Source organism: Candoia aspera, chromosome 4 (genome assembly GCF_035149785.1).
Source record: "Candoia aspera isolate rCanAsp1 chromosome 4, rCanAsp1.hap2, whole genome shotgun sequence".
Lineage (NCBI taxonomy): Eukaryota > Metazoa > Chordata > Lepidosauria > Squamata > Boidae > Candoia > Candoia aspera.
This window is the reverse complement of record NC_086156.1, coordinates 114,760,891-114,832,979: the sequence shown is the minus strand read 5'-3', so window position 1 is coordinate 114,832,979 and position 72,089 is coordinate 114,760,891. Positions and strand designations below refer to the sequence as shown.

Sequence of the window (72,089 nt, the reverse complement as noted above, 5' to 3'; positions counted from 1 at the left end):
ACTAAAAGGTAAGGTTGAGAACTCCAGTTCAAATATTTACTTGGTCCAACCTGTGGTCATCACAAGTGATGAGGCCCAGCACATAATCAAGGAATCACCAACACAGTGCCTGGTATTAACCATAGCAGATTACAATTCTTAGATCCACCTATTACCCAAAGTTTAATAAAACAATGGATGAGCATTGGCATTCTCAATATTCATCAGGACAAGAGCACCAATGAAAAAGAGATTGGGAGTGTGAACATCAGCAACTTCTACTTCTAGGACTATGACTACTATAAATTAAGATTTCTGTGGTGAAATAACATTTAAGTCTAGCTCCTATATAGCTCCTGTCTGTCTGTCATTATCCAGCCTGCAAATGAGAACGTTAGATGCAGGATTCCCTTAAACAAGTTTGGGAATCAACTATAAATATTCTCCTTTAAGAGTTGATAAAAGTAGTAACTATACATATACACATTCAGGATATTACATTTCCTTGAAGCCAATATAATTAATAGTTAATTGATGGAAATTTAATGATGAAATAAGAAATAAAATATGGTGAAACTGACAGTCTACCAGTTTGATTGGAAATCTTCCCTTCTGAGCATGGAACACAGTCATAGCAGCAGAAGGGTCTCCCTTCAGCCCTTCTTTTCCAGTATCCAGGGGAACAGTGGTCATTACACAGAGAAACAGGAAGGACCTAGAGACATAGACATAGACATAAATGTAGATGTAGACATAAACATAGACAGAGACAGGAAAGAATCTGAATTAGGCTGTAATGAATGGCTATTCTAAAACACTATCTGATTTATTAAGATATCTGATTTATTAAAGAATAGTATGCAGGATCACAGAGAAAGCTGAGAATGATAAAAGCACACCAAATGCAAACTAAAAACCCTCGGTGCAAATGAAATCCCTCCCCCCATAGAATCTTCCCAAGTTCACAATCCCAGGTGCTCCTAGTAGTTTCCGATGGTCTGCGGGAAAAGGCCTTGAACAGAGAAGATAACCCAAACACATTCCATTGTATTGAATTCAGATACAGAGACTGGTACAAGGTTTCACAGCAGCTCCCTCCCAAACAGAAATGCGCATCAGCACCATGGCATGTGAAACATTACAATGTATACTGTACATTGAAACAGTGAACATGACAGTGGCCTCCGCAAAGTGATGATGAATTATTTTTAAAAATGGCAAAAGTGATAACCTACCAGTTTGATTGGAAATCTTTGCTTCTGGGCATGGAACACAATCATAGCAGCAGAATGGTTTCCCTTCAGTCCTTCTCTTCCAGTATCCAGGGGAACAGTGGTCATTGCACAGAGAAACAGGAAGGACCTAGATACACAGACCTAGACCTAGACCTAGACCTAGACCTAGACCTAGACCTAGACCTAGACCTAGACCTAGACCTAGACCTAGACCTAGACATGAAAGAATATGGATTAGACAATGGAAATTTTCTAGTCTTGATTAGGTGAATGACCATCAACATTATTACTATTAGTTTCTGTTGTACAAACACCTGAAATCATAGGGACAAAAATACTAAGCAAAAGAGATTACAAATGTGAACAAAAAAAGGACCCCTAAAATAAATTAAGGGTCATGTGGTAAAATAAAATATAGTGATCTCTCTCCCTCTCCCTCACTCTCCTGTACAGGGTTAATAGTTGCAGAATTCTCATAAATAATTTTGATTTATGGACAATAGATTTTGATCTAAGTAAATACACTTTGAATATCCTCCTTCTGAACCAGTGAAAGTAATAAGCATAGATATTCTAATTCAGGAATTGTTTCCCTTCTGCTCTTCTCTTTCACTGTCTAGGGAAGTAGTGATCATTGCAGAGATAGACAGAAAGAATCTCTCTCTCTCCCCACTATCTCTTTGCCTACCTAATCTGGATTAAATTTATCCAATGTTTAACTAAGCTGTTCATGATAAAACTATGGTTACATTCTTCTCAGAACATGGATGTTCCCTCCACCAGAACAAAACATCAAGGTTGAGTTGTGTTTGAAAGAAATGAAAAGGGGACCCATTTTGTTTCTGAAAGTAATCAAGCATCATGATGTCAGTTGAGAGATGGAATGTGGTCTTTTGTACACAAGTATGACTTCATACCTGGTTAAAACCAGGGTGCCAAAGGATGGTGTTCTCCTGAAGGATGAGTTCTTTTCCTTTCAGAGCATTGGGGTATAACTTTCCGACTTTAACTCTCTGAAAGGATCTCTTTGGAAAAGTGATCATGTTGATGATGTCAAACCTTGACCTTCTCTTTTTTCTTTAAAGAAGACTCTTTCTCCAGCCGAGTTGTGAAAAGAAATCCCTTGAAGAAACTTGTGGAGCTACTTAAAGAAGGGTAAGAAAGAGGGAGTCAAAAGGAAAATAATGCATCAGGGATTAAAGAATTGGAGTTTCCCTCTCTTTTTCTCCTAATTCCCAGGAAACCCAAGTACATTCCCGGGCTTGAAATGTGGAAGAAGAAAAGGTTGACACAAAAAGAACTAACAAGAATTGAGATATGCAACTCACTTTTATTAATTAATGATGACAAGTACTTTAAAGCACCAAGCTCAGCAATTCTCCTGGTAGTTTACCATAAGTCCAAAAAATCAAACATCACTTCATGAAAGTAACACACTTATCCTACCAAAGAACAACTGACATCAACCCAAAATCCCCGGTCTAACAACCCTGACTTGACGAAATTGCAAAGAGCGAACAAGAAAGGTGAAATGTCCACATTTCAGAAAAGTGTGTTGGGCACAAAGCAAGGAATGAATACCTTCCGACATGTCACAATTGAATTCCTCTGGGAATCAGGCTGGATGAATTGGACAGATGGAGAGATTACCTGCCTGGGTTGCAGATCCGAAAATGTAAAGATTGAAATTTCCCTATCTTTGGAAAAGTATCTCCATATTGTACCATACAAGAAACATATGGAAACTTACCAACATGTTCCTCAAGGATTACCGATAATGCCTCCCTTAGTAGATCCCATGCAGAATCATCATGATCCATGACCCCACACTCAGCAATACTGAATGAAGCTGCTGCTGTGCAAGAATCATTGGATGATGGCAACTTTTCCACCAGAGAGTTGTATTCCCATGAGCAGCCATAGGAATTTTTCAAGAAACATGGGCCACTTCAGAAGTGGAACTTCTTTTCCACCATTAATTGTTTCCCAAACAAACAGTAATGATAAGGGCAAACAAAACTAGTGGAGCTTTGCATCCAGGGGTGAGTCCATGCTGGATTTGTCTGAAAATGGGAATTACATGAGGAGAAGGCAGTGTGTGAAAAGGGAAACAAGGGAAAAAAGGATGGCTGGAGAGAGAGATCCCTTGCCTACATTGTCCCTAGTAGATTCTGTCTAAAACAAAATCTCCAGTCCTGGTGAGACATTTGAATCCCAAGAACTCAAAACTTCTGAGCCTGACCCACTGCCAGTCCTGAGATTCTGACACAAGATAATAAATACCACCTTTTGGAAGCTCAGCAAGTGAACGTTCAATTTTAGACAGTATGAATCCATTGGCTTGGGACGAGAGCTGGGAAAGGATCGATGGTTTAGTACAATCGACTGTTGGCCAGTGTATGTTTGGATGCCCTTCTTTTCTTCTTCCCAGTCCTCTTCAGGAAAGAAGATCTCCCTTTGTAAAGTTATTCCATTCTCAGGACCTCAAGTTGGGGTTACAGCCTGCTAATGAAAATTTCACACTGCTTAAAAAATTGCAAAATGATTTGTAGCAAGGCCAATTTTTTAGTATGAGTTTTATTAAGTTTGAAGCAAAGACAAAAGCTACAAAAAAGCAAAACTGTCATGAGCACTGATGGTGAGCAGGAGGTGGCCCCTATCCAGGGGGGGAAATGCATGGTAGTAGAGAGAATTTGAGCTGTCATTGAAAGAGACATGGAACAGACCCACCTTGACTTTTGTGGTTTTTCTGTAAGGGGTTTCTCATGCTTCTTCAGTTTGGTAGGATTTGCTGTCTACTGTGGCAGTAATGAAACACTAGAGACTTATTCCTCATCTTGGCATGGTTCCTGCTTGTCAGGAAAAAAAAAACCACTACAAAAAAAAGAGGAAAACTAAAAAAGTGTGAAACACAAGAAAAAATATTTTTTGAAGGTTACATCAGTACTTCCTTAATACAAAAAATACAAGTGACTTCCAACTTTCAACAAGAATATACAGCAATTTCCATAATGAATCCCTTACTCTATGTCAAACCAAGATCACTTGTATTGGATTGTATTGGAGCAATTGCTCCTTCCATATATATATATATATTCATTCATTCCTAAATCAACTTCCCTACCCCCAAAAAGCAACATTTATCTAATTATTCCCTTCCTACCACTATTATATATATTTATGTCCACGATAATAAAAATCAAATAATAAAAACATATAAAAACATATAAACATATAAAAAATCAAACTATAAAAACAATTAATGTTTTATAATTGATAATACTATATCAAACTGAACTGTATGAAACCTAAAAACCAAACAATTATTATTATACCTTATAGATATCTAACAATTTTACAAATCAAGCAAAGCTTAAAAAGTCCAGTAAATCTTAATCCAAATCATTAAAAAGAAATGAAATCAAAATAACCTCATTATTGAACCAATCACACTTTCTTATTTTTTTACCCCACCTCAAAATAGACAAAGGCATACATATCTCCCTATTACATCCAAGACATTTTTTTGGAAAAATCAAACAGCCCAAATGCCCCCCTTAAAAACTCAAACTTCTCAGCAAAATAACTCCCACAAAGCAGATACTTTCCTCTCCCATAACATTTCCTCAGAAAGCCATAACAGTCCCTCAGAAAAACAACGCTCCATGTAATCTGCAGCACAGACAGTCACTTTAACGCTTTCAGCATCAAAATGTAATCTTCATCTGGCCTTACTTCAGCCTCACTGTCAGTAGGAAGATCTCCATCCTTGTCAAAATCTTCATCTTCTTCCATAACATCTTCAGCCAGATGACACACTTTAGAAATAATAGCTTCCCCAATGTCCTGAGTGTTCTGCAGAATAGCTTGACAGCACTCTGAAAAGATCTCTTTGAAGGTCTGCTTAAGCTCACAACTCTGAAAAATCTTCTTTGAATTCCTCCATATTTCCAGCAGTAGATTATGGTGCCCCCTAGATGCTTGACTAGTTAATAGAATGAGTTAATAGAAAAGTTCCAAATGAAATTGGCACAAGAGAAAGTATGCTAAAAAGCAGGTCCCAGGGAAAGTGAACAGAAAGCTGAAGATTCAAAACAGCAAATCCAACGTGTAAGAAAATACTAAATCCTTCAAATTCACTGCAAAGATAATAGCAGGAAAGCAATTATTTATTCTCAGTCCTCCTTAATCTTTAAACGGGAAAACAAGTCAAAACTTTTAAAAGATTTTTTAAAAAAATTAATCCGGAAATAACGATAAGCACCAAGACAGTCTGCTTCTTCATACTGTAGAAAGTGTCTCTTAGGGTACAAAACCTTTTTAAAAAGAAGTAAATTGGGTGCTTTAGAAATGGGGTGGCTGGACATAGTGTCCTTTTAAGGCCTGCAGCACAGCTCAGAAATGGTGAAATCCCAGCCTCCCAGCGAAGTCTTACCTGTCGATCGTGTACTCTGTCCATTATCTCCTGGCTGCAACTCGCTGTCCAGAGGACGAATGGCTCAATTCCAAGCATTTTCCTTAATCTGGAAAAACACTCTGGGCTACAGGGAAAACTATCCTGAGCCCAAAGAAACTGCCACGATGCCAGTTCTGCCTGCAGAGCTCGTGGGCACAGCTGTTCAGTCTGCCATATTCCCACCGGAAGTCTGTAGCAAGGCCAATTTCAATTTTGTCAGACCCAGGTTTCAACCTTCTGCTGGGGTAGGGGCTTTCTTGATGGCGGCACTCCAGTTGGCCTTACTCACCACCGTCTGATCTCACAGTGCCCCTTCTACATCCAACTGGATAAAACTGCTTAAATTCTTGGATGGAACAAAATATTTAAGGGATGATCCAACAGTAATAGTACATCCTACACAGGTAATGGGTTCCAGGGAGCTAAAGAAGACGGGTGTCCTCCCTCCCTCCCTCCTGCCTAGTGATTTTTTTTTCCCAAGCATAGAATGTTCTGCTGGGTAATTATTCAGGCATTACTCTAACTTAGGCACAAGCCCAAAATAAAGATCAATCTTTATATAGACCTTGGCTGCCAATGTAATTTTTTGCTACCTCCCCATGGGAAACTTCTTGGTGTGTCCCATTTTCTTTGGGACCCACAAGATTGTGGGACCCCAAACTTGTCTCTGGGGGTGGTAGTTTTAATGGCATGGCTTCCTCAAATAATAGAATTGTCAGACAACATAAACAATGTGACTGGCAAAAGATCGTAAGATAAATTATGGTCAAATGTTTAAACATTTAACTGGATAAAGAAAGAGGTTTCTAATGGTTGATGTCACTTTCCCAACTGTGCTTAAATCAGTCCAAATTTTAGGATTTGTATATGTGCCTATGTACACTTTTTTTCCTAATAATGCATCATAGTACACTTAATATCTGCCTTGTATCTGGGTGACAAATGTCTTCAATGCAAAGGGGGGGGGGCATTGTATGTCTTTTACCTTAGTTAAAGGTAATTTCACTTTTTCCTTTTTGTGTTTTTAAATCAATAAATAAAAAAGAATGACTATTCAGTGAAACAAAAGATAAGTACGGCATGGAGAGATTACCTGCCAAGGCTGCAGATCTAGAAACTTGAACTTTGGAATTTCTCTCTGTTTGGAGCTTGATCTCACTATTTTCTGCAAAGAATGGGCCACTGCATAAACAGCATTGTAAATGCTGTAGCTTTGGCCAGTCATCTGCAACTCAAACAGAGGCCCAGGCAGATTCTCCAAATTCTGTTCCCCACTACAAGCTTCACTGTTCATTGAGGGCAATTCTGCATTTGCAAATGAACAGTCAAACAATTGTTCCCAAACTTCTTGAAGAAATCAGTCTTTGTGGGTGGAAGGTTTGATGACCTGAAGAAACTTTTTGAACCCTGGAACTTCTCTTGAATGTACTATAAAGGAAAGAGCCCCATGGAACATCTGGAGATTCCAACTCCTTTGCATTCCTGGAAGTATGAAATCAATTGGGTTCATCAGGACCCAAACCTTTCTAAATGATGCACTCTCTTTATCTTCAGGATCATGTAGAAACATGACAATTCTGAGCCACACAATTGTGAATGATTCTCCATAGATGAGAAAAGCATTTGCTTTCTGATCTATCAATTTATTAGAAATAACTGAGATTGAATCAGACAATTCTGACAAGTCTTCCAACTGGGGACGTTTTGGAATTTTATGTGCGAAAGCTAAACAGATGCCATTCTGGGAAAGCAACGGCTGCAGTTTCTGAAAGAAATGTTCTCCCTTATTATTATCACAAGCAAAGACTCCAATCCACGTCCATCCAAAATGGAGAAGAAGTCGTATAACTCCAATGTACTGAGGGTCCTCATTTGGGACCATGCAGTAAAGTAAAGATAACTTCGGTGTTTGAAACTCTTCTTGGGCAAAAGAGCTGTAGGTCAACTAAACCAAAAGGAGGAGAGTCATTATTTATGAGAATCAAGGGAAGACATATGCTGGATTGAACCTAAATTAAGTTGTCTCTACACTGAGAATTTCTCAAATTCTAGGAACATGATGGCTGTTCTGATGAACAATATAAGCAACTAAAACCCTAAGCTAAAATATTTTCTCATATAATATTTTATATAACTGAATTATAAACCAACATTAGCTTCCTAATATAGAGTTCCAGAATGCTCATCACCATGAATGCCTGGATACCTGCTAGCTATCTGAGCATGTTCAATCTTTCCAGCCTCTGGAAAGAAATCTTCAGAGCTAGACGTATAGGATCAGCTTCTGTCCTTCTCCATGGCAGAGAACATGAAACACCTATCCACAAAAGACTATCTCCATGAGATTCTGGAGAAATAGAAAGAGTCAAGCACGTCCTCCATTACTGCAAGTAGTACAGAGATCTTCAAAAGGACCATAAAACATCACTCTTCCATCAATTCCCAGGCAAAATAGTTGATTTTGAAGGTAAACTATTATTATCAGACATCAAGCAAACAGCAAGCAGACTTGCCATCTATTGTCTGGTGGTGGGTAAAAACAAGATGTCAGCTAACTCCCTCAAATAATTTTAATTTTGGCGTTGTGTAATTTATGTTTTAAATTCCAAGTTTCTGATCTATGATTGTACTAAAAGATTTTGATTTTCTCGCTTGGATTACCTTGAGCCAAGTTACTGAGTTGTGGGGAAAAAAAATCAGAAGGGAGAACAAAGTGTACTAAATTGAAGACCTAGAGAAAGTTAATCTTATTTACAAAAGACATCTAAGTTTCCCTCTCAGCCCCAGGCTGAAACTGTGTTATCTTGTAGACGCTTATACTTTTTGCCATATAGGATGAAGTATCAGACACAAGTCCTCCAATGATGGCCATGAGATTTTTCTGGTGATCATATGTGTAGTTAGGGACAAATTCCTTGGACTGGAAAAGCAGGTCCAGAGTGGTGTGATAGGTCATCCTTGGATTGTAGTAACTGTCATAGACGTGGAACCCAAGAGTGATGTTAGGCAAGATGTGGGAGTCCTCATTGATCTCCTTCACAGCAAAGGCCAAGGCAAGGACATGCTGGTAGAATTTTGGGACTAAACTGCAAATAGGTTAAGCACACCCATTCAGAAGACAGTTTTGCAAATTCCTCCAGTGTGGTCATTGTTTGTGACTGAAGAAAAGATATTTTTGTCTCTGACTGAAGTATGATTTTTTTTAAATCAGTCCAAATATACTTTCACACAAGATTTTCCTTTACATTTTTCTGAAAAGTTACTCATCACAGGGACTTTTATGGGAATTTTTAATGTTCTAAATGCAGTGTTCAGGTTAAACTGGACTGGGATGGTAGCCAGTGGTTTTTTTTCGTTCTTCATGCTGAGTTCTCTAGGAACTTTACTGAACAAGAAAGAATTACAGATTAGGGTGAAACTCTCTCTAACCCCATACATTTTGCTTTTCAGTTCTGAAAGAACATTGCACAAGTACTCATAATCCCAGGTTCCTTCTGAGTCAACATCTGTGATTTGTCTCCAGTATAAGCTGCAACAGATAGAAACAAGAAAGTACCTTTATCACAATCATTCCCTATCCATTTTATAAAAACTGAGTGCCCATAGATTTAACTAGATTCTCATGTTTCCTAGTGTTTTGTCAAGAGTGCAGTGCAGAATTTCAGCATTCCTCTTCTTGATCATCTTAATCTAATGAAATGTAGTTTCTAAGGTTGTCTGTTTGTTCATTTAGCCGCTTCCCACTCTTCGTGACTTCATGGACCAGCCCACGCCAGAGCTTCCTGTCGGTTGTCAACACCCCCAGCTCCCCCAGGGATGAGTCCGTCACCTCTAGAATATCATCCATCCATCTTGCCCTTGGTCGGCCCCTCTTCCTCTTGCCCTCCACTCTCCCTAGCATCAGCATCTTCTCCAGGCTGTCCTGTCTTCTCATTATGTGGCCAAAGGATTTCAGTTTTGCCTTTAATATCATTCCCTCAAGTGAGCAGTCTGGCTTTATTTCCTGGAGGATGGACTGGTTTGATCTTCTGGCAGTCCAAGACACTCTCAGAATTTTCCTCCAACACCACAGTTCAAAAGCATCGATCTTCCTTCTCTCGGCCTTCCTTATGGTCCAGCTCTCACAGCCATATGTTACTACGGGAACACCATTGGTTTAACAATGTGGACCTTTGTTGTCAGTGTGATGTCTCTGCTCTTAACTGTTTTATCGGGATTTGTCATTGCTCTTCTCCCAAGGATTAAGGGTCTTCTGATTTCCTGACTGCAGTCAGCATCTGCAGTAATCTTTGCACCTAGAAATACAAAGTCTTTCACTGCTTCTACATTTTCTCCCTCTATTTGCCGGTTATCAATCAAGCTGGTTGCCATAATCTTGGTTTTTTTGAGGTTTAGCTGCAAACCAGCTTTTGCACTTTCTTCTTTCACCTTCATCATAAGGCTCCTCAGTTCCTCTTCACTTTCAGCCATCAAAGTGGTATCATCTGCATATCTGAGATTGTTAATGTTTCTTCCAGAGATTTTAACTCCAGCCTTGGATTCCTCAAGCCCAGCTTGTCGCATGATGTGTTCTGCATACAAGTTGAATAGGTAGGGTGAGAGTATACAGCCCGGCCGTACTCCTTTCCCAATCTTAAACCAGTCCATTGTTCCGTGGTCTGTTCTTACTGTTGCTACTTGGTCGTTATACAGATTCTTCAGGAGGCAGACAAGATGACTTGGTATCCCCATACCACTAAGAACTTGCCACAATTTGTTATGGTCCACACAGTCAAAGGCTTTAGAATAGTCAATAAAACAGAAATAGATGTTTTTCTGAAACTCCCTGGCTTTTTCCATTATCCAGCGGATATTGGCAATTTGGTCTCTAGTTCCTCTGCCTTTTCTAAACCCAGCTTGTACATCTGGCAATTCTCGCTCCATGAACTGCTGAAGTCTACCTTGCAGGATCTTGAGCATTACCTAACTGGCATGTGAAATGAGTGCCACTGTTCGATAGTTTGAACATTCTTTAGTGTTTCCCTTTTTTGGTATGGGGATATAAGTTGATTTTTTCCAATCTGATGGCCATTCTTGTCTTTTCCAAATTTGCTGGCTTATAGCATGCATTACCTTGACAGCATCATCTTGCGAGATTTTGAACAATTCAGCTGGGATGCCGTCGTCTCCTGCTGCCTTGTTATTAGCAATGCTTCTTAAGGCCCACTCAACCTCACTCTTCAGGATGTCTGGCTCTAGCTCAATGACCATCAAAGCTATCCATGATATTGTTATCCTTCCTAGTTTCTAAGGAGGAAGCGCTTAATACAATGTAAAGAAAATTTGCTCTTCTCTCACCATTAGAAAACTTTCAAATGCAAAGGACTGTTACCGGTTCATACATATCTCTACTTTTTCTATGCAAACAGCTATTAGTCCTATAAGCAAATCTTTGGAAAGTAAGGTCAGATGATTCAAAGGAAAACCCTTACTTTGGTGTATCAGAAAAGTTTAGAAAGGTATGTTGTCTGAATTGTATTTAATAAAAGGAATAAAAAATCTGAGACAGCATCCCACCAATTACAATGGCTGGTACCACTCATGTGGGACAGTGAGGCATCACTTGCAGGGCAGCTGAGAGTAACTATCTTCTTCACCAGGAACACCAGGAGGATCAACATCATGACTCTCTCCTTATGGAGAAAAGGTCTGGGTCTCTCTTTCAAATAGAACTTCTGGCAGATAAGACAGGAGGGAGAGAACTTGTGCAAATGAGCCTCACACAGTCAGCATTACCCGTCCTGTATCTCTGTGGCTTAAGAAATATTTATTTTGATTTTTTTTGTCTTCCTATTCCCTTCTTCAGAGAAGTTTTGATGTTTAGGCCTACTAGAATAATACAGTGATTTCAGTCCTTCATAAGGGACATAATTATCATTGACCCATTGGCAAGCTGGCAATATTCCTGATGCATACAATCAACATTTTTGTAAATTTGTGGTGACAGAATAAGTGACTAATGCTTAACTTGTTTTGAAAATATCTGGAAAAGTAGAACTGGGAAGGTTGAGATGAAAATAATTAACTTTATTCAAGAAATGATGACCAAGGTTCAAACTGATCAATGGATCAGGGAACTCTATATCCCTGAAAAATGTCTTGGGAAATGTTCCAACATACACTGTCACAGATGAATAGGTCTTGATTTGAGAATGCTTTAGAGAGATGCTAAAAGAGAAAGTTGAAATGGAAAAGAATTGACTACCAAAGGGAAAAAGAATAAAAACTTGTTAGAGGCAGAATAGGAGAGAGGGATATTTGAAAAAGGAAAGGAAAGTATGTTTTATATTTAACTGTATGTGGTTTTTCTAATAAGAAAAAGGGGGATCCCCCCCCCCCCCCAAGAACTCACAACTGTGCTGCTCTGGGATCTATAAATCTATAAATCTCTCCCTCTCTCTCTCTGTCATTTTAAGGTTCCATGGACATCATTTAACAAAGTTCCAGATATCTTTCAGTGATAGGGAAAACAAGCAGGTTTTCTTGACTGGTTCGTTGAAATGAATTTAAATGGATAGCAGAAGGAAAAACTATAGCTATCATCCCAAGCTCTTGGTAGTAGACAAACTATAAATCAGATTAATAACTAACTGTACAGTGATCATATCGGAATTTCATATAATTTCAATTTTAATGTAAACAAATGGAATTTCAGCTTCCATCCTGACCCAGACACATCTTTTTCTTTCCAGTGCATACTTGTTTGGAGGGTGATTCCTGAAACCCAAGTGTTCACTAAAGTTAAAAAAAAAAAAAGTGAAGAGTGTGACCTGGAAACTATATGGAACTAACCTCCATCTTTTGGGACCTCCTCTAATGGGTGAAGGCAAAATGAGGACCTTAAGCCTTGCCAATCCTTGTTTTCTAGTAACAGATGGTTTTTCCTCATTGACGTCTTTCAGAATGTTGATTTCCCTTCCCAATCTACCCTACATCCATGGAAATTCCTGGAGATTCCCAGTGCAACTACTAATTAACATTTTAATATTAGCCTAGGTGGGAATAGGGCTGCCATATTCTTCTCTAAATATCTGTAACTAAGACCACTTGCCAAAGATCTTTTGATTCTACAGGTACCTTTCCTGTTAGGAAAAGGTTTCCCTTGACATTAAGTCCAGTCATGTCTGACTCTAGGGGGTGGTGCTCATCTCCATTTCAAACCCGAAGCACCGGCGTTTGCCGTAGACACTTCCATGGTCATGTGGCTGGCCTGACTAAACGGAATGCTGTTACCTGCCCCCCGAAGTGGTACCTATTAATCTACTCACATTTGCAGGTTTTTGAACTGCTAGGTTGGCAGGAGCTGGGACTAGCATCAGGAGCTCACCCCGTCACACAGATTCAAACCGCCAACCTTCCGATCGGCAAGCTCAGCAGCTCAGCGGTTTAACCCACAGTGCCACCACGTCCCTTACCTTTCCTGATACTGAAGCTCTAAACCTTGGTATGCATTTCCTTTAATTCCTTAGTTATCTTATCCATTATGTCCAAAGTCTGCTTCATTTAACTTAATTCTTGGTGCCTAGTGAAAATTTGAACATGTCCTCTGGCCGTGTGGACAAATCAAACAGACATGGATGTACACGTGTCTTGAGAAAATCCATGAAGTCTTAATGCCAAACAATATATAGGGGAAGGCTATGTCAATGCTTCGAGGAGAGGTATGAATGCATTTTATGGCTCTGTTGGTAAAGTAGCACAAATATAATGGATCATACAATGAACATTTTGATCCTAAAATCTTACTCATACTATTTGAATATAGTAACAATAGGTAAAACGAGAAAATCCTTTGATGCAGTGTTTCTCAACTCCAAGAAGGGTGGACTTCATCTGTTAGAAATCCCCAACCACCATGAGTAATGCTATAGATTCTGGCTGTCCATATAACTGGAACTTGCACATGCTGAGAACCACTGCTTTAATTCTTTCTTCTTATTAGCTGCTGCCTGATATTCAGCTCAGGTCTCAACATAATGATGTAGCATTTAGGGAAAAAGATACATCCCAGTAATCCAGCACTGGAAGCTAAGATGGAGAAGATCTCCACAGCCACTAAGGCTTTTCCTCTTGTGCTCAGAAAAGTGGGAACAAAGAGCACCCAAACACTGCAGAATACCAGCATGCTAAAGGTAATGAATTTGGCTTCATTGAAGCTGTCCGGTAATCTGCGAGCAGAGAAGGCCACAGAGAAGCTGGCAAGGGCCAGGAGGCCCATGTAGCCCAGGACACAGGAGAACATGACCGCAGAGCCTTCACTACATTCCTTGATGATGGCTTTGGTCATGGAATGCATATTCAACTGTGGGAATGGGGGGAAAGATGCTAGCCAGATGGTACAAAGGGCTACTTGAATGAGAGAGCAGAAAAGAATGATGGAGGTTGCCATCCTTTTCCCCACCCACTTCTTCACGTTGGAGCCTGGCCTGGTAGCCATGAAAGCTACCACCACAGTGAGGGTTTTGGCCAAGATGCAAGAAACAGCCATGGAGAAGATGATGCCAAAGGTTGGTTGTCGGAGTAGGCAGGTCACTTTATTGGGTTGGCCAAGAAACAGTAGAGGACACAGGAAGCAGAAGAGGAGGGAGATAAGGAGAGTGTAGGTGAGGTCCCTGTTGTTGGCTTTGACCAGAGGGGTATCTCTGTGCTTATGAAATACTCCTAATATGAGAGAAGTGATCAAAGACAATAAAACAGAAGTGAAGGCTAAAGTAAATCCTAGAAGTTCCTTGTAAGAAAGATATATTTCAAGTTTGTGGATGCAGTCATCTTTTTCTTTGGATGGGTATTGATCTTCTGGACATTTAAAACAATTTTCCATATCTTAAAAAAAAGTAGAAAGTATTTCACTTCAGTAAAAATATCTGTGCCTCCCATGCAGAGTTTGTGAACCAGCCAATAATACAAAAATATTTTTTAAATATTCCAATTATATATCTACTAACTTAAGTTCTGCATTTAAATTTTCTGCTCTGATTGACCAGAGGTGCATTTACTTCAAAAATATACTCATACCAGTGCCATCTTTTCAAACTTACAAAACTGCTACATATTAAGCAATCTTTGTTTCATTTGTTTTCTACTGATAAAATGTCTTGAAAACTGTAAAGTGAATTATTGTTGTGATGCTCAAATTTAAAAATTTGAATTTAGGGATGCTCATTAACTAAAGATATTAAGATGTATGTTTGTATGTTTACTATATATCTCTCTGTCTCTCTGTCCATTCCTATCCACAGAGTGAACACTTGATTTAAAAGACCAATTTGAGTCATGGATAGATGGGATGACCAGCACTCCTGATTGCCCAAGAAATAAGGGAGTGTATCATCAATAGTGATACCATGGTGCAAATTGCATCATTTCATGTCAGGTGCATAATAACATAACACTGCAAATGACATCATTTGCCTTATTTTTATGATAGTCATGCAACAAGTGATGTAAGTGATATAAATACAGTACAACAGGGATTTGGTTGATGGTGCTGAGGACATCTAAACTGGATTTCACCATCTACTGAATACAAAAGATATTCATTCTTTGCTTACCTGTTTTAAGACTGGATGCAGAATCTTAATAACTAGCTAGAAAAAGATGTCAATTTAACACTTGGGATTGGTTGCCTCATGTAACAACTTAAGTTATTGTTCTAAGACTGGGAAACACGGGCCTGTTACAGCAGTGGATCCTGTACCTGTCTTGTTTGAAATCTCCCCATCTGGGCAGGGGACACAGTCATAGCAGCAAAATTTCTCTCCTTCCTTCTTTTCCTTTCGATTTCCAGGATGGCACCATTCATTGCATGCTGAAAGGGGACAGACCTGACCATAAAAAGGAAGGGAACTGGGGTGAGAAATATGTGCCCCATTTGTCTCTATACAGTCCCCCAATATCTGAGCAAGACACAATGAGGCCATATAAAGAAATCTTGTTTTCAGAAATAGGCTGCAGCAGTTTGAAACCTGAATTTTGCACCAAGTTTTGAAACAGGGCTTCTACATACTAGGCTCTGGACCAAGAAGTTAATCGTGGCATAATATTTTGCATTTTCATTTTAATCAAAATCCAAATGTTCTTAAGAGAAGATCCTAGTTTTGTCTAGTAAGCTAGAGAGAAAAGCTCAGGAAGGAAGAGAACAAAATTTGCCTCTTCCTCCTTTTTCCACAGCTTTTGGGAACTTTTACTAACTAGAGTAGCTGGCTGGCTCTTAAAATTATGATAACAGAAAGGAAAAAAAAAGATTGAATAATTTGTTCTTCTACAGGGTATGGATGAAAGAAGGGCTGATCAACATCTGGAATTGGAGAGAGAGAGGGTAGGAGCAGTGAGGCAAGTGTTCTGGAAGACTTCTTCCCCAAGGTGCTAAAAGGCTGGCAGTGCCATGTGTGTTCAGTAGCCCAGGTTTGATCTGAAGTGGAATAAATATAATGAACCCTCCAGAGAAAGGAGGATGCAGAGATCCACACCTGATTGAAGGCTCTGTGCCACATAATGACATTCTCACGAATTGTGAATTCCTCTCCATGGGGCGCATCTGGATCTATCCATCCAATTTTCACTCTCTCAAAGGACCTGTTTGGAAAACTGACCATGTTCACAATGTCAAATCCACCTCTCATTTCCTTTTGCTCATTGAAGGACACTTTGTCACCAGCCGAATTGTTGAAGGAAACCCTTTGCAGATATGGGTTGAGCTAGTGGACAGCCAAGACAATGAAAGCATGTACCATTTAGAAAGAGGAAAACAAAAGAAGTTAACAATGAGTTAGAGATTTCATTTCTCCTTGCATTATGGTGATACAATCCTACCTCACTAATTCAATGTATAAGTTCTATCAAGAAATATCATGATGTTGAGCCTCATACAACTCAAAATGAGCCTTAGCCCAGCTTCTCCTCTGTCCACCCCTGCACCTTTTGTCCATAACGGTTCAAAGCACTCAGAACTGACAGAAAGGTTTTTGAAGAGGAGTTAGATTTTTCAAAGAAATGGAACCAAATATAGAATGGTTCTTAAGACCCATTATGTCATTTATGCCTGTACTACATGTTCTTCTAAGAACAACTGTCTAGTTTGCTATACTGTTCCATAGCTAAGCTAGTAGGATCTTCATTTCTCTCTGTATCTTGTGTTTCAGATTTCAAATCTAGCCTGATGTAGAAAATAACCACATTGTTTCACCTTTAATATTTTTTCAGGCTCCAAATCCATGGGATTATAGAGATTCATCAAGTATCTATGGAGGAACAATTACAACTCTTGATAAATCTGCAGCTACTGACTAAGTACAGGAAAAATTCAATCAGCTCTTTGAGACAAAAACAATCCTCTTTTGATGCCATTACCAGCCAAGGTTGAAGTTCTACCAGTTCAGCAAATTTGCCCCTCAAGATGGATCTCTGGAAGGACTGAGATGAGAACATGGCCTGCAAAGCATGTGCTGTGGCATAAACACCATTATAGATACTGTAGCTATGTCCAATGGTGTGCATTTCAAACACGGGCCCAGGCAGATCTTCCAACTTTTCTTTCCCACTACACATTTTTTCATCCTTTTTTACTGATATGTCTGGATTTGGGAAAACACAGTCAAATGCTTGCTCCCAAAACTCCTTAAGGAAACCATCTTCTTGGGCACAGGAAGGTTCTACCATCTGAAGAAATGCTTTGAATCCCTGAAGTTCTCTTGAGTGAACCGTAAAGGCAATGGCTCCCTGGAATAAGTCAAGATCCCAACCTCTCTGAAGGCCTGGGAGTATGAAGTCAATCCCACTTGTCATAACCCACACCTTTCTGAATGAGTCTATTTCTTTATTTGTAGGGTCTTGCCCAAATATAATGGCTCTCAGATGTCCTATGGTCACTGATTCTCCATAAATGATAAACGTATTGGCTTGATGATCAGTTAAAGGCACACGGATATGTGATGCTGTATCAATAATTTCTTCCAAGTCATCCAAACGAAATCCATATGGGATCCGTTCTGTGTAAGCTGTGCAGATTCCATTCTGAGCAAACAATGATTCCAGAGCCTGCATGAATCTGTCTCCATTGTTATTATCAAGAGCCACAAGCCCTATCCAAGTCCATCCAAAATGCTGAAGCATCTGGATGATTCCAGAGTATTGGTGGGCTTCACCGGGGACCATGGAATAAAACGAAGGGGCTGGGCTATAATGAATCTTCTGAGGGACCAATGATCCATACGCGAGCTAAAACAGAATGTACAAATGTAATAAGGGAAAATAAACAGAAGTAGGCTTTTTATCTCCATATGTCTAATTATGCGTTCTGTTTAGTCATGCCGGCCACATGACCACAGAAGTGTCTACGGACAAATGACGGCTCTTCGGCTTTGAAACAGAGATGAGCACTGCCCCCTAGAGTTGGACACGACTGGACTTAATGTCAAGGGAAAACTTTACCTTTACTATGTCTAATTATGGTATAGATTTATTTATTTATTATTCACATTTCTATCACCACCCATCTCCCCCCAAAAGGGGGACTGTGGGTGGTTTACAATAAAAATCACCTTAGATATATAGATATATTTATAAAGCAATTTGTACAGAGAGTTAGTCAATGATTACCTTGGCAATGTTTTAAAGAGCAGCAAAGGAAAATAACTACTCTTTTCTGTCCCTTAATATCTCACCAGGTTTCCCGAGCTTCTACCCCACTGGATTCTTTTATACCCTCTGAAGCTGGGAAGTACATTTTCAGAGGATGTATGAAGATCCCTCCTTTGAGTCCCGATGCAACAATGGAGGACTTACCTGAGTGGCTCCCGGTATCTGTGTCTGAAGTTAGGTCCCTTACTGGTCAACTTAGAAGGGGGAAGGCCCCTGAAGCTGACCTTGTTCCCCCAGAACCATGGAGAATAACCCAGACTGGTGGGCTACTATCCTGGCTTCACTCTTCACCTACATTTATTGTATTTGTTTTTCAAATTTCTATCACCGCCCATCTCTCCCGAAAAGGGGACTCTGGGCAGTTTATAATAGGTTATAACACTGGATGTGTTCCCAAGGACTGGGGCCTGCAATTATTGTTCCAATCTTTAAGAAGGGAAAGCAAGATGACCCTGCTAACTACAGGCCAATTAGCCTGCCTAACATAATCAGCAAACTTTATGCTAAGTACCTCCATGATAAATTTAACTACTGGCTGGATCAGGAAAATCTGATAGTGGAAGAGCAGGCTGGTTTTAGAGAAGGTGGAGGCACCATTGATCAAGGTTTGGTCTTACAGCATTTGATTGAAAAATATTCAACCAACAATGTGGTATAATTATATGCTGCCTATGGATCCTAAGGCAGCCTTTGATTCCATATCCAAGACCAAATTATGGGAGAAACTGGAAGCCTCCTCAACCGACTGTCGGCTTCTCTATTTAATCTGAGCCCTACGTACTAATACAACTCTGAAGGTCAGGCGCAATATGCAAGGGTTTATCTTGGTTAAAACTCAAAGGGGGGTAAAACAGGGATGCATCTTGGCCCCCCTGCTGCTTTTCAACTTTTCTATCAATGGTATGGTGAGATGTCTAAGCAATCCAAATCTCCGTCCCCCTAAACTAGGGGATCACAGCATTGCCCTGATGCTTTATGCAGATAACGCTCTATGTCAGGCCCAGCCCAAGAATGACAAAGAATCAAGCCAGTCAAACTTCAGTACTTTATTTTCTTTATTTTCACACCATGTAGATAGAATCTTGCAAGACTAAAGCTACTCTACCTAACCTAAGGGGAAATAACCTGGGAAGGCTCGAAGGCGGGGCTAGTCTGAACCTCTTAGTCTTCCCACGTTCCATCCCTGGACTGTGTTTTCTCTTATCTTGCCCTCCTCCTTGGAATGTGCTCCCTCCTTCCTGAGAACCAGCAGCATTACTGAAATCCACCACATTGTAGCTTTTTCCAGAATACCAGTAGGCCTTAGAAATGCTGAGAACTCTGGTCCAATACTGCAACAGTGATCGTTTGGAAATAAATGATCAAAAAAGCAAGATTATAGCATTCGCCAAAAGGCCAAAATTCCATGCATGGAGCATTAATGGACATAGAATAGAACAAGGGACTTGGTTTAAGGATTTAGTCATGCATGCCACTGGCTCAAGGAGAGCCCACTGTGAAAATGCTGGTGGAACTGGACAAAGGTCTGCTAATGCCATCCTCACATTTTTCCAGCCCAAGGGAGGATACTATGATCCAGTTGCACTTAAGCTTTTTCAGATGAAGCCACCAGCCCAGCTCCTTTAAGGGACTCTGGTTGGCCCCCCAGCTTCTTCCCCTTCCCCTTGGAAAGAGTACAATCTAAATTCATCAGAGCAGCTCTCCAGATACCTCGTTGTCTTTCTTACCCACATTTACTACTGAAATGATCAAAGTTGAGTCAAGAGTGTGCCTAGCTTCCATAAACCTTTGGTTAAAGCTTAACTTTTATCCTCAAGGCCTGGCACCACTAATTTTCCAGGACAATTTCCAATCCACAAGGATCAAGGCTGTAGAATCTAAATGTTCACATTTAGACCACTCTCTCTCCTCAGTTTTTAAGATGAACTGTGATCAGGTGAAACAAACTCTGAAGCAAAGGATAAAGGATATGGAGTGGAAGGAAATCTAGGGAAGGCCTCGGCCTTCCTGTCACCAGCACACAACAGATATATTGTCATCGCTGCCAGCTCCCTTACGCAGCTAGAAACACCCAGCCATCGGAGAGCTTTCCCTCCTGCCCAATGTCATGCACTCCCCTCTGCAGTACTGGATGGTAAATATAAAAAAGTGCTTTGGCTGGAAGGCTTTGCCCCTGGGATTCCAGAGAGGTGGAAACTCTAGAAAATATCATTCTTTGTTGCCCCTTTTACGGAGACATTCAAAACAGATTCATCCTACCTCTGATTTGTAGACCTCCTGGTAACTCAGACTCAGCCTAGGCCCAGATGCTGCTCATAGACTAACTACCTTCTGTTACAACACATGTGGCTAGATTTTGTGCAGCAGCACAGAAAATCTACCGGATGCTGATGGGCCAATTTCCACTAACCAAGTACATTTTATATAACCACAATTCACTTAAATTTTATATATTATCACTTCCTTGTAATTTTAGATTTTATTGTGCTTATAATATTTCAATGTCAATTTTATAATTGAAAAATAGATTGCACCCTGGACCTCAATCAGAGATGTAAGTTAGGCTGTTTTACAAATCTATTTTAACTTGTCTTAAATTTTCGTTCATTTATTATCTATTAAGATAGATTTATACTGTATATATTCAGCAAGGACTCACTTTGTACTGGTCTATGGCCGGAATAAATAAATGAATTGATAGGTTGAATGTTTTAAAGCTATTGGAGTATAAAGCAGTTTCATTTTTTTTTAATCTTTAGACAACTCATATCCTTCTGTCTTTTTGAATTACCAGTGGTGATAATTTCCACATATTGCACAGAAATTCCTACCTGTGGAGTCTTGTAGAGAGCCAAGATGTCTGCCATGTGGAAAGAGGTATCAGAATCAAGTCCTCCAATGATGGCTATCAAGTTCCTCTGCCTGGCACATTTGTAGTTGGGGAGAAAACTAGTTGATTTGAAGAGCAGGTCCAGCGTGGTCCGATAAGTCATCCGTGCATCATAGTAGCTGTCATAGATATGGAACCCAAGGGTAACATTGGGCAAGACATGCGGACTCTCATTGACCTCCTTCACAGCAAAGGCCAGGGCAAGGGCATGCTGGTGGAATTTTGTAATCATGCTGCAAATAAAGGTGCAACCTTTTTCATCAAGTCAGAGAAAAAAAAAATGCATTCAGAATTCAGAAAGTTACTGTCAAAGTCAATAACACTATTCTCATTCTTGATTGCAAAGATATTCTCTTCTTTGTCTCTATTTTTCTAAAATGCACGATATATGACTTCTCAAATAATTCCTGAACTATTGATGATGAACTAAACTATGTGGATAAGGAATAAAGCTTCATGCACCGGACAGATTATTTATTTAGTTATTTTAAAAGAGAACTGTGCATCTCCTGAATCTGTGCTCAGAATCACAGGAATTTCTACATCGATTGTGGAATAGAATATCGGATGGATCATTCTTTATTAAAAATAATAAATACCCTGCTATTATCTTTTTATTTCAAGTTTTCTCTTCTTCTTTTATTCACTGCTATGTATAAACAAACAACAGAGAAAGAGAGAGAATGAGGAAGAGAAAACACAGAAGACATTTTCAGCTTGATTGTTCTTGTTCCAGGTTCATTTTTTTTTAAACACATATAATTTTTATTAGAGAGATTTTTAACAAGTTAAAAACAATACAAATTTTAGAAAGGAAATAAAACAAGAAAAAAAGGAATAGGTGGGAAAGAAAATAGGAAAAGGAAAGAAAATAGAAAAAATAAAAGATTGTAAAGATTGTAAGGCAGCTACTTCTGATCTTCTTAATAGCAGTTATAAATGCATTGATACTTTATTTTATTTATTTTATTATTTATTATTAAATTTATCTGCTGCCCAACTCGTACACAACAACTCTGGGCAGCTTTACCCTTTCTCTCTAAAATAACATCAAAATTCCCTTCTTTCCATTTTCTACCCTTTCTAATCATCAAACCCATAAGACACCAATTCATTTTCTTCTCTCCTCAGCAGAAAGTCCATAACGCGTTTCCAGTCACTAATAAATATTGTTATTGTCCTTTCTCTAATCAAACCAGTCAATTCTGCAATCTCTGCTAATTCTGTTCTTGTTCCAGTTTCCTATGACAATGGAAAAGAGAATTGAGAGAGGCACTTAACATTTTAAAAGATATTGGCATATATTCCTTGAAATTTATAATTTCTAATGATAAATTGTTCCTACTTTCCCACAGTAATTAGTCCATGTGGGGCATCAAAATGGATTAAAATGAATGACTGAAATATGTGAATTGAATATTGTTTGAGGTTATGGAACCATACTCTGCAATGTGAAGGTGGAAAAATTTAAAAAGAACCATGCAAGAAGAGAAGCTCAAACCAGTTAAACACCTATGCATTAAATATATTATACTTATAATATGAGCTTAGCTTATATGGTTATGATAAAAAAAATGAAGAAGGATGGAGCACAGGGAATGCAAAAAAGGGAGTGCAGGTACTGCAGTGAGGAGAAAGCAATTGTAATTCTGGGAGAAGAGAAATAAATGTTGGTTAGAAAGTTCTCTGTGGATAGAAAAATGTAACACACAAGGTTTGTAGAAGATTCTATACAGTAAATAAATGTGAGGGAACATTATTTCCACTCAGATGAAAATTTAAATAAAACAAAAAGGAAGTCTATAATATAGTCTTGCTTGCTTTTGAAGTATTGATGCGGTAGCCTGTTTGCACATCATGAAAGAGCAGAGGAGACTGTGTTAAATTCTTCCTTATTTGGGGGAATTTTTTTGCCCTTGTCCAGATATTTTTTCTCAGTCTTGCAAAATGCTTCTTGAGGACGGTCTCGTGCACTGATTAATTGATAGCATGCCTACTGTCCTAAAAATGAATAAAATAATCCAAGCCTATCTGTGATTGCTTTAAGCAGTCCATATCTTGCTCTCTCACCCACAAGCATGCTCCGTTGTCCCCTTCCTGGCAGCCTGGCTAATGTCAGCAGATGCAGAGGGATAAAATGATTCCTTACTCTGGAAATGCAAATTGGTCCTCAGAAGGCTCTTCATCAAATAAACATTCGCTGAATCCATAAATGATCTGAGAAATCACCCCACCAATGAGGAGGTCACCTGGCTGGTACCATTCATGAGGAACAGGGAGAAGATCAGTCCTGTGACATTTCAGACCAACTATTAGTTCCACCCTGATAAGGACAAGACCCAAAAGCACTGACTGTTTCACCATCTGATAGCAAAACTTGGCTTTCTGCATTAGTGCAGTCTCATTAATTTCATCTGCCAACCTCAAGTGGTACCTGATTTTGGCCAATAATGGAAAGAAAAATGCAACTGTGTGAATACCAGCTGAGAGTGCAGGCATTCCCATTTCTGATGGATGTTAAACGATGAAAAGGCAGGGTGGTGGTAGAATGTTATGGATCAAATTCTGTGAATCCTGCCTGCTGCTTGCTCCTGCTTCCACTTCTGCACAGCACAGGCATAACAGACATGTTCAGACGTATTTCTTATTTCCTACTGGCACACTTGTGAAGAGTTGGCTGGATGAAATTATAGTGACATGGTCAATACCAGGGAGATAACTCCCTCTTTGACGTTGGAACCCTGAATAGCAATTTTGATAACAAACATATAACAGCTGACCACACATGTCATCTGCTCCATGGGGCAGAAGAGTAATATATTCCTCAGGGGAGCAAAGTACAATAACTTTGAGTAAACAGCACAAGAAGAAATTCCAGACACTCACTTATAAACCACCACCACCTGAAATTATAAATTAGTTGGTGCACATAAGCATGAGAAAGACTTAGTATTTTATAAAGTAATACTCAAAAAGCTGAACTTAATTACAATGGCAGAGAAAAGGGATCTCTTTCTGAACTGCTGTCCTAGGGTTGGACAGCACAAACATATCCTCACTTCAAAAACATGGTTACAAAACACCAAAATTTGATTGACTGATTGATTGACTGATTGATTATGTGCTATCAAGTTTATATTAATCCTTATTGACCACATAGATAGTGTTTGGGAAGTGACATGGTTTTGGGAGGCAGCAAACTCTGATAAATCATGGCAGCATACAGTTTACTTGAGAATGATTGCTGCTAAATTATGGATTCTTATACAACTGGTCTAGGAATTGAATGACTGAACCATGATTCTTATGTTGAAATAATAATTTAGACTGACTCAGTTCCACAGAGTTATTAACATCTGTTTGGAAGAGTTTTACCAAAGTTTCTAGACAACAGCAAAGACGTTGTGATGGGAAGGTGAAGGAAGACTGTTGAAAACTTCATCTTTTCACTGGTTGATCTTTCATAGTTTGAAGCAATGTAACTCTAAATTCACTAAATCTTAGTTACTATTGCAATATATTTAGTACACTTGGACCCAGAGAGCTGGGAAAAGGAAATACACATCAACTCCAGTTGTAGATCAAAATTCCTAACAAAGACAAGATACGGCATCAATTAGAGGGATCCTTTTTCTGTAAACTCAGAACTGACAGCTCCCTTTAAGTTGATAAATCCTGGTGATTAATGTCTCATCTAGTAAAGCTACTCAAAGCAGTTAAAGCTGTAAAGCATCCTTCACTGATCTCTCTTTCAAAATCTCAGAGTGGTGTTTCTAGATCTTTTGCTCCAATTTCCTCCATAAAAAACACCCTCGCGAGATAGGTTGTGCTAAAAAGAGTGATTAAGTCACCCAGTGAACTTCCATGGCTAACTCTAGACTTGAACCTGGGTCCAGGCCTTGAATCATAAGACAGGTTGATAAGTAAGTTATAGCCCATTTACTTAGATTATTGGTGCAAGATGTTAGACCTATAATCCTGGGGTGCTGCTTCTAGTGCTCTCAGTTATCTGACATCTTTAACAGAACCCAAAAGAGGTTCATACAATGTTGGGATGGATGTCCAGTTTTTCTTTTCTTTCTTCCCAACATTTCCTTCTGAAAGATTGCATTAAAATGGGTTCCTAACATAAGTGAATTTGTGCCCTGTCCCATCAGTTAAAACTATTTTTTTCATTAAGGAACACTTAGACATTTGAGCTCTGCTACTCTGCCTGATATTCATCCATCCATCCATCCATCCATCCATCCATCCATCCATTTTAAATGGGACCTCCTTCTGGGTTACCTTTCATCATCCTTCTGGTCCTGATGTACAGTCCAAGAATAGAAGTGAAGAGAACACCTGGGTCAAAACTGCAGGTCCCTCCTTCAAAATAATGGGGATAATAGTGTGACATTTCAGCTGTGCAATACTTCAGAAACTGTTTTGGACAGGACAGGTGCAGACGAGATATAGATAACACACCCACATATATATAGATAGTGTCATGAGTACTGATGGCGAGCAGGAGGGGGCCCCTATCCAGGGGGGAAAACGCATGCGTAGTACTGAGGAGTTAAGCAGCCATTCCAAGAGACACAGATCAGACCCGCCTTGACTTTTGGGGTTTATCTGTCTGGGTTTTTCCCACGCTTCTTCAGTTTGTTAGGATTTTCTGTCTAATGTAGCAGTAATAAAACACTAGAGACCTATTCCTTGTCTCAGCCTGGTTCCTGACTGTAAGGACAGATAGATAGATATAGATATAGATATATAGAAACAAAGATGCAGCACAAAAACACATGTTTTCAGCTCTATAAAGCACTCATGTAGAAGAAGCACATTCAGACGGGAAAGATTCTGCTGTCATCGCTGATACAGCCAAAGTAGTTCTCACTTACATGGCGTAGGTTTCTTAGTCTGGTCTACCTGGTTGGGCTGCCAGGATATCTGGAAGAACATATCTCACCTATCGAAGCCTGGTATGAAGTTGGGTCCTTTCAAGTCCATCAGCTTTGGTAGAGCCTATGTGACAAGGTGGGCAGATGGAGCACCTGGTGAGGGTTTCTACAGTTGAGCTGTAGGGAGATTAACGAAAGGAAGCTCGAAGCAGACATTCTCTGTGTGCTTCCACACCCAAGCAGAAGGCTGATCCTTCAGGCAAGTGAGGCACCCTCCCTGCCAGCATTCTGGAGACTTCTTAATCCTGGCTCTTCTGGGGGGCCTTCAGGAGCCAGGCTTTAGTCAGCACAAGACCCCGAATGAATGTAGCTTGGTGAGGTCATGGTGTGGCTTGTTTTACAATAAACTGTATTATTCCTATGATCATGATTACTACTGTGGTACCATTTCAAACTGCTGTTTGTTTCCTCTGTATATTATAGGATTCTGAACCCCCTACAGAATGTACTACTTGGCTCACTAGAAAGTCCCCTAAATAAATGAAATAAATAAAATGATATCAGTAAGCAGCAGCTACGAGCAGGTTATGACCACAATGATGCAACTCTTTCCTGAAATCTGAAAAAAAAATTGTGCCCCTTTGCATCTAGAGCAGAGGAGCAAACTGTGGGACCCAAAAGCCACCCACAAGTCACTATTACCTTACATTAAGCCTTGATAATCCACATGATTTTACTGACAGCATATGGACCTATTTACACATTTCTGCTTCTCGTATGTTGGTTTGACTTCCCAAACTAGGCTACATCCCTGTAAATTCCTGGTTGGTTGGTTGGTTGGTTGGTTGGTTGGTTGGTCGGTCGGTCGGTCGGTCGGTCGGTCGGTCTGTCTGTCTGTCTGTCTGTCTGTCTGTCTGTCTGTCTGTCTATCTATCTATCTATCTATCTATCTATCTATCATCTATCAGCCAAGGATAGTCAAAAGGTACCTCTGAGCTGGGATGAAAATCTGAGCTGGGATGAAGAAGTTTAATTTTCTCTAAATATCTGTACCTTCATACAACTCATCAAACATCATTTTATTTAAGAGGTTCTTTAGCATTTCACAAGATATTTTAGCTTTGACCCTTACTGTTAATTTATTTTTTTAAAGCAGTCCTCTCTATGAGGTCCAGAATTTTAGTTCAATTAATAGAAATCCCTGTGGTATAGATCGGCATTTTTCAAACTGGTAAGTCTTTGAACCCCTTTTCCAATGACTTTGACCCATGTAAGTAAATAAATTGTCACTGTGGAGGCGATGTGACCCATTTCAGCAAAATATAAAAGCAGTTCAATTTCCATTGATGAAATAATTTGTTACAGACTTGAACTTCAGGATCCTATGCAGTCATTCACAGAGTGCACAGCAGACACAGAGTCTCAGTTAATCTTTTAGCTTTATTGATTATAACTGCTTTAGCTGCAAACACTCAAATATTCATACCTGCCAAGCCCCTCTACAATACTGGCCAGGTAATGCAAGGGATGTTGGAGGAGATGGTTGCATACATGGATGGGGGTTTCCAGCAAGTCCTTTAAACAGCCCTTCATTTCCTCTCATGCCAGTGACCCTCCATCAGACATCACCTCTGGGGTCATTTTCCTTAAGCTGGTTGGTTACGTGGGACTCATTGCTCCTGCATGTCATTTCATTTTATCTAGTTTCAGATGATTTCAGCTTGCTTGTTTTTGTCCACATACACCACTTTCTCTGGAATTTTTCTTTATGACTTTCACCCTTCTGCTTCTCTAAATATGGAGTCACTTTGGGTCTAATAACAAATACTAACTCAGCCACTTTAGGCAAATCGTCATTGCATTGGGCCTGACCTGCAAGAGAAAACTACATCTGGCTTTCTCCCTACGTCCTACCTAAAGAGAAATCACAGGTTGGTAGCTTTGGGATGCCTGATAGTCTGTGTCAGTCATCCAGCAGGAAAGACCATTCAGTCGTGAAGGTTTTCATCAGCAGTACTGAGGAGGGGAGTGGAACTTTTTCCACAGCACTTGCCAAAGATTTGGTCAGCAGCGCAGAGGATGTTTCAGGACAGGCAGCTGCAGCCCCAGGAAAGCTGAACAGCCCGGAAAAGCCAGATTTGGTGCCAAGGGTGCTTGAAGATGGCTGCTTTTGTGGCATGTAATTAGGAAGCCAACAGTGTTTGTTGCAATGTCCAGCCTTGTTGTACTTGGGCTAGCTTTTCTGTAGAAGGGGCTCTGGTGAAATGTTTGGCTTCTTCCATAACTTGAACCAAGAGTTCGGGGATCAATGAAGCAGAGCATGGCAAGGCAGCATGATAGCTTCACTCCTGGGCATCATGTGGAAAGTTTATGTCAGATTCTGTTGACCTTAAATATCTTCTTGAAAATTAGCACAACTCTCAGAATGGGCTGATTGCAATGGCAAAAGCCAATACAAAGAAACTGGGAAGGAATGCTAGGAAAAAAACATAGGAAGGAGCAATTTAAAAAGCAGGCTCAGGCAACCGTATCTACTGGAAGGCTCAAAGATCTTCCCAGGTCCTCTGACCATGTATGGACAGGACTTCTATTGGTGTTATTGGCAAAGCACATCCACAAACAAGTGTAAATTGCCTTAGAAACCCTTCAAGCCAGAGTGTGAAGCTTTCTGTAAGACTTGGCTGCCTCAGAGAAGAGGTTTCGATGCATTCTACATCACTTTTTGTAAATAAGATAAAGGCAGGTAAAATTGATGATATAATTGATGAAAATGAAGTTTTTGAATCTTACTCATACTAATGAACATTGCACAAGAAAGTAAAGAAATCTAATTCTTCAATTCCATCTTCTTATTAGCTGCTCCTTCACATTCAGCTCTGGTCTCAACATAATGATGTAGCATTTAGGGAAAAAGATACATCCCAGTAATCCAGCACTGGAAGCTAAGATGGAGAAGATCTCCACAGCCACTAAGGCTTTTCCTCTTGAGCTCAGGTAAGTGGGAACAAAGAGGACCCAAACACTGCAGAATACCAGCATGCTAAAGGTAATGAATTTGGCTTCATTGAAGCTGTCTGGTAATCTGCGAGCACAGAAGGCCACAAAGAAGCTGGCAAGGGCCAGCAGGCCCATGTAGCCCAGGGCACAGGAGAACATGGCCAGAGAACCTTCATTACATTCCTTGATGATGGCCTTGGACACTGAATGCATGTCCAAGTGTGGGAATGGAGGGAAGGTTGCAAGCCAGGTCATAGAAAGGCCTACTTGAATGAGAGAGCAGAAAAAAACAATGGAGGTTGCCATCCTTTTCCCCACCCACTTCTTCACGTTGGAGCCTGGCCTGGTAGCCATGAAAGCTACCACCACAGTGAGGGTTTTGGCCAAGATGCAAGAAACAGCCATGGAGAAGATGATGCCAAAGGTTGGTTGTCGAAGTAGGCAGGTCACTTTGTTGGGCTGGCCAAGGAACAGGAGAGGACACAGGAAGCAGAAGAGGAGGGAGATAAGGAGAATGCAGGTGAGGTCCCTGTTGTTGGCTTTGACCAGAGGGGTATCTCTGTACTTAAGAAATACTCCTAATATGAGAACAGTGATTAAAGACAATGAAACTGAAGTGGAGGCTAAAGTATATCCTAGAAGTTCCTTGTAAGAAAGATACATTACAGTTTTGTGGATGCAGTCATCTTTCTCTCTGGTAGGGTATTGATCTTCTGGACATTTAAAACAATTTTCCATATCTTAAAGGGAAAAGAAGAAAGAAAGAAAGAAAGAAAGAAAGAGAGAGAGAGAGAGAGAGAGAGAAGGAAGGAAGGAAGGAAGGAAGGAAGGAAGGAAGGAAGGAAGGAAGGAAGGAAGGAAGGAAGGAAGGAAGGAAATTTCAGTTTCAATTTGCATATAGCACTCTGCCTCCCAAGCAGAATTCTTGTAACATCAACCATCAGGTCTAGGTCTAGGTCTAGGTCTAGGTCTAGGGCTAGGGCTAGGTCTAGGTCTAGGTCTAGCTCTAGCTCTAGCTCTTGCTCTAGCTCTTGCTCTAGCTCTAGGACTATAAGAACCAGCTTGGCCTAATGGTTAAAGCACCAGACTAGAAATCAGGTTTTAATATGAGTTTTATTCCCACCTTAGGCACAAAGCCAGCTGGATAACCTTGGGCCAGTCACTCTCTCTCAGCTGTAGGATGGAGGAAATGGCAAACCATTTCTGAAATCTTGCCAAGAAAACTGCATAGAGTTGTCCAGGCAGTCACCCGGAGTCAACACTGACTCTGAGGCACCAAATGTGTATGAACTGCTTTGGATTTCAGATAAGCACAAGCCTTATTAAAAAGTTGCTGCTTCTGTAAGGATCCCATTCATTAAGGATTTCCAACTCTCCAAGCACCAGCACATTGTTAACCATCAACAATCAATCAGAATTCAAACTAATCTGACAATTCTTTTGGGTTGATTGTTGATGGTTAACTTTGCAAATCACTTTAATGCTGTTGCTAAAAAAACCAACAGGACTGTGTCCATGCAGTTACCACAAATTAACAGGTCAAGGCAGACTTGACTTAGTCAAACAACCATACAATGAATTTTGCCTTGAGCTTGAACCATTATTGCTCCATTTTGGTCTGATACCCATGAAGGTCTGAATATGGTGTGGCAAGATAAGAATGTTTTGAAGAACTAAATATACATTTGATATAAAGTGGATAGTGCTTGTTTTGAGGATGCTCTTCTTTGATGCTACGTAGTAATCAATCTTGGCTTTGTCTGCATTCTATTACTCATTTCTCTTGAAACAACTCTTTGATGAATTATACTATATTAAACCTATCCTGATTTTAGGTAGAAGCAGTGGGGGAGATGGGTGGTAATAAAAATATGATAAATAAATAAAATAATTATATTAATCATTTTGTGTTTTCTGTTGGAGTCTGCTAAACTGAGGTATCCTGTGCTACTTATCCAAAAGGATAATTCCTGCATTAATCTTATTTATTCTTCTGTTATCTGTTTTAAGAATGAATGCACAATCTTAAGAATTGGCTAGAAAAATAGTAATAAGACAGAGATGCCAATTTAGCACTTCTGATTGGCTGCCTCATGTAATACCCTAAGTCATTGCTGTAAGACTGAGAAACAAGGGCCTGTTACAGCAGCGGATCATGTACCTGTCTTGTTTTGAATCTCCCCTTCTGGGCAGGAAACACAGTCATAGCAGCAAAACTTTTCTCCTTCCTTCTTTTCTTTCTGATTTCCAGGATGGCACCATTCATTACATGCTGAAAGGGGACAGGCCTGACCATAAATAGGAAAGGAACTGGGGTGAGAAAAACGTACCCCATATCTCTCTATACAGCCCCACAATATTTGAACAAGACACAATAAAGCTGTATACAGAAAAAATAACATTTTAGGAAAAGGCTGCATCAGTTTGAAGCCTGAATTGTGCACCTACACTTTGAATCAGTGCTTCTACAGTCTTGGCTTTGAACCTAGAGGGTAAAGGTAAAGGTAAAGGTTTCCCTTGACGTAAAGTCCAGTCGAATCCGACTCTAGGGGGCGGTGCTCATCTCCGTTTCTAAGCCTTGGAGCCGGCGTTGTCATAGACACTTCCGGGTCATGTGGCCAGCATGACGACTCGGAACGCCGTTACCTTCCTGCCAAAGCGGTACCTATTGATCTACTCACATTTGCATGTTTTCGAACTGCTAGGTGAGCAGGAGCTGGGATTAACAGCGGGAGCTCACCCCGCCGCGCGGTTTCGAACCGCCGACCTTCCGATCGACAGCTCAGCGGTTTAACCCGCAGCGCCACCGCGTCCCTAGAGGGTAAAGGTAATCATCACATAATATTTTGATTTTTTCTTACAATAAAGATCCTTTTTTTTTTTCCTAGAGAAGATCCTTCAGAGGGCTGGTGGGATCAGGATAGTGAGAATGACTCAGGGACATTCTATTTATCTATCTATCTATCTATCTATCTATCTATCTATTATTCACATTTAATTACCCATCTCCCATCTCCCCCAAAAGAGGGACATCTCTATAAAGCTTTGGTAGTAAACATCCTATGGTACTATGATAAGGGCAAGCGGTTTCTGGAGGCACTACTTGCTCCTAATTTTGTCTAGTAAGCTAGGGAGAAAAGCTCAAGAAAGAAGGGAAACACTCTATTTATTTATTTATTTATTTATTTATCAGATTTCTATTACTGCCCATCTCCCTTCCAAGAGGGGGACGCTGGGAGGTTTACAGTAAAACATGCCCCTTTATCCTTTTTCCACAGCTTTTGGGAACTTTTACTAACTGGAATACCTGGCCGGTTCTTAAAATTATGATAACAGAAAGGAAAGAGATTGATTGATTTGTTCTTCTACAGGGTAATGGATGAAAGAAGGGCTGATCAACCTCTGGAATTGGAGAGAGAGAGAGAGGGTAGGAGCAGTGAGGCAAGTGATCTGGAAGATGCCTTGCCCAAGGTGCTAAACATTTGTCAGTGCAATATATGTTCAGTAGCTCAGATTTTATCTGAAGTGGAATAAATATACTGAAGCCTCCAGAGAAAGGAGGATGCAGAGATCCACACCTGATTGAAGGCTCTGTGCCACATAATCAGATTCTCACGAATTGTGAATTCTTCTCCATGGGGCACATCTGGATCTATCCATCCAATTTTCACTCTCTGAAAGGACCTGTTTGGAAAACTGACCATGTTCACAATGTCAAATCCACCTCTCATTTCCTTTTGCTCATTGAAGGACACTGTGTCACCAGCTGAATTGTTGAAGGAAACCCTTTGAAGATATGGGTGGAGCTAGTGGACAGCCAAGAGAAAGAAAGAATATGTCATTTTGAAAGAGGAAAACAAAAGAAGTTAACAATGAGTTAGATATTTTGTTTCTCCTTGCAGTTATGTGACATAATGCTAGCTCATTAATCCAATGATTAAGTTCTATCAAGAAATATCATGACCTTGAGCCTCATAGAACTCCAATGAGCCTGAGGCCAGTTTCCCCTCTGTCCAGCCCTGCATCTCTTGCCAATAATGGTTCAAAGCACTTGGATCTGACCAAAACGTTTTTGAAGAGGAGTTTTAGCTTTTTCAAGTAAGTGGAACCAAATTTAGAATAGTTGTTAAAAACCATTATATCATTTATTCCCTACTTCACGTTCCTCTGTCAAAGAACAAACATTATGTTTTCTACATTGCTCATAGTTAAGCCAGTAGGATTTTCATTTCTCTCCCTATCTTGTGTTTCAGATCTCAGAGATATAGAAAATAACCACATTTTTTTTCACCTTGCAAAATATTTTTTCAGACTCCAAATCTATGGGATTATATAGATTCATCAAGTACCTATGGAAAGACCAATTACAACTGTTCTAAAATCTGCAGCTACTGACCACGTTCAGGAAAAAATCAGTCAGCTCTTTGAAACAAAAACAATCCTGTATTGATGGAATTACCAGCCAAGGTTGAAGTTCTACCAGTTCAGCAGATTCGCCCCTCAAGATGGATCTCTGGAAGGACTGAGATGAGAACATGGCCTGCAAAGCATGTGCTGTGGCATAAACACCATTATAGATACTGTAGCTATGTCCAATGGTGTGAATTTCAAACACGGGCCCAGGGAGATCTTCCAACCTTTCTTCCCCAGTACATGTGTTTTCATCCTTCTTTACTGACATGTCTGGATTTGGAAAAACACAGTCAAATGCTTGCTCCCAAAACTCCTTAAAGAAACCATCTTCTTGGGCCCAGGAAGGTTCTACCATCTGAAGAAATGCTTTGAATCCCTGAAGTTCTCTTGAGTGAACTGTAAAGGCAATGGCTCCTTGGAATAAGTCAAGATCCCAACCTCTCTGAAGGCCTGGGAGTATGAAGTCAATCCCACTTGTCATAACCCACACCTTTCTGAATGAGTCTATTTCTTTATTTGTAGGGTCTTGCCCAAATATAATGCCTCTCAGACGTACTATGGTTACTGATTCTCCATAAATGATAAATGTATTGGCTTTATGATCGGTTAAAGGCACACGGATATATGATGCTATATCAATGATTTGTTCCAAGTTATCTAAATTATTTCCATATGGGATTCGTTCTGTGTAAGCTGTACAGATTCCATTCTGGGCAAACAATGATTCCAGGGTCTGCAAGAATGTCTCTCCTTTGTTATTATCAAGAGCCACAAGCCCTATCCAAGTCCATCCAAAATGTTGAAGCAATTGGATGATCCCAGAGTATTGGTGGGCTTCATTTGGGACCATGGAATAAAACGAAGGGACTGGACTGTAGTGACCCTTCTGAGGGACCAATGATCCATATGTGAGCTAAAGCAGAATGTATAAATATAAAAGGAAAAAAAAAACAGTAGTGGGGGTTTTATCTCCATATGTTTAATTATTGTACAGATATAATTTTGAGGCAATTTGTTCAGGTACAGAGAGCTAAAGTCAAAGATTTCTTTGGGAATGTTTTAAAGGTATTGCAGCATAATGCAATTTCAAGTGTTTTTATTTTTAATCAGCTGATATCCTTCCATCTTTTTCAATCACCAATGGTTTAATGTGAGAAATAAAAATCTCTAATTTCCACATATTACATGCAAAATCCTACCTGTGGAATCTTGTAGAGAGCCAAGATGTCTGCCATGTGGAAGGAGGTATCAGAACCAAGTCCTCCAATGATGGCTATCAAGTTCCTCTGCCTGGCACATTTGTAGTTGGGAAGAAAGCTAGTTGATTTGAAGAGCAGGTCCAGGGTGGTCCGATAAGTCATCCGTGCATCATGGTAGCTGTCATAGATATGGAACCCAAGGGTAACATTGGACAAGATCTGGGGATTCTCATTGATCTCCTTCACAGCAAAGGCCAGGGCAAGGGCATGCTGGTGGAATTTTGTTACCATGCTGCAAATAAACATTCTACCTTTTTCATCAAGTCAGAGAAAAAAAATGCATTCATAATTCACAAAGTTACTGTAAAATTCAGTAACAGCATTCCCACTGTTGATTGCAAGGATACTCTCTTATTTGTTTCTATTTTTCTATCACTTTTTCTATCACTTCTCAATTCATTCGAAAACTATTGATGATCAAGTATAATATCAACCTTTTTTATGATCTTTTTACATATATGTATTTATATATTTCAAAAGGGAGCTTTGCATCTCTTGAATCTCTTATCAAAATCCCAGTAATTTATTAGGTAGATTGTAACTTAGAACCTTTGATGGTGCGTGGGAGAGGAACAATTTTCAATTTGTTACCATTTTTACAGATCAAAAATAGGAGCTTTTTACCAAAGTGTTTATTAAAAATAATAAATGTCCTGCTATTTTCTCTGTTAAGAAGCTTTCTCCTCTTTTTTATTCACTGCTATATATCAACAAACATTGAGAGGAAGAAAGAGGGTGGCTAAGAGAAACCACAAAGTCATATTTTCCTTTTCAATGTTCTTATTCCAGTTTCATTTTTTAATATATATATACTTTTTATCAAAGATATTTTTAACAAGATAAAATAATACACATTTTAGAGAGGAAATAAAAAGAGAAAAATAGTGAATAGGTAAGAAAGGAAATAGGAAAAAGAAAGGAAATAGAAAAAAAAAAGAATGAAAAGATTGGGGAGATGTAAGGAAGCTGCTTCCCATCTTCTTAACAGTGGTTATAAAGTCATTTATATTCTACACTCTCTCTCTTAAGTTACATCATCATTTCCTTCTTTCCATTCTCTACCCTTTCTAATCACCAAAACCATAAGACACAAGTCCATTTTCTTCTTTTTTCAGCAGAAAGCCCGCAAGGGGGTTCCAAGAGATTTTATTTCTTGGATATTTTATTTCTCTAATCAAACCAGTCAATTTTACCATCTCTGCTAATTCTGTTCTTGTTCCAGTTTGTTATAACAATGGAAATGAGAACTGAGAGAGGCACTTAACAGTTTTAAAGATACTGGCATATATCCTTTGAAAGTTATAATTTCTAATTATAGGGTGTTCCTACTTTTCTGCAGGAATTAGTCCATGTAGGGAATCAAATGGATTAAAATGAATGATTGAAACTGTGAATTGAGATGTGTATTGTTTGAGGTCACCAAAATATAGTCTGCAATGTGAAGGTGGAGAAATGTAAAAAGAACCCTGCAAGAAGAGAAGCACAAACCAGTTAGACACATACACATTAAAATGTATATATTTAAAAGCTTAGCTTATATGCTTATGATAAAAAGCGAACAAGGATGGAACACAGGAAATGCAAAGAAGAGAAAGCAATTGTAATTTTGGGGAAAAGAGAAACAGATGTCAGTTAGAAAGTCCTCTTTGGATAGGTCATTGTAAAACCCAAGGTTTTTGGAAGACTTTAAATAATTTGGAGAAATGTCATCTCCCCTCACATCAATGCTCAAATACAAAAAAAAAAAAGAATGTCTATCTCTAATTTAGTCTTTTTTTTCTTTTGAAGTACTGATGCCATAGTTTGTTTGCACATTATACAAGAGCAGAGGAAACTGTATTAAATTCTTTCTTATTAGGGGAACTTGTTTGCTCCTGTCCAAAATCTTTGTCAGTACTTCAAAATGAATAGAGCGCTTCTTAAATATGGTTACATGTGCTGGTTAATTGATAGTATGCCTAACATTCTAAATATGAAGAAAATAATCCAGACATATCTGAAATTACTTTAAGCATTCCTTATCATGCTCTCTCACCCACAAATGTGCTGAGTTGCATCCTTCTTGGCAAGCCGGTTTGGTGTAGTGGTTAGGGCACCAGGCTACAATCCAGAAGACTGTATTCTTAGACATGAAAGTCAGCTGGGTGACTTTGGGCAAGTCACTCTCTCTCAGCCCAACTCACCTCACAGGGTTGTTGTTGTGGGGGAAATAGGAGGAGAGAGTATTTGGGTATGTTCCCTGCCTTGAGTTATTTATAAAAATGATAAAGGTGGGATAAAAATTCTAAAATAAATAAATAAATAAATAAAGTGGCTAATGTCAGCAGATGAAGAGGGACAAAATGATTCCTTACTCTGGAAATTCAAATTGGTCCTGAGAAGGCTCTTCATCAAATGAACATGTGTTGAATGCGTAAATGATCTGAGAAATCACCCCACCAAGGAGGAGGTCACCTGGTTGGTACCACTCATGAGGAACAGGGAACGGATATTTCATATGACATTTCAGAGCAACTAATTCTCCCACCCAAGGAGAACAAAATGCAAGTGTGTGAATACCAGCTGAGAGTGCCAGCATTCCCATTTCAGATGGATGTTAAAAGATGAAAAGGGATGTGGGTGGACTTGTATAGACAAAATCCTGTGAACCTTGCCTGCTGCTTGCTCCTGCTCCCACTGTTACACAGCACAGGCATAACAGACATGTTTAGACATCTTTCTTGTTTTCTACTGGGAGTTGGCTGGATGAAATTATAGTGATTTGGTCAATTCCAAGGAGATAACTGCCTCTTTAATGTTTGAATGCCCAATAGAAATTTTAAAAAGAAACATGTAATAGCTGACCACAAGAGTTTGATTGATTAATTGATTGATTGATTATGTGCTATCAAGTTGGTATCAATCCTTATTGATCACATAGATAGTGTTTGGGAAGTGACATGGTTTTGGGAGGCAGCAAACTTTGATAAATCGTGGCAGCATACAGTTTACTTGAGAATGATTGCTGCTAATTTATGGATTCTTATACAAATGGTCTAAGAATTGAATGACTGAACCATGATTCTTATGTACAAATAATATTTTAGACTGACTCATTTTCACAGAGATATTAAAATCTGTTTGGAGGAGTTTTACCAAAGTTTCTAGACAACAGCAAAGACGTTGTGATGGGAAGGTGAAGGAAGACCGTGTTGAAGACTTCATCTTTTCACTGGTTGATCCATCATGATTTGAAATAATGATCCCAGCGGAAGCTGGCTTCTTGGGTAGCCGGCTCAGGTCGACTCAGCCTTCCATCCCTCCGAGGTTGGTAAAATGAGCACCTGGCTTTCTGGGGAAGGTGACAACTGGGGAAGCCAATAGCAAACCACCCCGCTATAGTCTGCCAAGAAAATGTCGCAAAAGCGGTGTCCCTCCAAAGGGTCAGACTTGACTCGGTGCTTGCACAGGGGGCCTTTCACCTTTCACAACTTTAATTTCACTTCATCTTAGTTACTATTGCATTATATTTAGTACAGTTGGACCCTGATAGTTCAGAAGGGGAAATACACATCAGCTCCAGATGTAGATCAAAATTCCTAAAGAACACAAGATATGGCAGCATTTAGAGCCATCCTTTTTCATAAACTCAGAACGGACAACTCCCATAAAGTTGATAATTGTCCAAGATAACCTTCATGGAGCTCTTATTACTGATATTTATTCTTTATACAAACATTTACATACTGCCCTACTTTCATTTGTTAAGAAGTGGAGTAACAATCCAAAGTATTGAGGAGATGTTATCAAAGCAACAGGCTTCTACCTCCCTCCACAAACATGGACTTGAGTGGCATATAGTGGCTATCTAAATATTTTGTTTTGGTACCGTCAATAAGTTTATAACTTATATCTTTTGAAAATAAATTGTTTGTTGGAATACTTGCATTGTAACTTTAGCCTTCCTTCTATGAAATATTACTAATCAAAGTTCTGTGTGACTTGTTCCTTTCTTGCTGTCTTGGCTGATTGGAGGAAAGTCCAACACTTCAAAAGATTCAGGGAGCTTTAATATAAAACAAAATTAGAACCAGTAATGATCAGTAACAAAACTTTTAATCCCCCAGAATGTTCAAGCTGTGAAAGCAAATCGAGTCTACCATCTGTACTGGTGGCTTGTTGGAACAGGACACTTTTTATAGCCTTACAAAAGACACGCAAGATGGGGGTTCTCCAGATCTCAACTGAGATGTTCCAGAACGTATTGGCTACCAAGAAAAAGGGATGCATCTGGGCCTTCATTCCTTTTACCTCATATGGGTTGGGGATAACTTTCCTATACTGGATTTTCAAAGAGTCTTGATAAACTATTGAAGGCTTTTGTGAGAATGGATAAAGAACAAATGAAAAGAAATAAAGTTCTAGGACAGTCTTTGAAGGGGTTAAAGATCAAGATTGTTACAAGTAAACTGAAGGAATATGGAGCTGATTTATTTGATCAAGATTAAAATACTGTAGATACAGTATGTTGTTATCTCTGATAACCCTCAATGAATTTCTGTTGACATCAGGACTGAACTACGAGGATTTAAAGATGTGCTTATGGATAAGAGATGGGATATGAGAAGAAGAGATCATTTGTGGTGTTTTAAGAGAAGGTGATAAGTTGATTCTACTTTTTGTTATGAAGGTGGAAGTCATGCTTTTATATATTTCCTTTCTTCTTCTTTACTGTACTTTTTTTCCCCTTTCCTTTCTGTTTTGCTTTTTTCCCTATCTTTTCTCCACTTTCTATTCTTTCTTCTCCTTCTTTTATACTTTTAGTTTGTATATGTTTTTATCGTTGTAAATCGTAATATTTAATGCACTATAAAAATGTAAGTGTAGAAATTTGGAGGTAGGCTTTTTTGGTTGCAGCGCCCTTGCTCTGGATACATTCTTCTGCAAGGTGAACATGGCTCCCTTCTTTCTCCCATTTAAGAAGACCACCAAGACCATCAAAAAGGACCAGACCATCTCTTTTTATATTGCTGTAGTTGCCATAGAACAGAAGCTGTCTGGATGGGTTTTTTTTTTATCTGCTTGTTGCTGCTGCTGCTGCCGCTAATGATAATGAGTTCATTATTTGTTATATACTGTAATTTATTGTTGTAGTTTTGCTTTATGATGCTTTTTTTATTCTTTGAGGAGGATTCATTGAAATATATGCAATTAGTAAGGAAACATATTATGTGCTTCCGGTGCTCAGAGTTCTCCATTCTGTCTCTGCTTCCCTGACCTCTCCCATTCATACACTCATGTACACATGCTTTCATGTAGTCCTATAGACGTTTTTGTACTTTTATTTCAATTTGCAGATACTTCTTTTACCCTACTTTTACAACACACGTAATTCTTCAAACTCATTTTTGTTCCACCTAAGACATTTTGTTGTGAGCTTTCTCAAGCTTTTGTTGCTGTTTTCATAGAATCATGGGGTTGGAAAAGACCTTGCAGGTCTTCTAATCCAACATCCTGCTCATGGCAGGAATCCTTAGTCCATTCCAGGCTGTCCAATCCTTGTTTCGACATCTCTATTGATGGAGCATCCATGATTCCAGGAGCCCCTTCCATTGCTTAATAGCTCTCACATTACTCCTGTGGTGTAGGATACTGGCAGGCTTATTTCCTCCTCCTCCTCCTCCTCCTCCTCCTCCTCCTCCTTCTCCTCCTCCTTCTTCTTCTTCTTTAATAAAGATACGTTTGGATCTCTCACTGTAAGGCTTTTAACCACAGGGTTTCTTTTCTTACCATTGGGCTCTGTGGTGAATAAATATCCACTGTCATGAATTTCAGGCCAATCAGCTGAGGCCAAATGAAGAAATAATAAAGCTTTGACCTGTTGATGGAAATGCAATAAGGCAGGCGCTTCGCCTACTGCATGCTATGAAGAAAGAAGGGTTCCCTTGCTTGATTGATTGACTCATATTCTCATTTCATTGATTAGATTTCTATTTCCAGGTATACATACAAGATTTTTATTCTGCCTTACTAAATGCCTAACCCTAGTTATAATGTCTAAGTATATAGCAGAGAAGAGGGAAATGGGTAGATAACTCTGGAATTCTATCTTGTTGAAAGATGACAACTGAGTGAACAGTGGTGATCTGCTATCAAGTAGACTGGATCAAGAAATTGACACCTCAGGAAGGGTGTAACTATACTTGATTGAGCTAGCAACAGAATCTTGTAATTCTGCTTGTGTTTTTTCCTTCCCTTCCTCTAATACCCCCTTTGAGTCATGAAGGATCAAGTCTGAGCCTCTCTCTAATATGATCTCCTTCCCCGGGGCTTAAAGACTGCTTCTGCCCTTGTTGCTTTTGAATATTCCCTTCAGGGACATCTCCATGGCTCTCTACATCTGCTGAGTATAGAGAACCTGGAAACGGAATCTGGTTCACTGACCTCTTTCACTTGAATGGCAATGCGGGACCAAATGGGAGAAATGGAGATTGAGCAATGCATCTCGCAAAATGGAACCTTCCTCTTCATCCCATTGAAGTGACAGACAAAAACTGCTAACCATGAGCCATATACAGTCAGTGTTTTCTGGAATTTTATATGATTAATTATCTTGATGTTTAATCCATTTCACTTTGAACTAAAGCCCTAAACTTAGCAGGAATGCTTATATTTAAGAGAGGATAGAGGGAAACTAAGAGATGTCCACAGCGGCAATCAAGGTGGAGCAAGTTGGATGGACCCAGTTATGGTAGCAGTGGATGCAGTGTTGGAAGACCTGAAAGACCAGGTTAGGGACAGACTGTCATGGAGAAAATCTATCTGTGTTTTCACTATGAGTCAAACATAACTTGATGGCACATAATCCATCAATCAATAAATTCAGATGGAAGACAGCAATGACTAAATGCTGGTGATTCAGGTCCCATCTAGTAAAGCTAATCAGGAAATAAAGCAGCCTCCCCTGATCTCTCTTTCAAAAAGCTCAGAGTAGCATACCTAGACTCTTTGCTCCAATTTTCCCCATAAAAAAGAATGTTGGGAGATAGGTTGTGCTAAAAAGAGTGATTAAGTCACCCAGTGAATTTCCATGGCTAACTCCAGACGTGAACCTGGGTCCAGCCCTTGAACGACAACCTAGATCGATAAATAAGTTATAACCCATTTTCTTAGATTATTGGTGCAAGACATTAATGCTGTCATCTTTGGGTACTGCCTCCAGTGTTCTGAGTTATTAAAGGGACATTTTTAATACCACCCAAAAGAGATTCAAAAAGTGCATGTGATTTAATTACAATTTTAATTATACTTTAAGATTAGATCAAATGAAATCAACTTCATATGTGACTCTCCCCCCCCCCCCCAACTGAACAAGTATTTTATCCTGTGAGATAGGATATTGGCAGGCTAATCTGCATGTCCTATTTCCTTTTTTTAAAATAAGAATTTTATTAAGTTTCAAGCAAAGATAAAAGCTACAGAAAAACAAATAAACAAAAAAAAACTACAAAGAAAAAAAAAGTGGGGAAACACAAGAGAAACAACTTTCAAAGTTACAAAAAGAGGTGACTTCTTACTTTTAGCAGCAAGGATATACAAACATTTCCATAATCAACCCCTTACTCTATATTAAACCATCATCTCATTGTTTCTATAAATCATTCCATTGGCATATTGTAAAAATCACTAAATACAGTTATTCCTTCCCCTTATATTAAAAGAAAAAAGATATAGATATAGATATATATCCTAATTAACTTCCCCCCAAAGATAACATTTAATTATTTCCTTCCTACTACTAATCTATACATTTCTGTCTACTATAATACAGATAAAACTATATGTGTGTGTGTGTGTGTGTGTGTTTGTATACACACAGACACACACACACACACATACATACAGACAAATACATACATACATACACACACACATATACTTCTGCAAGTGTACGATTTTAATAATCTTAAACATATTAAACCCAAAACCATCCAAATAGACATTTAGTATTTTTTTTATTATACCTTAATATTCTTAATCTAAATCATTAAACGTAAATGAAATCAGCCAAACCCCAAAAGCAATCCAGATAAACATTCTTAAACTTTTATCCTACTTCAAAATAAACCAGAACATTTACATATCCCCACAATGCACACAGAGCTGTCATGAATAAGGATGGCGAGCAGGGGGCTCCCATCCAGACTGTTAAGCGCATGCGTAGCACTGAGGAATTGGTCAGCCATTCAAAGAGACACAGATCGGGACCACCTTAACCTGCGGGGTTTATATGGCTGGGTTTTCCCACGTTTGTTCAGTTTGTTAGGATTACTGTTATGTATTATCAATAAAACATTAGAGACCAGATCCTTGTCTCAGAGTGTTTCCTGGGAGTTAGGACAAGAGCTTTTTTCTTTAAAAAAATGTACAGCCCAACTGCCCCCCTCAAAAACTCCTACTTCTCTTCAGGAGACCTGAACTTTAATAATCATAATCCCAATCATTATTGATAAGTAAAATCATCCAGAGCCAAAAGACCAGATAAATACTTTCAGTCCCTTAACCCACTTCAAAATAGACCAAAACATTTACATATCCCCATAATAAACACAGAGCTATTTTCTTAAAGGAATCAAATAGCCCAACTGCCCCCCTCAAAATCTCCTACTTCTCTTCAGGAGACCTCCGATACATAATAAGCCCTTCTTTTCCATGGAGTTCCACCTGAAGATCAATTTCACTTGTGGCTTGCAACTCGATCTCTCCCTTTAATTTCTTCAAGTCAACTTCATCCAGCATTTCAACAGAAATCCTGATCTCAATCTGAGAAGAGACATTTCTGTCACTGCTAAAATCCTCAGTTTCATCCCCAACATCCCCAACCAGGTTACACATTTTAGACCTCATATTTTCCACAATGTCCTGAATGCCTTGCATAAAAGTTTGGTAGGAGTCAGAAAGAATCTGTTTAAAGTCTTGGTGGAAGTCAGAGAAAGTCTGTTTAAAATCATTCAAGTTTCACACAGTAGATTACGGCACCCCCTAGGAGCTTGAACAGTGAAAGTCGAAGATATGGAAGAGTTCCAGAATGTCTTTACACAAGTGAAAGTGTAAAGAGATAAGAGAGTTCCCCAGGGAAAGTAGAAGCAGAAAACTGAAAGTTCAAAACTGCTTATTCAACATGTAGGAAAATACTAGTATCTTCAAATTTAGTACAGAAACACTAACAGAGAGGCAATTATTTACTCACAATCCTCCTTAATATTTGGAGGGAAAACAAAGTCCGAAACTCAAAAAGAATTGTTTAAAAATTAATCCCCAGAATAATGATAAGCACCAAGAGAACCCACTTCTCCTTGCTGTAGAGGTAGGTAGGGACATGTATAATTAAAAGACATATAAATTGGGTGATTTAGAAATGGGGTGGCCAGTCTTAGTGTCCCTTGAAGGCTACAGCATGGCTTGGAAATGTTCCAGGCTCCTGAGGACAGATGGGGTGATTCCAGGTGTTCTGCTTTTTCTGGAAAAAGACTCCTGGACCTCAGAAAAAACCTGCCTGAGCCCAAAAAAGTGCCACATTGTCAGTTCTGCCTGCTGACCTGACAGTGGACACAGCTGTTCAGTCCACCATGTCCCTCTTTTGTTTTGTCTTTTTCCTAATAATTCTCTTTTTAATATCACCAGTGGCATCTGGAAGAGGTCCAAAAAGTGAAGATGGCAGGGGAAGTGCAGCATGAAGCACCACCCATTTTTCACCTGCATGAAAGGGAAGGGGCTTGACTTGCATCATCACAACCACCTTTTGATCCTTTTGCTCTAACATTGAGATCACTGGGAGTTGAATGGAGCATGAGTTCCTTGGATTGATGATAGTTCATTAATTTAATGGATTATTGTTGGATCAAGGATAGTTCTTATCTTTGTAGGTATTTTCATACGATACTTTCATTGCTACCTCTGTAGATGATAGCCTGCATCATAATCCTTGAGTGCTGTTGATGGTCGACTCTAAAAAGAAAAATCTACCCTCCACATCAATAACTTGTTTAAAAAATCTAAGCTTGTTGCTGATGATCCATGAGGCCTATACAACAAACCTGCCTTCATTTTCTTCCTGCAGAAACTACTGTTTGTTTTAGCTTAAATAACAAGCTACTGGCCTCCCCAAAGTGATGCAGTGAGCTCCCACAAGCAACCAGGAATTTAAACCTGGTCCTTCCAGATCGATCCTTTATTGGCTAAAAAAACCCCCAAATCACTATAATTGAGCTTTACATGGAGATTTTCCCACACAGCTTGAGAATCATCGATAAATCTATTTTAAACATTACACTTCCCAGTGACAAGAAAAAGATGAATAGGTGCAAGAGATAACTCTTTTTTTTTTCCCTCCTCTTTGGTGGTATTGTGTTTATCATAGCTTAATACCACTCATAATATACATATATGAGGGTCTAATTGCAATTAAGTGGATTTTAATGATATTTGCCTTTTAAAATGGTTACATAGAGGTGAGCTTGAAGGAAGAGAAACTCAGCATAAAATAAAAAAGGGAAAATATACCTATGACAATATCTACCTTTTTGTTCATGCCATCCTGACTCTTGAAGACAAACCCAATGTTGTACAAATGATTTCAGGCATGGAGCTGGCCTTGCCTTGGTGTGACCTAAGAGTCTCTTGACCAGCAGAGTCCACAAGAAAGGTCTCCATTTTCCTCTCTTCAGGGGAGTAAAATTTGGATCTGTGTGAGTTTCTCCTCTCCCTTCATCTTATATCTCTGGGTGCACATGCTGTCTGGCTAGCATAAGGATGGCAGCCCATTTTCCTACTCAGTCTTTCATCATTTCCCCATCACAGAAACCTTGAGCCCATTCTGTTCTTTTGAGCTTTCAGGGTTGTTCTTCTGAAGAGTAACAGACAGAACCCCTTCCCTGATTAGAACAGGTCCACTATTATATGGAAAAATTCAGTGCTCCCTCCAATCAAAATAAACCTAAGCTTATATCTGAGTCTCTCTCTCTCTCTCTCTCTCTCTGTGTGTGTGTGTGTGTGTGTGTGTGTGTCTCATTCAAAATAGAATGATGGAAAGAGAGTGAGTGGTTATGATCAAGCATGGACATTTTTTTTTCAAAAAAACACCAGTCATTAGTGCAGTTTTCAGAAAAATGATATTCTTTGATATTGTGTTAAATGCATGTTCAAAGAAGGTTAATTACCTTGTTACTATATTTATGCAGTGGTTTATGAATTGAAAGCATAAGAACCATGAAAGTGGCAGTTGCAAACACAGGACATCCTTTTACTCAATATAGACAATCTCTTAGCAATTACCAAGAAAGCTAGGTTCTCCAAGTCTTGTTAGCTTGGTGCATTGAAAGGTAGGAAGAGTCAGGTAAAAGAATCTTGAGAAATAGTTGAAAATGCATCAGCATCAGCATGTCTTTTTGAATGGGCATCAGTAAGAAATCTTAATAATAACAATAATCCTCCATAAGTCTTCCTTTGACAGAAATAACAAATGCTATACATTTCCTATAGACAGCAAACAGTCTTTCTCTATTTGTCAGCAATTTCTCATAGTGAGAAAGATCACATGATATACTAATTCCTCTTTATTAGTTTCTCCCTTTGGTTTAGCTCAGGCCTGAAAACAATGATGTAGCATTTTGGCAAAAATATGCATCCCAGTAAGGCAGCGCTGGAGGACAAGATGGAGAAGACCTCCACAGCTACCATGGCTTTTCCTTTTGTGCTCAGATAGGCTGGAAAAAAGGATGCCCACACACTGCAGAAGGCCAACATGCTGAAGGTGATGAACCTGGCTTCATTGAAGCTGTCAGGTAATTTACGGGCAAGAAAAGCCACAGTGAAGCTGGCCATGGCCAAGATACCCATGTAGCCCAAGACACAGTAGAAGAAGGAGGCTGAGCCTTCATTGCATTGTAAAATAATTTCTTTGGATTCTGAGTGCATGTCGAACTCAGGGAATGGGGGTGATGTTGACAACCAAAGAACACAAATACACACTTGGAAGAGAGAACAGGAAAGGACAGTTGAACAGGCCAATCTTTTCCCCACCCATTTCCTCATGTGGGAACCTGGTTTAGTGGCCATGAAAGCAACAACCACCATAATGGTTTTGGCCAGGACACTAGAAATGGCCACTGAGAAGGTGATGCCAAAAGTGGATTGTCGGAGAAGGCAGGTCACTTTATCAGGTGGGCTGAGGAAGAAGAAAGAGGAAAGAAAACAGAGCAGAAGAGAGACAAGCAGGGTGTAGGTGAGAGCCTGGTTGTTGGCCTTAACAATGGGGGTATCCCTCTGCTTAATAAAAGTTCCAAGTACCCAAGATGTCACAAAGAAGCAACAAAGAGCAGTGGAGGCTAAACCAATTCCTAATGTTTCTTCCAAACTTAGAAAGACCACCGGTTTCAGGATACATCCTTTCTTTTCTTTATTTGGATAATGATCTTCTGAACATTCAAAACAGTCATCCATATCTGGAAGAAAAGTCACAGAGTTTGTCATTGATGCATTCCATATTTTTGAAAATTACCTTCTGAGTGGGTGCCAGCTGTTACTCATTTTCAGTTCTTTCCACTGGTTATCAGTTTGATCCTGTTGATATGAGAATGTGGTTTTTCCTGAATTCTATCATTTAAGATTGGCTTAAAAAGAGTACATGTGAAGGGCAAGTATTTTTTGAAATAATAATATTCCATCCTTTCCAAAAATTTCAAATGTAGTATATGATAGACAGTTTGGACTTTTCCCATTTTTCCAAAACACAGAGAAGAAAAATGTGATGATGTATATAAGACCTTAGTAACAGAAATAAAAGTATTGACTCTGAGGTGCAAACCAATATTATTTATTTAAACACTTTTAAGTTTCCTCATTCATAAGGAGTGAGTAAACAAAGGAAAGATCATTCTTTTTATTAGGAAAAAATAGGTGGGTTCAACAAGCAAAAATAATCATCTTGTTTTACTCTCAAGATAAGAAAGGTATATTAGTTTGCTCCCCATATTTTCTTCTGGCCTTTTTGATGTTTCTCTGTGCTATGTGCAAAATATTAATCCATTATACAAAGACCCACCCTATGTCTCTTTGATAGTAGAATATCTTATCCATTCACAAGTCTTCCTTTTAGATTACTAAGGACACCCAATTCAAGTATTTACTGGCTCCAACCCTGGTTAGCTGGACATGCGATGCCAAAGTTCTCTTCAGAATTGATGAGTCCTAGAACATAATCAAGGAATCACCAACACAGTGCCTGCTTTTAATGATAGTATATTGAAATTCCTAGATCCACGTAGCACCCAAAGTTTAATAAAACGATGGGTGACCATTGACATTCTCAATGTTTGTTATTGTTTCTTCAACACCAAAAATCATTGGGACAAGAACACCAATACGAAAGAGATTGGAAGTGTGAACATCAGCAAATTCTACTTCTACTACTATGACTACTATAAATTAAGGTTTCTTTGGTGAAATAAGATTTAGGTCTATCTCTTCTCCCTCCCTCCCTCCCTCCCTCCTTCCCTCCCTCCCTCTCTCTCTCTCTCTCTCTCTCTCTCTCATCTACCCTGCACAGGGGAACAATAGCTACAGAATTCCAATATACAAGTTTGGGAATCAACTATAAATATTCCCTTTTAAGAATGGATAAAACTATACACATACATATTCAGGATATTAGATTTTTTTGAAGCCTATATATTGATTGGTTAATTAATGAAAAATTAATGGTGTAATAAAAAAAAATATTTTGAAACATATACCCTACCAGTTTGATTGGAAATCTTTCCTTCTGGGCATGGAACACAGTCATAGCAGCAGAAGGGTCTCCCTTCTGCCCTTCTCTTCCAGTATCCAGGGGAACAGTGGTCATTGCACAGAGAAACAGGAAGGACCTAGAGACATAGATGTAGACATAGGCATAGACATAGATGAACAAGTATATGTACACAAACACATACACATAAAAATGAAAGAATGTGGATTATACACTGTAAATAGTCTAATCTGGTTTAGATGAACAAATTAACATTATTAGTATTTTGTTTTGTTGTGCAAAAGCGTGAAATCATAGGGACAAGATCGCCTAACGAAAAGAGATTGAAAGTAAATAACAACTCCCACTGATATCAATTAAGGGTCACATGGTGAAATAAAATGTAATGAACTCTCTCTTTCTCTTTCCAGGAATTGTTTTCGTTCAGACCTTCTCTTCTGTTATCCAGGGAAGTAGTTGTCATTACAGAGATGTATAGGAATAAATAAATAAATAAATAGGAATAACCTCCCACTCTCTGTCTCCTATCTCTCTGCCTACCTAATCCAGATTAAATTTATCCAATGTTTAACTATGATGTTCACAATTTATGTATGTATGTATGTATGTATGTATATCCCACCTTTATTATTTTTATAAATATCTCAAGGTGGCAAACATATCTAATACTCCTTCCCTCTCCTATTTTATCCACAATAACAACTCTGTGAGGTAAATTGGGCTGAGAGAGAGGGACTGGCCCAAGGTCACCCAGTTGGCTTTCATGCCTAAGGCAGGGCTAGAGCTCACAGCCTCCTGGTTTCTAGCCCAGTACCTTAACAACTAGACCAAACTGGCTCTAATAATATTATGTAATAATATTCTAATAATGATGATGATGATGATGATGGTGATGATGATGATCTAATAAAAACATTATGTAGTAATATCATGGGTGACATTCTTTTCATAATATGCATTTTCCCTCCACCAGAACAGAAATTTAGGGTTGATATAAGTTTAAAAAATGATGAAAAGTGAACTCATTTTGTTTCAGAAACTTCATGAGGTCATCTTAGAAAGGGAATGTGGTTCTTTCTACACAAGCATGACTTCATACCTGGTTGAAACCCGGGTGCCAAAGAATGGTGTTCTCCTCAAGGATGAGTTCTTTTCCTTTCGGAGCATTGGTATATAACTTTCCGACTTTAACTCTCTGAAAGGATCTGTTTGGAAAAGTGATCATGTTGACGATGTCAAAGCCACCTCTGCCTTCTCCTTTGTCTTTAAAGAAGACTCTTTCTCCAGCTGAGTTGTTAAAAGAAATGCCTTGAAGGAACTTGTGCAGCTACTTGCGTTAGGATAAGAAAGATGGAGTCAAAAAGAAACAAAACATCAGGGAAAAAGGATTAAAGTTTTCCTTCCTTATACTCCTAATTCCGGGGAGAACAAAGACCATTCCCTAGCTTGAAATATGGAAGAAGAAAATGTCAAGATTTAGATATGAAACTCACCAGAAGTCTAAAAAACAAAAAAAACATGTCATGAAAATAATACAATTTTCTACCAAAGAACAAGTGACATAAACCCAAAATCCACAATCTAACAACCCTGTCTTGACTACATTGACAAAAGCTAGTATGATAGGTTAATTTCAGTAAAGCATGTTAGGCACGCAAAAAAAGAAGGACTGCCTTCAGACTAGTCACCATGTAATTCCTCTTGGGATCAGGTTGGATGAATTTTTGAGACAGGCCAATTCTAGGTGAAGATGAAATGGTTCTTTATCTAGCCAAGGGTGATATGTGAACTCGATTGATTAAACTGAAATTTGCAAAGTTATAATTTATTTCAACCTTTTTTTATTGGATAACATAGAAAGTCCTCTTACACTACTAACTTTGTTTCCTCAGAACATCTATTGACCTGTGGCTGTAGGCCAGGGCAAACCAACCGTATTAAGATGTGGATGAGAATGACAATTCATTGAAATAAAAGATAGGTACGGCATAGAAAAATTACCTGCCAAGGCTGCAGATCTGGAAATTCATACTTCAGAATTTCTCTCTGTTTGGAGCTTGATCCCACCATCTCCTGCAAAGCATGGGCCACTGCATAAACAGCATTGTAAATGCCGTAGCTTTGGCCAGTCATCTGCAACTCAAACAGAGGCCCAGGCAGATTCTCCAAATTCTCTTCTCCACTACAAGCTTCACTGATCTTTGAGGGTAATTCTGCACTTGAAAAAGAACAGTCAAACAATTGATCCCAAACTTCTTGAAGAAACACATCTTTGTGGGTTGAAGGTTTGATGACCTGAAGAAATTCTTTGAACCCTGGAACTTCTCTTGAATGTACTATAAATGAAAGAGCCCCATGGAACATCTGGAGATCCCAACTCCTTTGCATTCCTGGAAGTACGAAATCAATTGGGTTCATCAGGACCCAAACCTTTCTAAATGATGCACTGTCTTTATCTTCAGGATCACGTAGAAACATGACAATTCTGAGCCACACAATTGTGAATGATTCTCCATAGACAAGAAAAGCATTTGCTTTCTGATCTATCAATTTATTAGAAATAACTGAGATTGAATCAGACAATTCTGACAAGTCTTCCAACTGGGGACGTTTTGGAATTTTATGTGCAAAAGCTAAACAGATGCCATTCTGGGAAAGCAACGGCTGCAGTTTCTGCCAGAAATGTTCTCCCTTATTATTATCACAAGCAAAGACTCCAATCCACGTCCATCCAAAATGGAGAAGAAGTCGTATAACTCCAATGTACTGAGGGTCCTCATTTGGGACCATGCAGTAAAGTAAAGATAACTTCGGTGTTTGAAACTCTTCTTGGGCAAAAGAGCTGTAGGTCAACTAAACCAAAAGGAGGAGAGTCATTATTTATGAGAATCAAGGGAAGACATATGCTGGATTGAACCTAAATTAAGTTGTCTCTACACTGAGGATTTCTCAAATTCTAGGAACATGATGGCCGTTCTGATGAACAATATAAGCAACTAAAGCCCTAAGCTAAAATATTTTCTTGACTGAAGAATATAACTGAATTATAAACCAACTTTAGCTTCCTAATATAGAGTTCCAGAATGCTCATCACCATGAATGCCTGGATACCTGCTAGCTATCTGAGCATGTTAAATCTTTCCAGCCTCTGGAAAGAAATCTTCAGAGCTAGACATGTTGTATTACTTTCTTCCCATCTCCATGGCAAATATCCTGAAATAACATGAGATTCTGGAGAAATAGAAAGAGTCAAGCATGTCCTCCATTACTGCAAGTAGTATAGAGATCTTCCAAAGGACCATATAGCATCACTCCTCCATCAATTCCCAAGCAAAATAGTTGAGTTTGAAAGTAAACTATTATTATCAGACATCAATGAAAACATAGGAAGGAGAGTCGCCACCTATTGTCCCGTGGTGGTTAAAAACAAGATGACAGCTAAGCCCCTCAAATAAGTTTAGTTTTGGTGTTCTCCAATTTATTCTTTAATTCATAATTTTCTGATCTATGATCGTAGTAAAATTTTTTGACTATTTTGATTGGATTACTTTCAGCCAACTTATTGAGTTGTGGGAACAAAATGCAGAAGGGAGGGGAAAGTGTACTTAATTGACGTCCTGCAAAAAGGGATGGCAGAAACTAATCTCTAGTATTAATCACGATAAAAATCAAAGTTCTTCTCTCACCCTCTATCCAATGTACCTGTGGAATCTTGTAGACACTTATACTTTCTGCCATATAGGATGAGGTATCAGACGCAAGTGCTCCAATGATGGCCATCAGATTTTTCTGGCCATCACATTTGTAGTTAGGGACAAATTCCTTGGATTTGAAAAGCAGGTCCAGAGTGGTGCGATAGGTCATCCTTGGGTTGTAGTAGCTGTCATAGATGTGGAACCCAAGAGTGATGTTAGGTAAGATGTGGGAGTCCTCATTGATCTCCTTCACAGCAAAGGCCAAGGCAAGGACATGCTGGTAGAATTTTGGGACCACACTGCAAATAGATTAAGCACACCTTTTCAAAATGCAATTTTGCAAATTCTTCCAGTGAGGTTATTGTTTGAAACTGAACAAAAGAACTTTTTTGTCTCCAATTGAACTATTAAAACATTTTGTAACAAGTCCAAATATTATGTTTATCTAAAAAGATCCTCACCACAGGGCACTTTATGGTAATTTTTACTATTTTAACTGCCGTGATCAGTTTAAAGTAGACTGGGGTGACAGCCAATATTCTTTTTGTATAATAATTCCCTATCCATTAAGTAATAATAGAATGCCCATAGATTTACTTAGATTCTCATGTTTCCTGGTCTTTTGTCAAGAGTGCAGTGAAGAATATCAGCATTTGTCTTTTTGATAATCTTAATGTCACAAAATGTAGTTTCTAATAAAAGATAAAAGCTAAAGAACATTCTTTATTCTCTCACCATCAGAAAGTGTTCAAAATGCAAAGAACTCGTACTGTTTCATGCAAAACTCTACATTTTCTACGCGAACAGTATTAGTCATATAAGGAAATCTTTGCAATATAAGGTCAGATGATTCAAAGGAAAACCCTTACTTTGGTATCTCATAAAAGTTTAAAAAGGTGTGTTGTCTAAACTGTATATTATAAAAGGAATAAAAAATCTGAGACACCATCCCACCAATGACAAGGTCACCAGGCTGGTACCACTCATGTGGGACTGGGAAGGCATCACTTGCAGGGCAGCTGAGAGTAACTATCTTCTTCACCAGGAGCACCAGGAGGATCAACATCATGACTCTCCCCTTAATGAGAAAATGTCTGTGTCTCTCATTTAAGGAGAAGTTCCGGCAGATAAGACAGGAGGGAGAGAAATTGTGCAAATGAACCTCACACAGTCAGCATTACCTCTTCCTGTCTCTCTGTGGCTCAAGAAATATTTATACTGAATATTTTTATTGACTTCCTATTCCCTTCTGAAGAGAACGTTTGATGTTTTGGCCTACTGGAATAACAGAGTGATTTCAGTCATTCATAAGGGACATAATTATCATGGAGTTTTTCTCTATTTTGGGTGACATAATATGTGACTTATGCTTAACCAGTTTTGAAAATACCAGGAAAAATAGAATTGGGAAGGTTGAGATTACAATATTGCTGTATTTGTAGACATCAGGACCAAGGTTCAATTTGATCAATGGAAAGGAACTTTATTTCCCCTGAAAAGTGTCTGGGAAAATGATTCAACTTCCACTGTCTAGAAAAGATTAGCAGGTCTTGCTTTGATATTCCATTAAGTATTTTCTGAAAGAGAGAGTGGAAAGAGAAAATCATTGACCCCCAAAAGGAAGAATAAGAAACACTTGTTAAGGGCACAAAAGAAGATGGGGGTATTTGAAAAAGTAAAGGAAAACATGTTTTATGTTTATCTTGCATGTTCTTTATATAATATATACAATCCAAGATGGCGACCGGGGTGAAGAAGATGCTGACTGCAGCTCTCTAGGGGGCAAATTCTGCATCTCCAAGCCCCCCAAAACTCTGTTCTTCAGCCAACAGAGAGGGCTGAGGGGGGGGGGGGGAGGCAGGCTTCCAGAGTTAAAATCGAGTTGGAATGGGAGATGGGCATGACAATGGGCTCCAGGGAAGCTTCTGTGGACCTCAGTGAGGGGTGGCGGCCTCTGAGGCTGTCTTACCTGTTGCTTGAGGTGGAGGGCCTGGAAGAAAAAAGAGAAAGATTGACCTTGATAGAAAAGCAGATATCAATGCGGCAGGCTGAGGCCTGATGGGGTGATGAACTTGGGGGGAAGTGTGAAGGACTGGGGGGATAGAGATGTCCCTTGGTTTTTAAGACCATAAGGGATTTGGGGAGAAAGGGGAGGATTGCCCATCCCTTTTATAGTAGGCGGCAGAGGGTTGGGGTCCCTTGGTGTGAGTGTGAGTGTGAGTGTGGCACTCCTCCAGTAGGTGAGAGAAACGGGAGGAGGTTAAGATTGGCTGTTGGTATGTAAGTCCACCCACCCCTGAGTGAGAGACAGGTGGTGGTTACAAGTGGCTGGTGTGTCCCACCTCTACTAGTGAGAGAGGTTGAGGCGGGGCACAGTAAGGGTGTGGATGGTGGTGGTGACCCAACAGCACCAAGAGCAGAAGCTGGTTTCCTGGGGGTATTTGCCACTGCCCAAGGTGGATGGTGTGTGAGAGGATGGATGTGTGGGGGGAAGGGACCCTTGGTTAAGCCCAGGAGTTCCAGAGGTCTGGGAGTGGAGACTACTGGACTAGGAAACTCTGGGGGCAGTGGGGTGGGCTGTCCAATCAAGGTTGTGACAGGCTGGGGATGTTATGATGGGACCTGGAGGTCAGGCCATCATCAGGGAAGACACCCCTGGTGCTTATTACTAGTGGTGTGTTACAGCCCTCCGTGGTCATACCCAGTCCCTGGATGGCAGATCCTTGCGAGCCCTGGTCTTCGGTTGCTGCTCCTTAACGCCAGGTCAGTGAACAACAAGGCCCCCCTCATATGTGATTTAATCACAGAGGAGGGGGAAGACCTGGTGTGTATCACCAAGACCTGGCTGGGCTCAGTAGGGGGAGTAGCCCTCTCTGAGATGAGCCCAGCCAGGTTTCAAGTGTGGCACCAACCGAGACACCAGGGCAGGGGAGGAGGGGTGGCAGTTGTCATCAGAAAATCTTTAGTGGCCTTCAGGGGCCCTGCTCTGCAAGTGGCTGGTTGTGAGACCCTGTTCTTCAAGCTGGGGTCCCGAGAACAGTTGGGGGTGTTGCTACTATACCAGCTTCCCTGCTGCATAGCAACCTCCCTGCCTGAACTACTGGAGGCTGTCTCAGGGTTGGCAGTGGAGTTCCCTAGGCTTATGGTTCTGGGGGACTTCAATCTGCTATCCCTGGGACGTGACTCGGAGGCGGCTTGGGAGTTCGTGGCTACCATGGCAGCCATGTGCCTGTCCCAGATTATTCGGTACCCAACTCGAGACAGTGGTCACACCCCAGACTTGGTTTTCTTATAGTAATATTTTTTTAAATAGTCTTTATTAAATTATTTACACAAATAATACAAACATAAAATGACAAATCAACAATAAACATAAAATGCAAAAACAAGAGAAAGAAAAAAGGAAAGGAGGAAGAAGCAAGAGAAGAAGAGGTTTAAAAGAAAGGAAATGGATTTCCAACTCCCTAAGTAATACAATTTTATACCTTAACTAAATAATTTCTTTTCACAATTCACTAATTTGCTTACAATAATTCTACAGTTCTATTGAGATTATATAAGTCAAATACATAATATTTACATCTTGTATTATATTCATATGTTTTACACATTTACGTTAATTTTGGGGTCGATTCTACATAGTTGAAGAAGGGGGTCCAGTCATTTTGCAAATCTTCCACATTTTTATCATTTAGCTGGTCCGTAAGTTTTGCCATCTGTGCCGGATCCAGGGATTTAAATGTCCATTCTTCCATTGAGGGGGTCAGTTCTTCCTTCCACTTTGATGCATACGCAATTCTAGCTGCGGTGATCAAATATCGTAAAAGTTTTCCATGTTCACTTTCCAAATCCTTGTCCATGATGCCCAATAAATAGAGTTCCGGTGTTCTATTACTTTCTTTAGTCAACATTTTACAAATTATATTGTGTATAGATGTCCAATTTTTTTTCGCCTTCTTACAAGTCCACCACGTATGAAAATATGTTCCTGTTTCTTTTTTTACACTTCCAGCAGACATTTGAAGTATTCTGAAACATTTTGGATATATTGTCTGGAGTAATGTACCACATGTACATCATTTTGTAAAAAAAAATATTTTAAATTATAATTTAAAGTAAATTTCAGCCCTTTGGTCCACATTCTTTCCCAACATGATAGTCAATGTGAAGTCCAAGATTTCTCTCCCATTTAATCATACATTTAATTTGTACATTTGCCATTCTTATTTGTAATAACATTTTATATATTTTGGAAATCATGTGGTCATTGTTGGCATAAACTAAACTATCTGGCCAGGTTAAATCTTTTGTGAATTTGTAACTTTGGGCATCAATTTTAAATTGTTCCTTTAATTGAAAATACAAAAACCATTGGCATGGATGTCCTTCATTTTCCAATTCATCTCTTCTTTTCATTTTATATATAGCCCCTTCAAAGTTTATTAGGTTCAAATATCTTAGCCATTTGCAAATTCCTGTTTTTTCTCTCCTACTATACGCTTCTTGCGGGGAAATCCATAATGGAAGAGTGGGTGTTAGAGTAGATTTATATTTTTCCCAAATTCTAAGAAGGGACTTTCTAATACAATGATTATTAAATACTTTATTTACTTTCAATCTGTTATACCATAGGAATCCATGCCCAGACTTGGTTTTCTTGTTGGAGCAGTGGCAAGGTGATCTGAGGGGAGAGTTAGATCTGTCCCCATTGCCATGGTCAGACCACGCCCTGGTGACCCTGAGATTCTATTATGCCACCCCACTCCACAGGGAGGCAGGACCCATTCAATTGGTTCGCCCCCGGTGACTGATGGACCCAGCAGGGTTTCAGAGGGATCTGGGGGTTATTCACGAGGACCTACTGCATGGTCCAGCAGAAGTCCTAGCCGCTGCCTGGAATATGGCCTTGGCCGGGGCCTTGGACAGGATTGTGCCTGTGCGACCTCTCTTGCCTTGTTCAACCCGTCACTCCCCGTGGTTTATGGAGTAGTTAAGGGTTTTGAAGAGGGTTAAGAGATGTCTGGAGCATTGCTGGAAGAAGACAAAGACTGAATCTGACCGAACACAAGCTAGAGCCACTATTAAGGCCTACCTTGTGGCAGTAAGAGCAGCGAAACCTGAGTATTACTCTGCTATTATTGCATCTGCAGAATGCTGCCCAATGGCCCTGTTTAAGATTGCTCGATCTCTTCTGGGTCAGGTAGATTCAGGGACCTACTTACATGGCCATTCAGAAGAGTTTTCAAAGCATCTGCAGGATAAAATTGCTCAGATCCATTCTAAGTTGGACTCTAAGTGTGAAGCGGAGTCTGGGAAGATGCCAGGGGAATGTACTTACCTATTATCTGGGAACGGTTTGATCCTGTTGGGCCTGAGGAAGTGGACAGGATCCTCTGAACTATAAATGCAATGACATGTCAGCTTGACCCATGCCCCTTCTGGCTGATAAAATCATCCCAGGAGGTGACTTGTGGTTGGGTTCAGGTGATGGTTAATAAATCCTTGAGGGAGGGTATTTCCAGCTGCCTTTAAGGAGGTGCTTCTTACCCCGTCCTCAAGAAGCCATCCCTGGACCCTACTATACTGGGCAATTTTCACCCTCTCTCCCACCTTCCCTCTTTGGGAAAGGTGGTTGAGAAAGTGGTTGCATTGAAGCTCCAGAGAATTCTGGAGGAAACCCATTATCTGGACCCCTTTCCGTCAGGTTTCAGGCCAGGATATGGGATGGAGACTGCATTGGTCGCATTTATGAATGATCTATGGTGGGAGTGGGATGGAGGGAGTGCATCCATCCTGGATCTCTTGGATCTCTCAGTGGCTTTCGATACCATTGATCATGGGATCCTTTGGGGCCAGCTCAGGGGGTTGCTGGTGGGTGGTGTAGTTTTGCACTGGTTCACCTCCATCCTCCGGGGCAAGTCCCAATAGGTGGTGATAGGAGACGAGAGATCCGACGCTCGACCCCTCCATTGTTGGGTGCAGCAGGGTTTGGTTCTCTCTCCTCTCCTATTTAACATCTACATGAAATCGCTGGGTGGGATCATCTGTCAGCAAGGGATGAGGTAACATCAACATGCTGATGATACTCAGTTATATATTGCCATCCCGGATGAAGTAAGTGATGTGGTCGCCACCCTTTCCAAGTGCCTGAGGGCTGTGGGGGTCTGGATGGGGAACAACAGGCTTCAACTGAACCCTGGTAAGATGGAGTGGATGTGGGTTGATGGCCCCTCAGGTTCCAGAAAGTTGTCTTCTTTGGTTCTGGATGGGGTGGCAACTCCCCATTCGGAACCTGTGCAGAACCTGCGGTTCCTCCTGGACTCGCGACTCCTGCTCAAAGAGCAGGTGGAAGTCGCGGCCAGGAGGGCCTTTGCATATCTTCCAGTGGTGCGCCAGCTACACCCATTCCTGGACCGAGATGCCTTCCAAACAGTCATTCATGCCCTTGTCATCTCCCTTATAGAAGAGTATTCAGAAGCTTCAGCTGGTCCAGAATGCAGCTGTGTGGACAGCTATTGGTGCTGCAAAATCAGCCCATGTGACACCACTGTTACGTGGGCTGCACTGGGTACCAGTTTGCTTCATGTCCAATTCAAGGTGTTAGTTATTCCCTTTAAAGCCCTACATGGCATGGGACCAGGTTACCTGAGGGACTGTCTCATTCCCGTAACATCAACCCGCCCCACCTGGTCAGGCAGGGAGGGCGTGCTACAGACCCCATCAGCGAAGGAATTTCATCTAGCGGGGTCCAGGAGGCAGGCCTTCTCTGCAGTGGCACCTGCCCTTTGGAATATCTTGCCCCTGGAGTTGAGATGGGTCTCCTCACTCCTGGACTTCCAGAAGAAATTGAAGACCTGGTTCTTCCACCTTGCATGGGATGGGGAGAGCAATAGTTCTACCTGGGGGTGGCTGGTGCCATAGCACCCCTTATTGATTATGGTTCCATCTCCACTTGAATTTTGTATTTATTTTCCTATTTATATTTTTAACTATAACTTAGGTGGATATATTTTTATCATTATTTTATTGAAAACTGCCAAAAGTCCCCCATTGGGGGGAGATGGGCGCTGACATAAATTTAATTAAATGAAAAATAAATAAATAATAAGAAAAAGGGAATAAACTTTTTTCCCTAAGGAACCTATACCTATGCTGCTCTAGGACCTATAAGTTTTAAAAAAAATCCTGTATGTATGTATGTACGTATGTATGTATGTATCTCTACCTCTACCTCTGCCTCTACCTTTATTTCTGTTTGTCTGCCTATCTATCTATCTTCAATTTTAGGAGTTCCATTGACATCATTTAGGGACGTTCCATATATCCTCCAGTGACTGGGAAAACAAGCAGGTTTCTGACTGTTTCATTAAAATTAATTTCAATGAATTTTTCGAATCTACCATCAACACTAAAGGAATAAGAGGTCAAGAACTGGGCCAGAGACTAGCACTTGGTACAGCAGCCATGAAGGCATTAGAAAAGTTATTCGCATGCTCTGGTGTGCTGATATGTACAAAGATCAGAATCATGCAAGCCATGGTATTCCCTATGACACTCTATGGAAGCAAAAGTTGGACTTTAAAGAAGGAAAGGACTGATGATTTTGAACACTGGTGTTGGGAAAGAGTCCTGAGGATACCATGGGCAGCCAAGAAAACAAACCAATGGATCATCAAAAAGTCCACCCAGAGTTCTTACTTGAAGCAGAAATAAGTACTGTAGGCTCAAATGATCGTACTTTGGACATTATGAGAAAACACAGCTCTCTGGAAAAGGCTCTAATACTGGGAAAGGTGGAAGGAAAGAGAAAAAGAGAATGGCCAGCAGCAAGATGGATCGACTCAGTTACAGTGGGAATGACAGCACTGTTGGGAGAGAAGAGGTTAGGGATACATCACCATGGAAAAAAATCTATCTATGTGGTTCCTGAATTGATAATGATTTGATGGTGCACAATCATTCTATCAAAACATCAGTTCTGAGCATCTTTAAACTAACCCTAAATCAACATCAAAAGAAACCAATGTAGTCCACATCAGAGCAATGCTTCAGAACACTTATTGTGATTAGAAATTAGAGTAGGCAGTCACAGGGCCACATTGCCTTTTCTGACACATGACAGCCTGATCTGAGGTTTTATTTCTAGGAATAACTAGTGACTAGTCCAAAATGACCTGTCCATGACCACACACAGGTCTATTTCCTTGCAGCTCCCAAGGGGTGGGGACTTTCACAAAATGCTGCTTCTGTCTCTCCAGGATTTGACTGGGTGGGCTGATTCTCTTTGGAGCAAGCAATCTCAAAGAGACATGGACATTTTCACTTTGATGCAGCAGGAAAGGCAAGATGATTCATAGCATTACACGTCAGTCAGGCCCAACCCAAGAATGAAAAAGAATCAAGACAGTCAAACTTCAGTTATATATTTTCTCACACCATCTAGACAGAATCTTGGCAGACTAAAGCTAGTCTCCCAACCTAAAGGGAAATAACCTGGATGTCAGGGCCAGCCTCGCTTCGCAATAAGACACAGACTCACTTAATGGGTATTAAGGATTTCTGGTTTATTGGAATGATAGCTGACAGAACGAAAAACAGGAATGGGGTAGGTAGTGTGGGGGTGCCCCTTTTATACCCTCCTGTACTGCCCCGGGCTTCCCCACCCCTCAATGCCCCGATCCCTCTTGATGGGACCCTTGATGGCTGCTTGGGCGTTTTCCCCGGTGTCCTCTTTGTCTCCCTGCGACGGTTGTGTCCTCCGGGGCACCATGTGCTCCTTATCTTCACTCCTCTGACGTCTCTCCTTTCAGTTGTTTATGGGTCCATGGGTGTGGGTGCCTTTGGGTGCTTGTGTTAATCCCTGGTTTGATTATCTTCTTCCCCTTTTCCTTAATGATCATGATCCACGTTGTGAGGCTCTTTGTGCCTTGCAACGAGGTCATGACATGCTGCCCCCCCAAAGATGTTCTATGGTGCTGGTTTCTCCGGGTATGCCTCATGGAACTGTCTTGTTAGTTGTCTAGCCATGACGTGTCGTCCCTGGACCCACTCTGGATGTGAGAAATGTTTGCATCTCACGAGGTATTGTAGTGTTCCTCTTTGCTTTCTTGAGTCCAGTATTTCTTTTACTTCAAAATGTTGTTGGTTGTCTATCATTATGGGTGGGGGTGGAGGTTCTTCCGTATGCCATTTGGATGTGCTCGTTGGCTTCAGTAGTGCACAGTGAAACACTGGGTGGACCCGTCTCAAATTGTAAGACAGTTCCAGTTTGAAAGTAACTGGGTTGATTACCTGTATGATTTTAAAAGGTCCAATGAATTTCGGTGCCAATTTCTTCGAGGGTTGCGAGGTCTTTATGAACTTAGTGGAGAGGTAGACTCTATCTCCCACTTTGTAGTTCAGTGCCTCCGCCCTGTGGTTGTCCGCATATTTTTGTACGTTGTTTGTGCGTCTGCTAGGGCCGTTTGGATGATTGGCCAGGTTGTTGCCAGCTGTGCCACCCAATCGTCTGGTGAGCAGGGCAGGGTTTCAGGTTGCGGCAATTCTGGTATCGGTACAAAGTCCCTTCCGTAGACCACCTTAAAAGGGGTGTGGCCAGTGCTCTGGTGTACCGCGTTATTATAGGCCACCTCTGCAAAAGGTAGTAGGTCTACCCAGTTGTCCTGTTGATAATTTATGAATGCCCTCAGGAACTGTTCAAGTGTTGAGTTTAGGATCTCTGTAGATCCGTCCGTGTGTGGATGCCACACAGTGGACAGTGCTTGCTTGGTTCCGATTAGTTTTAAAAATTCCCACCAAAACTTTGACGTGAATTGTGTGCCTCTGTCGGTCACCAACCTGTAGGGGGCGCCGTGGATCCTGTATATGTGTGTTAGGAATAAACGTGCCAGCTGTTGTGCGGAGGGGATAGTCGCGCACGGGATGAAGTGTGCTTGTTTCGAGAAATAGTCTTTTACTACCCATATCACAGTTTTTCTTTGGCTGGGTGGGAGGTCCACAATGAAATCCATGGAAATTTCTTCCCATGGCCGGGAGGGGCTGGCTACTGCCTGTAGCAGCCCGTGGGGTTTCCCTCCTTTCCGTTTGGTGATGGCACATATGGGGCAGTTGGCTACGTAGTCTTTTACGTCCTTTCTGAGGTTTGGCCACCAAAATTGCCTCCTCGTTAGGTGGAGGGTTTTTACAAACCCAAAATGCCCTGCAGATTTGTCATCGTGCGCTCTGTGTAAGATTTCCCCCCGCAGTGATTCGGGCACGTACAAGGCTTTCTCTTTCCAGGCGATGTTGTCTTTGAAAGATACATGTTGTTGGTTATTCTGCAACCATGTATCTTGCTGTAGTGCTTGTGTGAGTCTTTGTTGCCAGTTCGGTGAAATTGAGCGTCGGCTCCGATCGCTCCCCGCCGTTCGTGCTGGCGTGCGCTGATTCCTTGTCTGGCTCCGCGTGACAGCTGGGCAGCCGAGCTGTTTCTCGGTCCATACTGTTCCCACGATGTCGGAGGCTTGCGTGTCGTCCTGTGGCCGTCGGGAAAGGGCGTCTGCCAAGAAGTTTTTCTTGCCCGGTATGAATTTCAGCGTGAAATTGAACCGGCTGAAAAACTGAGCCCATCGCACCTGCTTCGGGCTGAGCCGTTTTGGCGTGCTGAGTGCCTCCAGGTTCTTGTGGTCCGTCCAGACCTCGAAGGGGCAGGAGGCCCCCTCCAGCAGGTGTCGCCACGTTTCCAAGGCTGTCTTCACTGCAAACGCCTCCTTTTCCCATACGTGCCATCTCCGCTCCGTTTCGGAGAATTTGCGGGAAAGGTAGGCGCAGGGCTTTAGGTGGTTGTCGGAGCCCTTTTGGAGCAGGATGGCTCCAATGGAAAAGTCGGAGGCATCTGCCTGCACCACAAAAGGCTTGGTGGGGTCGGGGTGTTGTAACACTGGCTCAGCTGTGAAGAGGGTTTTCAGTCTCTCGAATGCTGTTTGACAGTCAGCTGTCCAATTCAGTAGCGCCCCCGGGTTCCTCGATTTCCGCGTGTCCCCCAAGCCCTTAGTCTTTAGCAGGTTAGTTAGGGGCAAAATAGTCTCTGCCAGCCTGGGCGTGAACCCCCTGTAGAAATTAGTGAATCCCAAGAGGCTTTGCAGCTGTCTCCTCGTGCGTGGGCGTTCCCATGCCAGGATGGCTTGGACCTTGCTGGGGTCCATTTCTATCCCTTTAGCAGAAATCCTATACCCTAGGTAGTCAATTTGTTTTTTGTGAAACTCGCACTTGGAGAGCTTAACAAACAGCTCTGCCTTGCGAAGTTTCTTGAGCACGTCCTTTACCAAGCATTCGTGCTCACGTTCTGTTTCTGTGTAGATCAATACATCATCCAGGTAAACCAAAACCCCCTTAAAAAGGTGGTCACGCAGGACCTCATTAATTAACTGCATGAATACCCCCGGTGCTCCTGCCAATCCGAATGGGAGTACTTTATATTGAAACGCCCCCAATGGGCAATTGAAAGCAGTCTTCCACTCATCCCCCTCCCGTATCCGTATGCGGTAGTAGGCTTCCCTTATGTCCAGTTTGGAGAATACCTTACCCTTTACCAGGTGGGACAAAATGTCCTTTATTAAGGGTAAGGGGTATTTATTTGAAATGCTTGCTGCGTTTAATCCGCGGTAGTCTGTACAGAGCCGCAATGACCCGTCCTTTTTCTCGCGAAAGAGGACTGGCGCTCCCACTGGAGAGTTTGCTGGCTCGATAAAACCTCTCGCCAGATTTTTGTCTATGAAATCCCTTAATGCAGCTAGCTCTCGCTGGGTCATAGCATATATTTTTGGTTTTGGTAGGGGTACCCCCGGGACCAGTTCAATGGTGCAGTCCGTCTTTCTGTGGGGGTGGAGTTTGTCTGCCTCTTTCTCGCCAAAAACGTCGGCGAAATCCCCGTATTTGGTTGGCAGTTCCTCTGGCAGTGCTGTCCCTCTGTGTTCCGCAGTCGTCGTTGCCCCCCCCATGGCTGCTCGGGGAACCCTTTTCCCTGAAGGTGCTTGGTAACGCCCGTCAGCAAACTTAATCTCTCTGGTTCTCCAGTTGATGACTGGGTTTTGCTGCACGAGCCATGGGATCCCCAGTATGAGTCGGGGTTGCCCCACCGGTGCCACGATGAAAGCCAATTTTTCCTCGTGGCTGCCAAGCCGTAGCGCGGTTTCTCCGGTGTATTGGGTGACCGGGCCCCCTCCCGCTGCAGATCCATTGAGCTGCGAGAACACCAGGTGGTGCTGAAGTGGATAGCAGCGGAGGTCGAGTGCGGCTGCCAGGTCAGGGTGCATGAGGCTTTTGGAGCAACCCGAATCAATGAGTGCCCAGACCTTTTCGGTTTTATTTCGATGGGTGAGGGTGACACGGACGTAGAGGGTGGGGCATTCCTCACTCACCCCTTTGTCGAAGCGCCTGTCAGTGTCCTCCACCTGTCCTTCGGCGCCCCATAGGCCAGGTGGTTGTCGTTTCCCGCCGCCTCATCGGGGTTGCTTTCCTCCTCCTCTGAACTGTAGGGGACGTGTCTGCGTCGGTACTCCCCCTTCGCTGCTGGTCGCTTTCTTGGTGCTGGGGTTGGTGCTGTTTGTGCCCTCCTTGGGCTCTCTCTGGGCGTCGTTTTGGGGCATGTGGCTGCTTTGTGATCTTCCCTGCCGCACGTGAAACATTGCCCTTTAGCGAAGCATCTGTCCCGTTCCTCCTTCCAGGGTTGGGGTCTCGCCCTCACCTGCCTTGCGCTGGTGCGTGGGGGTCTCGCTGTCTCCATCTGCTGCGTTTCCCTCCTTGCGTGGAGGAACGTGTCGTGAGCGTTCTCCGCTTCTGCTGCCAGCTGGATCCAACCCGTGAGGGAGCTGGGGTTGTCGCGGCCGAGTGCCCACCGGAGGACATTTAAGTTGAGTCCATGTTTGAACTTCTCAATCAGTGTCGATTGAGACCAAGTGTCCACTTTTCCGGCTAGGGCTTGGAACTCCATGGCATACTCTGCCACGGAGCGCGGGCTTTGTCTGAGTGTCTCTAGCGCCCTTTTCACCTTTTCTTGCTCCAGGGGGTCCCTGAAGTGCCGTTCCAGTGCCTGCAGGAATTCAGTGCTGTCCTGCAGCACCCGGGAGCTTGATTGGCACAATTGGACATACCAATCGGCGGCCCGCCCTTTTAATTTTATGGCCAGGGCATTGATTTTGCCCCGCTCAGTTCTGAAGCAGGGACCCCATTCTTCGAGGTAGTACCTCACTTAGTCAAAAAAAAGGAGAGTTTCGAGGGGTCCCCATCGAACTTTATGCCAAAGTCCTTGGCGGGTGTCCTGGTCTGGCTCCTGGCCCCCTCTACGTCATGCCTCGGGCTCTGCGGGAGCTGTGGCGGGTCGGGGTGTCTCCGGTTCTCTTGCGGCATTGGTGCCTCTCTCTGGGTCTCCTCGCAAGGTCGTCGTCCCGTCGCTCAGGGGGGAGGGCGGGGTGTTCTCCCTCGGTCGGGCTCCTGGATCCAGGCTCCGCTGTCGCCGCCCGCCGGTTTGTCCCTCCGCCTCTCAGCTTGGCGCGTCTCCCGTCGTGGGGTGGGGTCCTGGGGCCGGGCGCCACTGCCGCCGAGGTTGTCCCGCCGTCTCACATCCGGGCGCGCCTCCGATCGTTGGGTGGCCTCCTGGGGTCGGGTCCCGCCGTGGTCGCCGCCGTCCGCTGGGTCTCCACCCCATCTCGCATCCCGGTGCGCCTCCGGTCATCGGTTGGGCTCCTTGGGTTGGGTTCCGCCGTCACCGCCGCCCCGCTCGCCCTGCCACCTTTTGTCCGGGGGTGCCTCTGCGTCGCCTCCGCCGCAGAGTCCCTGTGCCGCTGTCAGCTGTTGGAGCATCTGCCGCACCGCCTGCATCCCTTCCTCCAATGCGTCGAGCCTCTCCGCCGTCCCCGGCTTCCCGCCGAGGTGTTCGCCGCTCTGCTCGCCCTCGCCGTTGGCTGTGGTAGAGGACGGATCGTCCCTCGTTCCCGCTGCGGTGCTAGGCGCGCCCTCGCCTTCGAGCGCCCAAGGTGGCGGTTCGTCTCACGCTTCCTCCGGGGTTGCCTGCGGGCTTGGAGAGGGTCCCCTCATCTCGCCCCCGGTGCCTCGCGGGCTCCGGGGCGCCGGGGTGGGTCCCTCCCCCGCTGCTTCCCCCCAGCTGGGTCCCATACTTACCGGGGCGTTGCATCGCCCGGACCTCAGCTGCATCCCGCCCTGCGAGAGCGGGGCTTCGTCGCTGGGCGCCGAAGGGTTGCGCCTCCTCGGTTCCTGGTTCTCCATGCCTGGCTGGGTCCCTCACAAGCTTGTTGGATAGGTACCAGGTGGAAAAATTTTTTTTGGGGGGTTCCCGTTTTTATGTCAGGGCCAGCCTCGCTTCGCAATAAGACACAGACTCACTTAATGGGTATTAAGGATTTCTGGTTTATTGGAATGATAGCTGACAGAACGAAAAACGGGAACGGGGTAGGTAGTGTGGGGGTGCCCCTTTTATACCCTCCTGTATTGCCCCGGGCTTCCCCACCCCTCAATGCCCCGATCCCTCTTGATGGGATCCTTGATGGCTGCTTGGGCGTTTTCCCCGGTGTCCTCTTTGTCTCCCTGTGATGGTTGTGTCCTCCGGGGCACCATGTGCTCCTTATCTTCACTCCTCTGACGTCTCTCCTTTCAGTTGTTTATGGGTCCATGGGTGTGGGTGCCTTTGGGTGCTTGTGTTAATCCCTGGTTTGATTATCTTCTTCCCCTTTTCCTTAATGATCATGATCCACGTTGTGAGGCTTTTTGTGCCTTGCAACGAGGTCATGACACTGGAAGACTCTAGGGTGTGGCTACTCTGAATCTCTTAGTCTTCCCACATTCCAGCTCTGGACTGTGTTTCCTCTTATCTCGCTGCCCTCCTTGGAATGTGCTCAGGCTTCCTGTGAACTAGTTGTCCTGTGATTGTAGTCCATCACATCGTCTCTAACAGCAGACTCAGACAGAAGAAGCCATCATAAAGTATATTCAGAAAATGAAGGAAAATGATTTGAGATGGAGGGAGGAAAATTCAGGCAGTTAACACTTGAACATATGCGTTACATTTTCATAATATTCTGTACATATAGAAAAGCAAACTGGTTTTGTAAATCATATTCTCACTTACATATAATAGGATGTCACACTACTTTATCAGTATAGGTTTCATAGCGTGCAGAATAAAATGGCTCACTTTTTAAAGTCCTGGATCTGTATATGTCTGTATCAGCTCTTCTGATCCAACTCTGGCCAGCTGCACAGTTAAAAACACGTTTTTCCCCCTTATCTTGAGCATACCTTATAAAGATTTTTTGAAGTAACTCTGGGAGGGTTAAAAATGTGAAATAACCCACCACCACCACCATCACCAAAACTGTGTTTTAAAAAGCACATTGCAATTAGGGAGACTCAAAACATACAGCCACAGCATCAAGGTGGGCACACCCCAAAGTCCAATGCCCTTAGAAAGAATCCAGATTTTGGCTCCTTGAGCAATGGTTTCATGACATTAAGATTTACATTGGATTAAAGTCTGATCAAGGCTGCCCAAGAATGGAACAGAGAGCCATTTCTTTGACCAGCATTCAAACTTTGATTAAGTCCATTTGTATGTAAAAATCTATCCACACCATAGTAAAAACACAATCCCCTTGGATGAAAGATATCCTCCATAACTACAACTCAAGTAGAGTTGTCACTTTCTTTCTTTTGACTCAAGGATTCATTGAAACCTACAATCTGAACAGGAGTGCCTCAATCTTTTGACATCATTGTATATGTAGTTTGAAATATGGTAACAGAAATTAATGGTTTAGCTCCACCTGGCTATTATTTAACACTTTCTTTTTATGATTTGCTCCTTGTTGTTCAAGTGAGGCCTGAACACCATGATGTAGCACTTTGGCATAAAGATTCATCCAAGTAAGGCAACACTGGAACAGAGGATGGAGAAAATCTCCACAGCCACCATAGTTTTTCCTCGTGAACTGAGATAGGCAGGCACAAAGGTCAACCAAACACTGCAAAAGGCCAACATGCTGAAGGTGATGAATTTGGCTTCATTAAAGCTGTCAGGTAATTGACAAGCAAGGAAAGCCACAACAAAGCTGTTAAGGGCCAAGAGGCCCATGTAGCTCAGGACACAAAAGAAGAAGGGGGCTGAGCCATCGTGGCACTGTAAAGTAATTCCATTCTCTATGGAGTGCACATCTATTTCAGGGAATGGGGGATAGGTTGACAGCCACCCTGGAAAAAAGCCAACAAGGAAGAAATAAAACAAAGCATAAGGGAGACAAGGAGAGTCTAGGTGAGATCCTGGTTATGGCTTTGACAGCAGGCATTTCCCTGTGCACTACAAAGGTCCCAAGGACCCAGGTTGTCATGAAAAGGAGAGAAATAGCAATTGTGGCTAAACCTATCCCTAGAGGTTCATTATATGACAGAAAGACATATAAGGATATATAAAGATTTGACAAGACATTTATTTTTTTTTCTTGGTTTGCATAGTGATCTTCTGGACATCTGAAACAGTCATCTGTATCTGGAAGAAAAGTCAAGAATACTCCCATTTCTTTCATCTTTTGGAAAATTAACTTCTGAGCAGATAACAACTATTTTTCATACTGAATTAATTTAGTAGGCTACAAATTTGTGGATGGCTACATGAAAATATAATCTTTCCTCAAACCTCCCATGTATGATTGGTGGGTATTGCAATACACATTTGAAGGGGAATTATTCTTTGAAATCCAGTCTTCTCCAAAATGAAACCGAGAAATAATGTGGATGTTTCCCATTTTCTTTCACACAAGATTTGGATGGGGAATTTATTTATTTATTTATTTATTTGGTTAATTTTTATCCCACCTTTATTATTTTTATAAATAACTCAAGGCATCGAGCATACCTAATAGGCCTTGCTCCTCCTATTTTCCCCACAAGAGCAGCCCTGTCCCCTGTCAGGTGAGTAGCACTGAGAAGGAGTGACTGGCCCAAGGTCACCCAGCCAGTCCATATACCTGGAACATGCTCATGCTGAGAAACACATTTTTAATTCCTTATCCTTATTAGCTGCTCCTTGATATTCAGCTCAGGTCTCAACATAATGATGTAGCATTTAGGGAAAAAGATACATCCCAGTAATCCAGCACTGGAAGCTATGATAGAGAAGATCTCCACAGCCACTAAGGCTTTTCCTCTTGAGCTCAGGTAAGTTGGAACAAACAGCACCCAAACACTGCAGAATACCAGCATGCTAAAGGTAATGAATTTGGCTTCATTGAAGCTGTCCGGTAATCTGCGAGCGCAGAAGGCCACAAAGAAGCTGGCAAGTGCCAGGAAACCCATGTAGCCCAGGACACAAGAGAACATGGCCGGAGAACCTTCATTACATTCCTTGATGATGGCTTTGGTCATAGAATGCATGTTCAACTGTGGGAATGGAGGGAAAGATGCTAGCCAGATGGTACAAAGGCCTACTTGAATGAGAGAGCAGAAAAGAATGATGGAGGTTGCCATCCTTTTCCCCACCCACTTCTTCACGTTGGAGCCTGGCCTGGTAGCCATGAAAGCTACCACCACAGTGAGGGTTTTGGCCAAGATGCAAGAAACAGCCACAGAGAAGATGATGCAAAAGGTTGGTTGTCGGAGTAGGCAGGTCACTTTGTTGGGCTGGCCAAGGAACAGTAGAGGACACAGGAAGCAGAAGATCAGGGAGATAAGGAGAATGTAGGTGAGGTCCTGGTTGTTGGCTTTGACCAGAGGGGTATCTCTGTGCTTATTAAATACTCCTAATACGAGAACAGTGATCAAAGACAATGAAATAGAAAGGGAGGCTAAAATAAACCCTAGAGGTTCCTTGTAAGAAAGATACATTACAATTTTGTGGGTGCAGTCATCTTTCTCTCTGGTAGGGTATTGATCTTCTGGACATCTGAAACAATTTTCCACATCTTAAGGGAAAAAGAAGAAAGAGAAGGAAGGAAGGAAGGAAGGAAGGAAGGAAGGAAGGAAGGAAGGAAGGAATTTCAGTGTCAGTCTGTCTATATTACTCTGCCTCTGAAGCAGATTCGTAACATCAACCATCATGCATATGCATCTTTATCTTTATCTGTATCATCTATGTGAGCCATTTTGTCCCAGTGGTTAAAGCACCATACTAGAAATCAGGGGACCATGATTTCTATTCCCACCTTAGGTGCAAAGCCAGCTGTGTGACCTTGGCCCAGTTTCTCTCTCTCTCAGCCCTTGGAAGGAGACAATGGAAAACCAGTTCTCAAATCTTTTCAAGAAAACTGCATGGACTTGTCCAGGCAGTTGCCAGGAATGCACTCTGACTCAAAGGTACCAAACATGCATAAATTGCTTTTGATTTCACATAAGCACATTATGGATGTGCAATTCTTAAAGAACCAGCACATTTTATTTTCAGGTTCTCATGAAAAGCTGAAAAATACACAGGGGGAAGGAGTTGTTGTGTTCACAGAAAAGTGCAAAGCACTTCTTCCAAAGAGTATTTGATGTATTCTCAGCCCTGTTTCTCCTCCCATCCATGTTGTCCTCAGAGGGTTTCATAGGGACAAATGCCCTCCCCTTCAAAACATTTGCCTGTCCTAGTGAAGACATCACAGAACATTGGCATCACTGCAGCCACTACAGATCTGGGTATGAAACCCAGCAGTATTACCCACTTGGGGATAAAACTGTTAAATGTGTTGGATTGATAAGCCATTATATAGGTGGCTTTCCTCTGATAAGTTTGATTTTTTTTTTATCCCTCATTTAATTGCCAAAGAGTGATGCTCTTCCCTTTTCCAATAGGACATCTATCAGTTTCTAAGCGGGAACTCCATCATGTGCTGAGAGAGTTGCACAAGGCCTGGATTTCTTCAGTAACCAGAGCTGCTAGTGAAACTGCTAGTTCTGGAATAACTTTCTTGATAGTTGCTGCATAACATGGTGGGATATTGAGTTTTAAGCCAGGAAAGAAAGATGATCCTGGAACATGTGAATGGAGCAGCATGTCCTGTACAAAAATGACTGCTATGTCACCAATCATTTCCATGGGAAAGAGCCTGCTTGCAGTAAAAATCCCTTGTTGTTATGTATGTTTCCTCCAAACTGATTCAGTTTTCTCCCTGGCTGAATGGGCATCTAGGGCAAAGGTGAATGTAAAGGTGTGACACTATTCTATGTCAAAATGAAGATTCCTTCCAACTTACAGGGCAAATAGCGGTAATAACAAATCCTGTTATTACAAGTTTTGAGATAAACATAACATAGTTGCAACTAGCCAAATCTGGCTGATCTTGGACAGCTAAACAGGATACAACTGGGTTTGTGCTTGGATGGGAGACACTTGAGAAATATCTGATTGGCAGATTAGATTGGAAAGTTAAACATCGACAGTCAATCATATGTACAGTACATACACACAGAGACACAGACATATATGTTGATGAGTAGATGAGGTCTCTATCATTCCTGATTATCCATTAAACTGCAGAGTATATCAGCTGCAGAGATGCCACGATGCAAAATACATTATTTACATCCCGTTGTTTCCCTTCCATGATGATCTCACCATGCAAATGACATATTTGCATGATGTCATCATTATATAAAAGTTATGTAAAATTATATAAATACAATAGAATTTTGTGTTTTATGCGGAGGTCCTTTATACTGAGGTCTCCTGACCCACTAGCATTAATTAAATAACAATTCCTGCATTAATGTTATTTATTTTTCTTTCTCTGTTTTTGGAATGAATGCACCACCTTAACAGCTGGTTAGAAAAATAGTCAGATATGTCAATTTAGCACT

At 41.2% G+C, this 72,089-nt stretch overlaps 3 protein-coding genes across 3 annotated transcripts in view; all 3 read right to left on the bottom strand.

Moving 5' to 3' along the window:
- Positions 1–13,630: 13,630 nt before the first annotated feature.
- LOC134497232 (vomeronasal type-2 receptor 26-like) lies at positions 13,631–17,862 on the bottom strand. Its single transcript, XM_063302903.1, has 4 exons — positions 17,059–17,862; positions 16,179–16,406; positions 15,407–15,533; positions 13,631–14,532 (listed from the first exon to the last, which is right to left on the bottom strand). The coding sequence occupies exons 1-4, from the start codon at positions 17,860–17,862 to the stop codon at positions 13,631–13,633; spliced, it is 2,061 nt and encodes a 686-aa protein (XP_063158973.1).
- Positions 17,863–28,956: 11,094 nt separating this feature from the next.
- LOC134497231 (vomeronasal type-2 receptor 26-like) lies at positions 28,957–53,337 on the bottom strand. The gene is made up of 7 exons (XM_063302902.1): positions 53,252–53,337; positions 52,279–52,570; positions 50,578–50,775; positions 34,731–34,970; positions 32,697–32,924; positions 31,280–31,406; positions 28,957–29,858 (listed from the first exon to the last, which is right to left on the bottom strand). The coding sequence occupies exons 1-7, from the start codon at positions 53,335–53,337 to the stop codon at positions 28,957–28,959; spliced, it is 2,073 nt and encodes a 690-aa protein (XP_063158972.1).
- A 15,977-nt stretch (positions 53,338–69,314) lies between these two features.
- LOC134497230 (vomeronasal type-2 receptor 26-like) overlaps positions 69,315–72,089 on the bottom strand; it is an 11,536-nt gene continuing 8,761 nt past the window's right edge. Inside the window, exon 5 of the mRNA XM_063302901.1 lies at positions 69,315–70,216. Within this exon, the coding sequence (XP_063158971.1) occupies positions 69,315–70,216 (902 nt within the window). The remainder of the gene's footprint in view (positions 70,217–72,089) is intronic.

What these genes read in the sequence shown, in the direction of transcription:
- LOC134497232 (XM_063302903.1), bottom strand. Translation starts at nt 17,862, where the DNA reads ATGGTCCCCGGTGAAGCCCACCAATACTCTGGAATCATCCAGATGCTT. An exon ending in GGCACAGAGCCTTCAATCAG is followed by an intron (nt 15,534 to 16,178) that starts GTGTGGATCTCT and finishes TTTTATGGTCAG; the next exon opens with GTCTGTCCCCTTTCAGCATG. An exon ending in GGAGATTTCAAACAAGACAG is followed by an intron (nt 14,533 to 15,406) that starts GTACAGGATCCA and finishes CTTTTTTTTAAG; the next exon opens with ATATGGAAAATTGTTTTAAA.
- LOC134497231 (XM_063302902.1), bottom strand. Translation starts at nt 53,337, where the DNA reads ATGTTGATCCTCCTGGTGCTCCTGGTGAAGAAGATAGTTACTCTCAGC. An exon ending in GGCACAGAGCCTTCAATCAG is followed by an intron (nt 31,407 to 32,696) that starts GTGTGGATCTCT and finishes ATTTATGGTCAG; the next exon opens with GCCTGTCCCCTTTCAGCATG. An exon ending in GGAGATTCAAAACAAGACAG is followed by an intron (nt 29,859 to 31,279) that starts GTACATGATCCG and finishes TTTCCCTTTAAG; the next exon opens with ATATGGAAAATTGTTTTAAA.